The following is a 72,089-nucleotide window of genomic DNA, read 5'->3' as shown; positions in this document are numbered from 1 at the left end:
ACACGAAAAACTAGCTAAATCGCCTAATTCCTGGTGCGTCGCCAATAAAATGCTCCTAAACCCCTCTAAAGCATTGCCGGGGCTACTGGAGTCATTTCCTAGATCTTTACAGACGCTACTATGGAAGAATCCTAGAAAATTTGACCAGGACCCCTGGTACCTAAAAAATCCATTGTCTAACATAGACGAAAAACTATCAAAATCGCCTAATTCCTATTTTGTCGCCAATAAAATGCTCATACACCCCTCGTAAGTGCCACCAGGATACTGGAGTCGTTCCCTAGGTCGTTACGGATGATACTATGTTATAATCCAAGAAAGTTCGATCCAGACCTCAGGCCCCTAAAAAATCTGTGGGCTAATACACACGAAAAACTTACAAAATCACCTAATTCGTGTTATGTCACTAATAAAATGCTTCTAGACCCCTCGTAAGCGCCACTCGGCAACTAGAGCCATTTCCTAGGTCATTACGGACGCTACTATAGAAGAATCCTAGAAAATTTGACGAGGACCCCCGGCACCAAAAAAATCTGTGGACTAACACAAACGAAAAACTGACAAAATTGCCTAATTCCTGTTACAAACGGGGCCACTAGAGTCATTCCCTAGGTCATTACAAACGCTAATATGGAAGAATCCAAGAATATTCAACCCTGACCCCCGACACCTAAAAATTCCATGGGCTAACACAAAAAAAATTGGCAAAATCGCCTAATTCCTGTTGCGTCGCCAATAAAATGCTTCTAAAGCCCTCTAAAGCGCTATAGTGGCTACTAGAGTTGTTCCCCAAGTTGTTACGGATGCTTCTATAGAAGAATCCAAGAAAATTTGACCCATACCCCAGCACCTAAAAAATTCGTGGGCCAACACAGACAAAAAATTGGCAAAATTGCCTAATTTCTATTATGTCGCCAATAAAATGCTTCTAAATCCCTCGAAACGCCATCGAGGCTACTGGAGTCATTACAAGGTCATTACAAACGCTAATATGGAATAATCTAATAAATTTCAACTCGAACCCCCGGCACCTAAAATTTTTGTGGGCTAACACACACGAAAAATTGGCAAAATCGCCTAATTCCTGTTGCGTCACCAATAAAATGCTCATAAACCCCTCTAAAGCGCTGCCAGGGCTATTGGAGTTTTCCCAGATCGTTACGGATGCTACTATAGAAAAATCCAAGAAAATTCAACCCGAACCCCCGGCACCTAAAAATTCTGTGGGCTAACACACACAAAAAGCTGGCGAAATTGCTTAATTCCTGTTGTGTTGCCAATAAAATGCTCTTTAAACCCTCTAAAATGCCACCGGAGCTACCATAGTCGCTCCTCAGGTCGTTATGGATGCTACTAAGGAAGAATCCAAGAAAGTTCAACCCGTAACCCCGACACCTTAAAAATTTGTGGGCTAACACATACAAAAACTGACAAAATCGCATAATTTTAGTTGCCTCGCCAATAAAATGCTCCTAAACCCCACTAAAGTGCCTTTGGGACTACTAAAGTTGTTCCCCAGGTCGTTACAGACGCTACTATGGAAGAATTTAAGAAAATTCGACCCAAACCTGCGGCACCTATAAATTTTGTGGGCTAACACATAGAAAAACTTGGCTAAATCACCTAATTTCTGTTGCGTCACTAATAAAATGCACACAAACCCCTCTAAAGTGCCACTGGGGCTATTGGAGTCGTTCCCCAGGTTGTTACAAACACTACTATGAAAGAATCCAAGAAAATACGACTCAGACCCTTGGCACTTAAAAATTCTATGGCTAACACACACGAAAAACTAGCAAAATTGCCTAATTCCTATTGCGTTGCTAATAAAATACTTCCAAACTCCTCTGAAGTGACATCGGGGCAACTAAAGTCATTCCCAGGTCGTTACGGATTCTACTATAGAAGAATCTAAGAGTATTCGACCCAGACCCCCGGCACCTAAAAAATTAGTAGGCTAACACTCACGAAAAACTTGCAAAATTGCTTAATTCATGTTGCATTGCTGATAAAATGCTCCTACACCCCTCTAAAGCGATACCGGGGTGATTGGAGTCGTACCTTAGGTCGTTATGGACACAACTATTGATGAATCTAAGAAAATTTGAGCTAGACCCCCGACACCTAAAGAATCCGTAGGCTAACACACACGAAAAGCTGGCAAAATCACCTAATTCATTTGGCGTCGCAAATAAAATTTTCTTTAAACCCTCTAAAGCGCCACTAGGGCTACTATAGTCATTCCCCAGGTCGTTACGGATGCTACTATGGAAGAATCCAAGAAAGTTCAACCCGGACCCCCGACACCTTAAAATTCTGTGTGCTAACACACGAAAAACTGGCAAAATCGCATAATTTCAGTTGCCTCGCCAATATAATGCTCCTAAATCCCACTAAAGTGCCTCTGGGACTACTAGAGTTGTTCCCTAGGTCGTTACGGATGCTATTATGGAAGAATCCAAGAAAATTTGACCCGTACCCGCGGCATCTATAAATTCTTTGGGCTAACACACACAAAAAATTGGCTAAATCACCTAATTTATGTTGTGTAGCCAATAAAATACTCAAAAATCCCTCTAAAGTGCCACCGGGGCTACTAAAGTCATTAAAAACACTACTATGAAAGAATCAAGGAAAATACAACTCGGACTCCCGGCACCTAAAAATTCTGTGGGCTAACACTCATGAAAAACTAGCAAAATTGTCTAATTCCTATTGTGTCGCTAATAAAATACTTCCAAATCCCTTTAAAGCGTCATCGGGGCTACTGGAGTCCTTCTCAGGTTATTATGGATGCTACTATGGAAGAATCTAAGAAAATTCGACCCACCTCCGGAACCTAAAAAATTCACGGGCTAACACACACAAAAAACTTGCAAAATTGCTTAATTCCTGTTGCATCGGTGATAAAATGCTCCTAAACCCCTCTAAAGTGGTACCGGGGCAATTGGAGTTATACCCTAGGTCGTTACGGACGCTACCATAGGAGAATTTAGGAAAATTAGACCCGGACCCCCATCACCTAAAAAATTCGTGGGCTAACACACACGAAAAACTGGCAAAATCACCTAATTTATTTTGCGTCGCAAATAAAATTCTCTTAAATCCCTTTAAAGCGCTGCCGGGGCTACTATAGTCATTCCCCAGGTCATTACAGATGTTATTATGAAAGAATCCAAGAAAGTTCGACCCGTACCCCCGGCACCTTAAAAATCTATGGGCTAACACACATGAAAAACTGGCAAAATCGCCTAATTCTTGGTGTGTCGCCAATAAAATACTCCTAGACCCCTATTAATCGCCGACGGGGCTACTGGAGTCAGTATGTAGGTCGTTACAGATGCTACTATAGAAGAATCTGAGAAAATTCAACTCGGACCCTCGTCACCTAAAAAATCTGTGGGCTAACACAAACGAAAATCTGGCAAAATTGCCTATTTCCAGGTACATCGCCAATAAAATGCTCATAAACCCCTCTAAAGCGCTTCTGGGGCTACTGAAGTCATTCCACAGGTCGTTATGAATGCTATTATGGAAGAATCTAAGAAAATTCGACCCGGACTCTCGGCACCTAAAAATTATATGGGCTAACAAACACGAAAAACTAGCAAAATTGCTTAATTACTATTGACTCACAAATAAAATGCTCCTAAAACCCTCTAAAGCTCTGCTGGGGCTATTGGAGTCATTCCCCAGGTTGTTACGGATTATCTTATTAAAAAATCAAAAAAAATTCGACACAAACCCCCGGTACGTAAAAATTTTATGGGCTTCCACACACTAAAAACTAACAAAATCACCTAATTTCTGTTGCCTCGCTAATAAAATGCTTCTAAACCTCTCTAAATTGCCATTGAGGCTACTAGAGTCGTTTCCTAGGTCGTTATGGATGCTACGATAGAAGAATCTAAGAAAATTCGACCTGGACCCCCGACACCAAAAATTTTCATGGGCTAACACACACGAAAAACTGGCAAAATTACCTAAGTCATGTTGCATCGCTAATAAAATTCTCCTAGACCTCTCTTAAAGGTCGTCGGGGCTACTAGAATCGTTCCCTAGGTCGTTGAGGATGCTAATATTGAAAAATCCAAGAAAATTCGACCCAGACCTCTGGTACCTCAAAGATTCGTGGGCTAACACACACGAAAAATTGGCAAAATCGCCTAATTCCTGGTGCGTCGCCAATAAAATACTCCTAAACCCCTCTAAAGTGTTGTCGGGGCTAGTGGAGTCATTCCCTAGGTCGTTATGGACATTACTATGGAAGAATCCAAGAAAATACAACCAGGACCCCCGGTACCTAAAAAATCGTAGGCTAACACACACGAAAAACTGGTAAAATTGACTAATCCCGATTGCCTCGCCAATAAAATGCTCCTACACCTATCGTAAGTACCACCGGGCTACTGGAGTCATTCTGTAGGTCAATACGGATGCTACAATGGAAAAATCCAAGAAAATTCGACCCGAACCCCTAGCAACTAAAAAATCTGTTGGCTAACACACACAAAAAACTGGCAGAATCGCCTAATTTCAGGTACATCGCTAATAAAATGCTTTTAAACCCCTCTTAAGCACTTTCGGGGCTACTGAAGTCATTCCATAGATCGTTATGAATGATATTATGGAAGAATATAAGAAAGTTTGACCCGAACTCTCGGCACCTAAAAATTCTGTGGGCTAACACACACGAAAAACTGGCAAAATCGCCTAATTATTGTTGACTCGCAAATAAAATCCTCCTAAACCCCTCTTAAGCGCTGCCAGGGCTATTGGAGTCATTCCCCGGGTCATTATGGATGCTACTATTAAAGAATCAAAGAATATTTGACCAGGACCTCCGGCACGTAAAAATTCTATGGGCTAACACACAATAAAAACTAACAAAATCACATAATTCCTATTGCTTCGCCAATAAAATATTTCTAAACCTCTCTAAATCGCCATCGAGCATACTAGAGTTATTCCCTAGGTCGTTACGGATGCTACTATAGAAGAATCTTAGAAAATTCGACCTGGACCCTCGGCACCAAAAAATTTTGTGGGCTAATACACATGAAAAATTGGCAAAATCACCTAATTCCTATGGCATTGCCAATAGAATTCTCCTAGACCTCTCTTAAGTGTCGTCGGTGCTACTGGAATCGTTCCCTAGTTCATTGCAGATTCTACTATGAAAGAATCCAAGAAAAATTCGACCCGGACCTCAGTTCCTCAAGAATTTGTGGGCTAACACACATGAAAAACTGGCAAAATTGCCTAATTCCTGGTGTGTCGCCAATAGAATGCTCCTAAACCCCTCAAAAGCGCTATCGGGGCTACTAGAGTCATTCCCTAAGTAGTTACAAATGCTACCATAGAAAAAATCCAAGAAAATGCGACCCGTACCCCTGGCACCTAAAGATTCGGTGGGCTAACACACAAGAAAAACATGCAAAATCGACTAATCCATGTTGCCTCGCCAATAAAATGCTCTTAAACGCCACCTAGGTGACGTCAAGGCTACTAGAGTCGTTCTCAAGTTTGTTGCGGACGCTACTATAGAAGAATCCAACAAAATTTTACTCGAACCCCCGGCACCTAAAATTTCCGCTGGCTAACACACATGAAAAACTGGAAAAATTGCCTAATTTCTGGTGCGTCACTAATAAAATACTACTAAACACCTCTAAAGCTCTATCGGGGCTACTGAAGTCATTCCCTAGGTCGTTACGAATGCTACTATGAAAAAAAATCCAAGAAAATATTACTCGGACCCCTGACACCTAAAAATTCTGTTGGCTAACACACATGAAAAACATGCAAAATTGACTAATTCCTATTGTGTCGCCAATAAAATGCTCCTAAACGCCTCCTAAGCACCGTCGGGGCTACTAGAGTCATTTCTAAGGTTGTTACAGACTCTACTATGGAAGAATCTAAGAAAATTTGATCCAAACCCCCGGCACCTAAAAAATCTTTAGGCTAACACACACGAATCCTGTCAAAATTTCCTAATTCCTTTTGCGTCGCCAATAAAATGGTTTTAAACCCCTCTAAAGAGCCGCCGGGGATATTGGAGTCATTCCCTAGGTATTTATGAACGCTACTATGGAAGAATCTAAGAAAATTCGACCCGGACCCCCGACACCTAAAAATTTCATGGACAAACACATATGAAAAGCTAGTAAAATAGCTTAATTCCTATTGCGTCACCTATAAAATGCTCTTAAATCCATCTAAAGCGATGTCGGGGCTACTGGAGTCGTTCTACAGGTCCTTATGGATGCTACTATGGAAGAAATGCTCCTAAATCCCTCTAAAGCGTTGTCGGGGCTACTGGAGTCATTCCCCAGGTCCTTATGGATGCTACTATAGAAAAATCTAAGAAAGTTTGGCCTGTACCCCCGGTACCTTAAAAATCTGTGGGCTAACACACAAAAAACAGGCAAAATCACCTAATTACTGGCGCATTGCCAATAAAATGCTCCTAAACGCCTCTTAAGCGCCATCAGGGATACTAGAGTCGTTTCCTAGGTCGTTACAGATGTTATTATGGAAGAATCCAAGAAAATTTGACCTGGATCTCCGGCACATAAAAATCTATGGGCTAACACACACGAAAAACTAGCAAAATCGCCCAATTCCTGGTACGTCGCCAATAAAATTCTCCTAAACCCCTCTAAAGCGCTTCTGGGGTATTGAAGTCGTTCCATAAGTCATTACAAACGCTACTATGGAAGAATCCAAGAAAATTTGACTCGAACTCTCGGCACCTAAAAATTCTAAAGGCTACCACACGAAAACCTAGCAAAATTGCCTAATTACTATTGCCTCATCAATAAAATGTTCCTAAACCCATCTAAAGCGCTGTCGGGGCTATTGGAGTCATTCCTGGGTCGTTATAGATGCTACTATTAAGGAATACAAGAAAATTCGACCTAGACCCCCGGCACATAAAATTTCTGTGGGCTAACACACACCAAAAACTAACAAAATCGCCTAATTCGTGTTGCCTCGCTAATAAAATGCTTCTAAACCACTCTAAAGTGCCATTGAGGATACTAGAGTCATTCCCTAGGTCGTTACGGAGCTACTATGGAAGAATCGAAGAAAATTCAACCTAGACCCCCGACACCTAAAAATTTTGTGCGCTAACACAAACAAAAAACTGGCAAAATTAACTAATTTCTATTGTGTCGCCAATAAAATAATTCTTAACCCCCAAAAGCGCCGTGGGAACTACTAAAGTTGTTCCCTGATCATTACGGATGCAACTATGGATGAATCTAAGAAAATTCGACCCAGACCCTCGGCACTTAAAAAATATGTGGGCTAACATACCCGAAAAACTGGCAAAATCGCCTAATTCATGTTGCGTCGCTAATAAAATTCTCTTATACCTCTCTTAAGTGCCTTCAAGGCTATTGGAATCGTTTCCTAGGTATTTACGGACGCTACTATGAAAGAATCCAAGAAAATTCGACTTGGACCCCCGGCACCTAAAAATATTATGGGCTAACATACATGAAAAACTGGCAAAATCGCCTACTTCTTGGTGCATTGCCAATAAAATACTCCTAAACCTCTTCAGAGCATTGTCGGGGCTACTAGAGTCATTCCCTAGGTCGTTACGAACGCTATTATTGAAGAATCCAACAAAATACGACCCGCACCTCTGGCACCTAAAAATTATGTCGGCTAACACACACGAAAAACATGCAAAATCGACTAATTCTTATTGTCTCGCCAATAAAATGCTCCTAAACGCCTCCTAAGCGGCGCTGGGGCTACTAGCGTCATTCCCAAGGTTGTTACAAACACTAATATGGAAGAATCTAGGAAAATTTGACCCGAACCCCCGCTACCTAAAATTTTCGTTGGCTAACACACATGAAAAACTGGCAAAATCGCCTAATTCCTATTGCATCGCTAATAAAATGCTTCTAAACCCCTCTAAAGCGCTATTGGGGCAATTGGAGTCGTTCCATAGATCGTTACGGATGCTACTATAGAAGAATCCAAGAAAATTTGACCCGGACCCCCGGCACCTAAAATATTTGTAGGCTAACACACACGAAAACTAGCAAAATCGCCTAATTTCTATTGTGTCGCCAATGAAATGCTCCTAAACTCCTCTAAAGAGCCTATGGAGCTATTGGAGTCATTCCCAGGTCATTACGGACGTTACTATGGAAGAGTCTAAGAAAATTCAATCCGGACCCCGATGCCTAAAAACTCCATACGTTGACACACCCGAAACCTGGCAAAATTGCCTAATTCCTTTTACATTGCAAATAAAATGCACCTAAACCCCTCTAAAGCACCGTCAAAGATATTGGAGTCGTTACCTAAGTCATTACGGATGCTACTATAGAAGAATCCATGAAAATTTGACCCTGACCCCCGACACCTAAATATTTCGTGGGCTAACACACATGAAAAGCTGGTAAAATTGCTTAATTCCTATTGTGTCGCCAATAAAATACTACTAAACCCCTCTAAAGTGCTGCCGGGGCTATTGGAGTCGTTCCCAAGTCGTTATGGATGCTACTATGAAAGAATTCAAGAAAGTTCAACCCGAAATCCCAGAACCTTAAAAATCTGTGGGCTAACACACATGAAAAACTGGCAAAATCGCATAATTCCTTGTGTGACGCCAAGAAAATGCTTCTAAATGCCTCTTAAGTGCTGTCGGGGCTACTAGAGTCATTCCCCAGGTCGTTACGGACGCTACTATGGAAGAATCCAAGAAACGTTGACCTGCACCCCCGACACCTAAAAGTTTTGTAAGCTAACACATACGAAAAACTGGCAAAATCGCCTAATTCTGTTGCGTCCCCAATAAAATGCTCCTAAATCCCTCTAAAGTGTCATCGGAGCTACTTGAGTCGTTCCGAATTCTTTTATGGAAGAATGCAAGAAATTTCAACCCAGACCCCAGCACCTAAAAAATTCATGCGCTAACACACACGGAAAACTGGCAAAATCGCCTAATTCCTTTTGCCTCGCCAATAAAATGCTCTTAAACCCCTCTAAAGCGTAGTCGGTGCTACTAGGGTCGTTTCTAGGTTGTTACGAATGCTACTATAGAATAATCTAATAACATTCGACTCGTACCCCCGGCACCTATAAAATCTGTGGGCTAACACACACGAAAAGCTGGCAAAATCGCATAATTTCTAGTGCCTCGCAAATAAAATGCTCCTAAACCCCTCTATAGCACCATCGGGGCTACTAGAGTTGTTTTTCAGGCAGTTACGGACATTACTATGGAAGAATCCAAGAAAATTCGATCCAGACCCCGGCACCTAAAATTTTTGTCGGCTAACACACATGAAAAACTAGCAAAATTTCCTAATTCCTATTGCGTCGCCAATAAAATCCTCTTAAACCCCTATAAAGCACCACCGGGGCTACTGGAGTCGTTTCCTAGGTCGTTGCGAATGCTACTATGGAAGAATCTAAGAAAATTTGACCCGGACCCCCGGCACGTATATGATTCGTGGGCTAACACACATGAAAAGCTGATAAAATGGCCTTATTTCTTTTGAGTCGCCAATAAAATACTCTTAAACCCGTCTAAAGCGCAACCGAGGCTACTGGAATCATTCCCAGGTTGTTACGGATGTTACTATGTAAGAATCCAAGAAAGTTCAATCCGTACCCCTGGCACCTAGAAAATCTGTGGGCTAACACACACAAAAAATTGGCAAAATCGTCTAATTCTTATTGCGTCGCCAATAAAATGCTCCTAGACCCCTCTTAAGAGATGACGGGGCGACTGGAGTCATTACCCAGGACGTTACGGACTCTACTATGGAATAAACGAGGAAAATTCAACATGGACCCCCGGTACCTAACATATCTGTGGGTTAACAGACACGAAAAACTAGAAAAATCACCTAATTCCTCATACGTATCCAATAAAATGCTCCTATACCCCTCTGAAACATTGTCCGGGCTACTGGAGTCGTTCCCTAGGTCCTTACGGACGCTACTATGGAAGAATCCAAGAAACTTAGACCGGCCTCCGGCACCTAAAAATTATGTGGCTAACATACAAAAAAACTAGCAAAATCGCCTAATTCCTAGTGCATCGCTAATAAAATTCTCCTAAAACCCCTCTTAAATACTATTGGGGCTACAAGAGTCGTTCCCAGGTCGTTACGAATGCCACTATGGAAGAATCCAAGAAAATTTGACATGGACCCCAGGCACTAAAAATTGTGTGGGCTAACACACACGAAAAACTGGCAAAATAGCCTAATTCCTATTTTCTCACCAAAACAATGCTCCTAAACGCCTTTTAAGCACCGCCGGGGCTACTATAGTCATTCCCTAGGTCGTTACGGACGCAACTATGAAAGAATATAAGATAATTCGACATAGACCCCCGGCACCTCAAAATTTCGTGGGCTACTAGAGTTTTTTTCCAAGTCGTTACGCATGCTATTAAGGAAGAATCTAAGAAATTTCAACCCGGACCCCCGGCATCTAAAATATCCATGGGCTAATACACACGAAAAATTGGTAAAATCGCCTAATTCATATTGTATAGCAAATAAAATGCTCCTAGACCCCTCTTAAGCGCCGCCGAGGCTACTGGACTCATTCCCTAGGTCGTTATGGATGATACTATGGAAGAATCCATGAAAATTCGACCCGAACCCTGGTACCTAAAAACTATGTGGGCTAACACAGTCGAAAAACTGGAAAATCGCCCAATTGTTATTGTGTGGCCAATAAAATTCTTCTAAACCCCTCTAAAGCACTGCCAATGCTACTAATTTTTTTCCTATGTCTTTACGGATGCTATTATTGAAGAATCCAAGAAAATTCGATCGAGAGCCCCGGCACATAAAATTTCTGTGGGCTAACACACACGAAAAATTAGCAAAATCTCTTAATTCTTGTTACGTCGCCAATAAAATACTCCTAAATCCCTCTAAAACATTATCGGGGCTACTGGAGTCGTTCCCTAGATCTTTACGGATGCTACTATAGAAGAATCCAAGAAAATTCAACCCGGACCACTGACACCTAAAATATTAGTGGTTTAACGCACACAAAAAATTGGCAAAATCGCCTAATTCCTTTTACGTCACTAATAAAATACTCCTAGATCCCTCTTAAAAGCCACCGGGGCTATAGAAGTCGTTCTCCAGGTCATTACGAATGCTAGTATGGAAGAATTAAAGAAAGTGCGGTCTGGACCCTCGACAACTAAGAAATTCGTAGGCTAACACACACAAAAAACTAAAAAAATCTCCTAATTATGGTTGCCTTGCCAATAAAATGCTCCTAAACTCCTCTAAAGCGCTGCTGGGGCTATTGGAGTCATTCCCTGGGACGTTATGAATGCTACTATAAAAGAATCCTAGACAATTCGACATGGACCCCCGACACCTCAAAAATTCATGCGCTAACATACACGAAAAATTAGCAAAATTGCCTAATTCCTGGTGCGTCGCCAATAAAATGCTTCTAAACCCTTCTAAAGCATTGCCGAGGCTACTAGAGTCATTCCCTAAGTCGTTCCAAATGCTACTATGGAAGAATACAAGAAAATGCGACCCAGACCCCTGGCACCTAAAAATTCTCTGCGCTAACACACACGAAAAACTTGCAAAATTGACTAATTCCTATTGCCTCGCCAATAAAATGCTCATAAACGCCTCCTAAGAGTTGCTAGGGCTACTAGAGTCATTCCAAAGGTTGTTACAGATACTACTATTGAAGAGCCAAGAAAATTAGACCCGAACCCCCGGCAACTAAAATTTCGATTGGCTAACACACACAAAAAACAGGCAAAATAACCTAATTTCTATTGCATCGCAAATAAAATGCTTTTAAACCCCTCTAAAGCGCCGCCGGAGCTACTAGAGTTGTTCCCCAAGTTGTTACGGATGCTACTATTGAATAATCCGAGAAAGTTCGATCAAGACTCTCGGCACCTAAAAAATATGTGGGCTAAAACACATGAAAAAATGGCAAAATCGCCTAATTTCTATTAAGTCGCAAATAAAATGCTTCTAAACCCCTCTAAAGCATCGCTGGAGCTACTAGAGTTGTTCCCCAAGTCGTTACGGAAGCTACTATTGAAGAATCTAAGAAAATTCAATCAGGACCCCCAGCACCTAAAAAATCTATGGGCTAACACACATGAAAAACTGGAAAAATCGACTAATCCCTATTGCCTCGCCAATAAAATGCTCCTACACCCATCATCAGTGCCGCCGGGCTACTGGAGTCATTCTGTAAGTCGTTACGGATGCTACTATGAAAGAATCTGAGAAAATTCGACCCGAAGCCCCGGCACTTAAAAAATCTGTGGGCTAACACATGCAAAAAACTGACAAAATTGCCTAAATCCAGGTATGTCGCCAATAAAATGCTCCTAAACCCCTCTAAAGCGCTTCCAAGGCTACTAGAGTCATTCCACAGGTCGTTATGAATGCTATTACGAAAGAATCCAAGAAAATTTGACCCGGACTCTCGGCACCAAAAAATTCCGTGGGCTAACACACACGAAAAATTGGCAAAATTGCCTAAGTATTGTTGCCTCACAAATAAAATACTCTTAAACCCCTCTAAAGAACTGTCGGGGCTATTGGAGTCATTTCTCGAGTCGTTACGGATGCTACTATTAAAGAATCAAAGAAAAGACTAGGACCCTCGACACATAAAAATTCTACAGGCTAACACACACTAAAAACTAACAAAATCACCTAATTTCTATTGCCTCGCCAATAAAATGCTTGTAAACCTCTCTAAATCGCAATCGAGCATACTAGAGTCGTTACTGATGCTACTATTGAAGAATCCAAGAAAATTCAATTAGGACCCCCGGCACCTAAAAATTCTATGGGCTAAGACACACGAAAAACTGGCAAAATCACCTAATTCATATTGCGTCGCCAATAAAATACTCCTAGATCTCTCTTAAGCGCCGTTGGGGCTACTGGAATCATTCCTAGGTCGTTATAGACGCTACTATGGAAGAATTCAAGAAAATTCGACCCGGACCCCTGTCACCTTAAAAATTTGTGGGCTAACACACATGAAAAACTGGAAAATCGCCTAATTATTATTTCGTAGCCAATAAAATACTCCCAAACCCCTCTAAAGCATTGTCGGTACTGCTGGAGTCCTTTTCCAGGTCGTTACGAATGCTACTATAGAAGAATCTAAGAAAATTCAACTCGAACCCCTGGCACATAAAAAAATCCATAGGCTAACACAAACGAAAAGCTAGCAAAATCGCCTAATTTCTGTTGCCTAGCCAATAAAATACTTCTAAATCTCTCTAAAGTGATGCCAGGGCTATTAGAGTTTTTCCCCAGCTCATTATGGACGCTACTGTAGAAGAATCCAAGAAAATGCGATACAGACCCCCGACACCTAAAAATTTTGTGGGCTAACACACAAAAAACATGCAAAATCGCCTAATTCTTATTGCGTCGTCAATAAAATACTTCTAAACCCCTCTAAAGTGTCGCCAGAGCTACTAGAGTTTTTCTCAGGTCGTTACAGATGCTACTATAGAAGAATCCAAGAAATATCAACCTGGACCCTCGAAACCTAAAAAATCCATAGGCTAACACACACGAAAATCTAGCAAAATCCCCTAATTCCTGTTACGTTGCTAATAAAATGCTCCTAGAACCCTCTTAAGCACCTTCGGGGCTACTAGAGTCCTAGGTCGTTATAGACGCTACTATTGAAGAATCCAAGAAAATTAGACCCGAACCCCGGCACCTAAAAAATATGTAGACTAACAAACACTAAAAACTGGCAAAATTGCCTAATTTCTTTTGCGTCGCCAATAAAATGCTCCTAGATCCTTCTTAAGCATCGTCGGGGCTACTAGAGTCGTTCCCTAAATCGTTATGGAACCTATTATGGAAGAATCTAAGAAAATTAGACGCGGACCCCCGGCACCTAAAAGATCCATGGGCTAACAAACACGAAAAACTGGCTATATCGCCTTATTACTGATGCGACTCCAATAAAATGCTCATAAACCCTTTTAAAGCGTTGTCGGGGCTACTAGATCGTTTCACAAATCGTTATGGATGCTACTATGGATGAATCTAAGAAAATGTGAGCTGTACCCCGACACCTAAAGAATCTGTACGTTAACACACACGCAAAACTGCTAGAATCACCTAATTCCTGTTTCATCGCCAATAAAATACTCCTAAGCCCCTCTAAAGCGCCGTCATGGCTACTAGAGTCGTTCCCCAGGTCATTACAGACATTACTATGGAAGAATCCAAGAAAATTTGACCCGGACCCCGAGCACCTAAAAATTCTTTGTGCTACATACACGAAAAACTAGCAAAATTATCTTATTCTTTTTACGTAGCCAATAAAATGCTCCTAAACCCCTCTAAAGTGTTGTTGTTGCTACTGGAGTCGTTCCCCAGGTCTTACGAATGCTACTATGGAAGAATCCAAGAAAATTCGACCTGGACCCCTAGCACCTAACACACAAAAAAAACTAGAAAAATCACCTAATTCCTGGTGCATCGCCAATAAAATGCTCCTAAACCTCTTTAAAGCACTGCCGGAGCTACTTGAATCATTCTCCGAGTTGTTACGAATGCTATTATGGAAGAATAAAAAAAATTAACCCCAACGTCTGACACCTAAAATTTCTGTGGGCTAATACACACGAAAAACTGGCAAAATTGCTTAATTCCTTTTGCATCTCTAATAAAATGATCTTAAACCCCTCTAAGGCACCATCGGGGTTACTGAAGTCATTTTTCAGGTCGTTATTAATGCTAATATGGAAGAATCCAAGAAAATTTGACCCAAACCCTCAGCACCTAAAAAATCTGTGGACTAACACATATAAAAAACTAGCAAAATCGCCTAATTTCTGTTGCGTCGCCAATAAAATGTTCATAAACCCCTCTTAAGCACCACCGGGGCTGCTAGAGTCATTTCCTAGGTCTTTATGGACGCTACTATGGAATAATCCAAGAAAATTCGACTTGGACCCTGGCACCTAAAAAATTCATGGGCTAACACACATGAAAAATTAGCAAAATTGCTTAATTCCTGTTGCATCACCAATAAAATGCCTATATACCCGTCTTAAGCGTTACCGGAGCTACTAAAGTCATTCCCTAGGTATTTACAAAAGCTACTACGGAAAAATCAAAGAATGTTCCACCCGGACCCTCGGCACCTAAAATATCTGTGAGCTAACACACACGAAAAACTTGCCAAATCACTTAATTCCTGTTGTGTCGCCAATAAAATGCTCCTAAGCCCCTCTAAAGCGCCGCCGGGGCTACTGCAGTCGTTCCCCAAGTCGTTACGGACGTTACTATAAAAGTATCCAAGAAAATTTGACCCAGACCCCGACACTTAAAAATTCAATGGGCTAAAACACAAAAAACTAGCAAAATCGTCGAATTCCTGTTACGTCGCCAATAATATGCTCCTCAACCCCTCTAAATAACTACTAGAGCTACTGGAGTCATTCCCCAGGTCGTTACAGATGGTACTATAGATTAATCTATGAAAATTTGATCTGGACCCCCGGCACCTAAAGAATCTGTGGGCTAACACTCATGAAAAACTAGCAAAATCTCCTAATTCCTTCTGCGTCACCAATAAAATGCTCCTAAGCCCCTCTAAAGCATCACAGGGGCTACTGGAGTCATTCCCCAGGTCGTTACGGATGTTAATATGGAAGAATTTAAGAAAGGTGGACCCGGACCCCCAACACCTAAAAAATCTGTGGGCTAACACATATAAAAAGCTTATAAAATCGCCTAATTTATGTTGTCTTGCCAATAAAATAATCCCAAACTCCCTCTAAAGTAGGGGTTACTATAGTTGTTTCCTTGATCCAAGAAAATTTTACTTATACCCCCGACACCTAAAAAATTCTTGGGCTAACACACACGAAAAATTAGGAAAATCGCCTAATTCCTATTGCATCGCCAGTAAAATACTCCTAAACCCCTTTAAAGCACCATCATGGCTATTAGAGTCGTTCCCCAGGTCGTTAAAAATACTACTTTGGAAGAATTTAAGAAAATTCGACCCAGACCTCCGACACCTAAAAAAATTGTGGGCTACACACATGAAAAACTAGCAAAATCGCCTAATTCCTGTTGCGTCGCTAATAAAATGCTCCTAAACCCCTCTAAAGAGCCGTTGGGGCTATTAGAGTCGTTCCCCAGATCGTTACAAATGCTACTATGGAAGAATCCAAGAAAATTCAACCCGGACCCCTGGCACCTAAAAAATTCTTGGGCTAACACAAATGAAAAGCTGGCAAAATCGCCTAATTTCTATTGTCTAGCCAATAAAATACTTCTAAATCCGTCTAAAGCGATGCCGGGGCTACTAGAGTTTTTTCCCAGGTCATTATGAACGCTACTATAGAATAATCAAAGAAAATGCGACACAGACCCCTGGCATCTAAAAATTATGTGGGCTAACAAACACGAAAAACATGCAAAATCGCCTAATTCTTATTGCGTCGCCAATAAAATACTTCTAATCCCCTATAAAGTGTCGTCGGAGCTAGTAGAGTTTTTCTCAGGTCGTTACAGATGCTACTATAGAAGAATCCAAGAAATATCGACCAGGACCCTCGACACCTAAAACATCTATAAGCTAACACATACGAACAATTGGCAAAATCGCCTAATTCTTGTTACGTCGCAAATAAAATGCTCCTAGAACCCTCTTAAGCACCGTCGGGGCTACTAGAGTCCTAGGTCTTTATGGACGCTACTATGGAATAATCCAAGAAAATTAGACCCGAACCCCGGCACCTAAAAAATCTGTGGGCTAACACACACTAAAAGCTGGCAAAATCGTCTAATTTCTTTTGTGTCGCCAATAAAATGCTCCTAGATCCTTCTTAAGCACCGTCGGAGCTATTGTAGTCGTTTCCTAGGTCGTTACAGAAGCTACTATGGAAGAATCTAAGAAAATTAGATGCGACCCCCGGCACCTAAAAGATCTGTGGGCTAACAAATATGAAAAACTGGCTATATCATCTAATTACTTGTGCGTCGCCAATAAAATACTCATAAACCCCTCTAAAGGACTGCTGGGGCTACTAGAGTCGTTTCTCAGATTATTACGGATGCTACTATGGATAAATCTAAGAAAATGTGACTTGTACCCCGGCACCTAAAGAATCCTTAGGCTAACACACACGCAAAACTGCTAAAATTACCTAATTCCTATTTTGTCGCCAATAAAATGCTCCTAAGCCCCTCTAAAGCGTCGTCATTGCTAGTGGAGTCATTCCCCAGGTCATTACAGACTTTACTATGGAAGAATCTAAGAAAATTTGATCCGAACCCCGGGCACCTAAAAATTTTGAATGCTAACACACACGAAAAACTAGCAAAATTGTCTTATTCTTGTTCCGTAGCCAATAAAATGCTCCTAAACCCCTCTAAAGTGTTGTTGGTACTACTGGAGTCGTTCCCCAGATCGTTACGAACGCTACTATAGAAGAATCCAATAAAATTCTACCCGGACCCCTAGCACCTAAAAAATCCATTGGCTAACACAAACGAAAACCTGGCAAAATCACCTAATTTTTGTTGCCTCATCAATAAAATGCTCATAAATCCCTCTAAAGTGTCGTCGGGGCTATTAGAGTTGTTTCCCAAGTCGTTACACATGCTACTATGAAAGAATCTAAGAAACTTCGACCCGGACCCCCGGCACCGAAAAATTATGTGGGCTAACACACATGAAAATTTGGCAAAATCGCCAAATTTCGATTGCGTCGCCAATAAAAGGCTTCTAAACCCCTCTAAAGCGCCGCCGGAACTAATAGAGTTTTTACCCCGATCGTTAAGGATATTACAATGAAACAATCCAAGAAATTTTAACCCGGACCCCCGGCACTTAAAAACTCCATAAGCTAACACACATAAAAAACTGGCAAAATCGCTTAATTCCTGTTGTGTCACAAATAAAATGCTACTAAACCCCTCTTAAGCGCCAACGGGGCTACTGGAGTCGTTCCCTAGGTCGTTAAAGACGCTACTATAGAAGAATCCAAAAAAATTAGACCAAGACCCCCGACACCTAAAAAATATGTGGCTAACACACACGAAAAAATGCTCCTAAACCTCTCTAAAGCGCTGTCGGGGCTACTTGAGTTGTTCCCCGGGTCGTTACGAACGCTATTATGGAAAAATAAAAAAAAATAACCCGAACGTCCGGCACCTAAAATTTTTGTGGGCTAACACACACGAAAAACTGGCAAAATTGCCTAATTCCTTTTGCATCTCTAATAAAATGCTCTTAAACCCCTCTAAGGCACCACCGGGGTTACTGAAGTCATTCCTCAGGTTGTTACGAACGCTAATATGGAAGAATCCAAGAAAATTCGACCCAAACCACCAGTACCTAAAAAATCTGTGGTCTAACACACATGAAAAACTGGCAAAATCGCCTGATTTCTGTTGAATCGCCAATAAATTGCTTATAAACCCCTCTTAAGAACCACCGGGGCTGCTGGATTCGATTCTTAGGTCTTTACGGATGCTACTATGGAAGAATCCAAGAAAATTTGACCTGTACCCTGGGCACCTAAAATATCTGTGGGCTAACACACATGAAAAACTAGCAAAATTGCTTAATTCCTGTTGCATCGCGATTAAAACGTCTCTAGACCCGTCTTAAGCGCCACCGGGGCTATTGGAGTCATTCCCTAGGTCTTTACGGAAGCTACTATGGAAGAATCAAAGAATGTTCCACTCGAATCTCCGGCACCTAAAATTTTTGTAGGCTAACACACACGAAAAACTGGCAAAATAGCCTATTCTGAATGCGTTGCTAATAGATTGATCATAAACCCCTCTAAAGCATTGCTGGGGCTACTGAAGTCGTTCTCCAGGTCATTACTAATGCTACTATGGAAGAAATAAAGAAAATTCGACCCGTGCCCTTGGCATCAAAAAATTCTATGGGCTAACACACACGAAAAACTGGCAAAATTGCCTAATTCATGTTGCCTCGCCAATAAAATGCTCCTAAACGCCTATTAAGCGCCGCCGGAGATGCTAGAGTCTTTCCCTAGGTCATTACGGATGCTACTATGGAAGAATCCAAGAAAATTTGACCCGTAACCCTGACAGCCAGAAATTCTGTGGTTTAACACACATGAAAAACAAGCAAAATCGCCTAATTCTATTGTGTCGCCAATAAACCGCTTCTAAACCCCTCTAAAGCACCTTCGGAGCTACTAGAATTTTTTTCACAAGTCGTTACGAACTCTACTATGGAAGAATTCAAGAAAAATTTGACCCGACCCCCCAGCACCTAAAAAATCTGTGGGCTAACACACATATGAAAAACTGGCAAAATCGCTTAATTCTTGGTTCGTCGCCAATAAAATACTCCTAAATCCCTCTAAAGAGACACTGGAGCTACTGGAGTCGTTCCCTAGGTCATTACGCATGCTACTATAGAAGAATCCAAGAAAATTCAACCCGGACCCCGGCACCTAAAAAATCTGTGGGCTAACACATATGAAAAATTGGCAAAATTGTCTAATTCCTGTTGCATCGCCAATACAATGCTCATAAACCCTAGATCTTTATGGATGCTACTATGGAAGAATCCAAGAAGATTCAACCCGAACCCCCGGCACCTAAAAAATCTGTGGACTAACACACACGAAAAACTAGCAAAATTGCCTTATTCCTGTTGCATCTCTAATAAAATGCTCCTAGACCCCTCTTAAGCGCCGCTATGGCTACTAGGGTCGTTCCCTAGGTCGTTACAGATGCTACCATTGAAAAATCCAAGAAAATATGACCCAGACCCCCGGCACCTAAAAAATTCTTAGGCTAACACACACGAAAAACTGACAAAATCATCTAATTCCTGTTGCGTCGCAAATAAAATATTCATAAACCCCTCTAAAGTATTTTTGGGGCTACTAGAGTATTTTCCATGGTCGTTACGAATGCTACTATGGAAAAATCTAAGAAAATGCGACCCGAAACCCTGGCACCTAAAAATTCAGTGGGCTAACACACACAAAAAACTAGCAAAATCACATAATTGTTGTTGCCTCACTAATAAAATGCTCATAAACACCTCTTAAGCGCTAATGGATCTATTGGAGTCATTTTCCAAGTCGTTACGGATGCCACTATAGAAGAATCCAAGAAAATTCGATACGGACCCCCGGCACCTTAATATTCTGTAGGCTAACACATACAAAAAACTGGCAAAATCGCCTAATTTATGTTGCCTCACAAAATAAATGCTCCTAAACCCCTCTTAAGCACCGCTAGGGCTACTGGATGTCGTTCTCTAGGTCTTTACAGATGCTACTATGGATGTATCCAAGAAAATTCAACCTGGACCCTTGGCACCTAAAGAATCTGTGGGCTAACACTCACGAAAAATTGCCAAAATAACTTAATTCCTGTTGCGTCGACAATAAAATGCTCCTAAACCCCTCTAAAGCGCTGTCGGGGCTACTGGAGTCGTTCTCCAGGTCGTTACAGACGCTAATATGGATGAATCCAATAAAATTCGACCCGGACCCCCGTCACCTAAAAATTCTGTGGGCTAACACACACGAAAAGCTAGTAAAATTGCCTAATTCCTGTTGCGTCGCCAATAAAATCTTCTTAAATCCTTATAATGCGCCGTCGGGGCTACTGAATTCATTTCCAAGATCGTTACGGATGCTACTATGGAAGAATCCAATAAAATTTGACTTAAAACCCCATCACCTAAAAAATTTGTGTGCTATCACACACAAAAAACTGGCAAAATTGCCTAAATCCTATTGTATCGCCAATAAAATGCTCCTAAACCCCTCTAAAGCAATACCGGGGCTCCTGGAGTCGTTCCCTAGGTCGTTACAGACGCTACTATAGAAGAATCCAAGAAAGATTGACCCGGACCCCCGGCACCTAAAAAATTTGTGGGCATTACATATGAAAAATTGGCAAAATCGCCTAATTTCTGTTGCATTGCCAATAAAATGCTCCTAAACCCCTCTAAAGCGCTGTCGGGGCTGCTGGAGTCGTTCTCCAAGTCGTTGCGGACGCTATTATGGATGAATCTAAGAAAATTTGACCCAAACCCCAGAACCTAAAAAATCTATGAGCTAACACACACGAAAAACTGGCAAAATCGCCTAATTTCTGTTGCATCTACAATAAAATCCTCTTAAACCCCTCTAAAGCACCGTCGGGGCTACTGGAATCATTTCCTAGGTCATTACGGATGCTACTATGGAAGAATCTAAGAAAATTCGACCCGGACCCCCGGCACCTAAATAATCTGTGGGCTAACACACACGAAAAACTGATAAAATCGCCTAATTATTGTTGCATCGCCAATAAAATGTTCCTAAACCCCTCTAAAGCGCCACCAGGACTACTGGAGTCGTTTCCCAGATCATTACGGACACAATTATGGAAGAATCCAAGAAAATTCAATCCGGAACCCGGCACCTAAAATATTCGTGGTCTAACACAAATAAAAAGCTGGCAAAATCGCCTAATTACTGTAGCATCGCCAATAATCACTTTATACAATACCTGCACCCACTTTTGATTGTTCTAGGAAATCATTTCATAAACGCTTTATACACGCTATTGTGCTATGACTTACATAATTATATACAGGCATTGTGTTCTCAATCTATGTCCATAAATATCTACTTCGTTACTATTTTTGATGCATTACTAATTTGTTAACCATATGCCACTTGAAGAGTTGCTTGACTTTTGTGATTGCATTGTTTGCACTATATATTATCCCATGTGTGTGCCATGCTTGTGGCGGCCTTTAATTTAATTGCAAGTAATTGGTGTAGTTTTCAGATAGACAAAATGACATCCTTCGTTCGTTTTGACTAGCTTTGCGAGGATTAGAAACTCAATATTAGAGGCTTCCTATATTTCATAAGTTATAGAACTGTTGGAATCAGATGTGTATTTGTGGAATTGCAACTCCAGTATGTGGTCTCAACTTTAGATGTGTAGACAATCATTTTGATTGGGATAATTTTAAATGTGTAAACTATCATAAACTACTTCTTAAGCTGATAAAAAAAACCAAACAATACAAATACCTTGAAGGCCAGGCAAATATCTCGAGATGTATCCTTACTGACATTCATATGAAGTTTCTACTACTCTACAACAAACTCAACAGTATATGAAATTACCTGCCTTTCAACCGTGGTTCAAAGCCCAGCGTAGTAAGTGTTTGACATCGACCGAATATTTGACCACTTAATACAACAAAGATCTTGCCTTTGACACATTAGGGTCAACCTTAATACAATAAATAACTAATACACAACATTAGATTACAAGTCGTGCAAAGAATATGAGGTTTAGAATGTACTGACCGAAAGAAAAAGAGCTGGAAATGTCTTTTGTCAAGCGAATTAGCGCTATGAAAAGTGGATGATTTTGAATAACAAGACCTAAAGACACATCATTTGAAAAGACAAGTTTAGAGATTGAAATACTAAAACATTTTTTCTTCTCTAAGAATAGATCTACTATCAAAGGAGGCATGTCTAGGTATACAACTTTCGGAAAAAGGCCAAAATTACCCCTGAACTTCAAAAAATAGTTCATCCATGCCCTTCGTTATACTTTAGGACCAATTATACCCTTACCGTTATAATTTGGGCCAAATATGCCCTTGAGTATAATAGAGTGTCGCGTGTCGGTTTTTTAGTGGCCTACTTATTTTCCCTCTTATTTTTTTATCCGGATCAAATAAATATAGATCCGACCCAATCAATTTAGTACCCGATCCATCAATAACATATCATACCCAAATAAACCTAAACCTAACCCATTAATAACGCTGCTTTCTCTCTCTAAAAAATGCATACCACCTCTCTCTATCGTCTTCAACCTCCATTTCATCATCAAATATTGTACATATAGGCATTTATCTATTGTTGTTGTTATTCATAAGGTTCTTATTGGAAGAAGGTTCTTCATAAACTCCATAATCTTCTTTATCTGCTACTTCTATTGTTGTATTTTCAGTTTTTTAAAGGCTTGTTGCGGATTGTTAAGTCTGAACATTAATGGAGGTTGATTTTATTTTATTTTTGAAATCTGGTGATTTTTTATTTTTTGAAATTTGGGGTTTTGCCCAACAGTTTTATATTCCTAGTTTATTATCAATTGTTTGTTTTTCCCCCTTTTCTTTGTGGTTATGATATAGTTCCGAAGGAAATATACAACAACGCAAATTTCATTTGTTGTTACCCTATGCTTGACTTAATCAATTTTAAAAAATAATTTATTTTCATTTTTTGGTGATAAACAATAATGAGAACTTCATTTGTTGTTTAGGCTTAGATCATTTTGGGAGTTAGAAAATAAGTTTTGTCCAGAGTTTTATTTTGTCTACTCATTTACATTAACTTTTACTTACTAATTAATTGCAGCTTGTTAAGATAATAAAAGTCAACTTATTCTTCCATCATGGTGGTGATTGAATTCGAGAACCACATGTATTGTATGAAAAGAAATGGATTCACTATTGGAGAGAGTATGATCTGATCTCTTATCTTATATTGACATTGTAAATGAGTACATTTTCCATTTAGAATTTGTAGGTGTCCAACAATTAATTGTTGCTGGACCATCTGAAAAGTACTTTGAATTAGAAGGTGATGAAAGTATTAGGAAATTATTATCATTTATCTCCGAAGAATACCATGTCATTCATTTTTTTGCTACTGATGAATGTGAAATAGTTGTGCATGTTCCCAATATTCTACAAAGTGATGAATCATTTTTCTTAGTACCTAATTTTGTTAATGAAGTTGGGACAGATGTGCATGTTCCAAATGTTCTACAAAATGATGAATCACTTTCTTTAGTACCTAATTTTGTTACTGAAGTTGGGACAGATTGTAGTGACACTTAGGATGATAATGGTATGGCATTTGATTGTCCAGAATAGAATAGTGAGGAATTAGAGAAACTTGCTACCCATAAGAGAAGGGATATCACTAAAAATTTGAATAATTTTAGGGAGTTAGTTAAGGGTATGACCTTCAAGGACATACCAGAAGCAAGGAATTTCTGTAGACTTTATGCACTGGCAAACAAGAAAAAGTTAGTTGTTGAAAAAAGTGATACGCATAGGGTGAGATATTCATGAGATGTTGTAGGATGCCCATTTATATGCCACATATCTGATGATAACACTACTGTTGGGGTGACTGTTAAGACTTTAATTCTTCATAGTGATTGTGGTGTAGTGTATGATAAACCACTGATCAACTCTAGTATCATAGCTCAATATTTCAAGGGAAAGTTACAAGATGACCCAAAATACAAGGTAAAAGATATGAGGGCTGACTTACATAGAGTTTTTGATTTAAATGTAAGTGAAGGAAAATATAAAAGAGCCAAAAGAGAGGTCCTGGAAACTCTGGAAGGTAGTTTTACAGATAATTACAAAAAACTGGAGGCCTATGCAAATGAATTGAGAGAATCAAATCCAGGAAGTGATGTTGTCATTAATTTGTCCAAAGAGGCACTAGCTCAAGGTAAAAGAAAATTTCTAAGAATTTATATTTGTTTCAATGCATTGAAAATGGGTTTTAAGGAAGGTTTAAGACCATTTATTGGGGTAGATGGTACATTCCTTAAAGGAAAAGCCAAGGGTCAAGTATTGGTTGCTGTTGGTCAAGATAGTATGAATCAATTTTACCCTCTAGCATGGGCAGTGGTTGATAAAGAGACTAAGAGAACTTGGATATGGTTCTTACAGCAGTTACAAAATTCACTTGAACTCCATAATGGCAAAGGAATAACCTTCATATCAGACATGCAACAGGTAAACTATACTATTTTTTATCTATTTTTTAAATCTACTTTTTTATTTATTTTTAAATCTATTTTTTTAAATCTGTGTAAATATTTAGCATTATTTATTTCTTATATATAGGGACTAGTTGATGCAGCAAAGAATGTACTGCCTGAAGCACATCAGAGATTTTGTGTAAAGCACATTAAGGCAAATTGGTGCAAAAGGTGGAGAAAAGGTGAGTTAAAGAAGCTTTTATGGTGGGGTGCATAGTCCTCCTATGCTAAGGAGTTTGGAGACCAACTTGAACAGATGAAGCAGTTGGATGAACTTGCTGCAAAGGACTTAACCAGCAGGTATCCTCCAGAAATATGGTGTAGAGCTTATCTTGATACAGTCTGTAAGAATCAAGGAGTGGACAATAATTTTACTGAGTCATTCAATTCTTGGATACTTGAAGCAAGGTATAAGCCCATTATTGGGATGTTGGATGACATAAGGATTAAGGTGATGAATAGGTTAAGAGAAAATGATGAGTTTGTGAGTAAGTGGTATGGTTTGGTTAGTCCTAATATAATGAAGTTGTATAATGAATATTTGAAAATAGCCCAAGTGTGCAAGGTCAATGGTAATGGAGACAGTGGATATGAGGTAACAGACGGACATGATAGACATGTGGTGAATTTGAGGCAAAAGCGGTGTACTTGTAGGACATAGGACCTTACTGGAATTCCATGCCCACATGCAATCAAGGCCATGATTCACAAGAAAATTAACCCTATTTCTGAGATACATTGGTATCATAGCAAGGAGGCATTTAAGCTAGCATACAAACACAAGTTGCAACCGGTTAGGGGCATAGAGTTTTGGAATGTTGACCCTATGGAACCACCATCTTTGGTCAAACTTGCCGGTAGACCCAGGATTAAGAGGGATAGAGGGAAAGATGAGGCCTTTAAGAGGCAAGGTGAATGGAAGCTTTCAAGGAAAGGTAGAGTGATGACTTGCAACAACTGTGGAGAGCCAAATCATAATATTAGGGGTTGTGGCAAGGTAAATCAACACATCTATTAACTGTTGTGTATCTAATATTAGTATAATTAACTATTTTCTAATGATTTTTTCACCTTTTTGTAGCCAAAGAAAGGCAAGCAACAAGCTAAGAAAAGACATCCTGCTAGAGGCAAAAAGAGACAGACTCGGAGCTTAGTTGATGAAGATGAAAATTCCCAAGTTGAAGAAGAAATCAACTTAACATCCCCCAACCAACTCAAGACAGTCAGCCCATGCCTAGTAGCAGCACCCCATTTCCTAACTTTGACTATCCCTCAGTTGAGGAAGATGATGAAGACCCTTTTCCAAGGTCCATAGTGATTTTTGAATTTTCCACAAGACTTCAAATGAAGCAGAAAGCGCAAGAACCAACAGGTAGAAGGGCAATAAGCTTTAGAGGTGACGCCAATGGTGTTAGTGAGGCAACCAATCTTCCAGTCTCATTAACAAGATTTACTTGGCAAGGGAATGATGCATTTACTACCAGCAAGTTGGAGGCTAAAGCTCAAGAGGGGATTGGGAAATTGAATCCAAGAAGGGGACCTAACAATTGATTTAGCTTTATGAAATGTTATTATTTTTTATGAATTATGGTGATGTATTTACTACTTAAGACTTGTGGTGTATTAGTTTTTGGGGTTATAGTGTGGCATCCATACAACTATTATGGTGTTTGAAATGTTCAGTTGTTTTGTCAAATTTAATTATATTTAGTTTTACTGAAATATTGATGAATGTATAGTTGTGTTGTTCAGTTGAAATATGCAGTTGTAATGTGCAAAAACTGCAGTTGTGCAGTTGAAATATGTATGGAGTGTAGTAAATTGAGATCTATCAGAAGCAGTAAAGTTTGATACATGAGAATATGATACATAAACTTTCATCTTATATTCGAGTTTGATATATGAGAATAACTGATACATAAGTTGTAGCTGATACATAAGTTGACTTAATACATAAGTTGCAGTTGATACATAGCTGATACATAAGTTATAGATGTATCAGAAGCAATAAGTTGATATATAAGTTGTAGTTGATACATAAGTTGACTTGATATATAAGTTGTAGCTGATACATAAGTTGTAGCTGATATATAAGTTGCAGTTGATACATAAGTTGTAGCTGATATATAAGTTGCAGTTGATACATAAGTTGTAGCTGATACATAAGTTGACTTGATACATAAGTTGTAGCTGATATATAAGTTGACTTGATACATAAGTTGCAGATGATACATAAGTTGTAGCTGATACATAAGTTGTAGCTGATACATAAGTTGCAGCTGATACATAAGTTGACTTGATACATAAGTTGTAGCTGATACATAAGTTGACTTGATACATAAGTTGTAGCTGATACATAAGTTGTAGTTGATACATAATTTGACTTGATACATAAGTTGCAGTTGATACATAAGTTGTAGATGTATCAGAAGCATTAAGTTGATACATAGGTTGCAGCTGATACATAAGTTGTAGATGTATCAGAAGCAGTAAGTTGACTTGATACATAAGTTATAGCTGATACATAAGTTGACTTGATACATAAGTTGTAGCTGATACATAAGTTGTATTTGTTGGGAAAAACCCCAGTTGTAGATGTATCAGAAGCAGTAAAGTTTGATACATAAGTTGTAGCTGATACATAAGTTGCAGCTGATACATAAGTTGTAGAAGCATCTACAAATTTATCAACTATATATTAGCAACAACTTATGTATCAGCTACAACTTATGTATCAAGTCAACTTATGTATCAACTTACTACTTCTGATACATCTACAACTTAGTATCAGTTATTCTCATGTATCAAACTCGAATATAAGATGAAAGTTTATGTATCATATTCTCATGTATCAAACTTTACTGCTTAAAGTTTATGTATCATATTCTCATTTATCAAACTTGTAGCTCAAAAATTCCAAGAATTCATCCATAAATGGTTTCTTCAACACATAAAACTCAACTCTGTGCCCATCAATCACCGACTAACACAGTGTCTGCAGTTTCTGCACATCTCAATTTACTACACTTCATAACCTGTTGTTCTGCTCTTTTTCTCAAATTGGGTGTTCAAAAATGTCCGGCTTTAAGAAAACTACAAACCCACTTCGTTCTTCAAATTCATATAATTTTCTTTATGATAATCCCTTAAATGAGCTCGGACAAAATCGTAGCAGCAACAATGGTGGAGAAGCATTGCGTGTCCATTTGCTTCAGAACCAACTAGTTATTTCTGATAATAAAGAGAATGATGCACCTGAAAAATCCAATCTTTGTGATAAAGAAAATGTTTTACCGTTTGATTGGACTAGTAAGGTTAAGAACAACGAGTTTTCATCAGCCGCGAGAATCGGGGCTGATGTGAAAGACTCTGTGCTGAGGCCATCTTCGCTTCAGAGGTATACAAAAACATCAACCAGATTCCAAAATTGAGTTGAAATGGAGGTTGAAGACGATAGAGAGAGATGGTATGCATTTTTTTAGAGAGAGAAGAGAGAGAGAGAGCAGCGTTATTGATGGGTTAGGTTTAGGTTTATTTGGGTATGATATGTTATTGATGGGTCGGGTACTAAATTGATTGGGTCGGATCTATATTTATTTGATCCGGATGAAAAAATAAGAGGAGAAATAAGTTGGTCACTAAGAAACCGACACGTGGCACTCTATTATACTCAAGGGCATATTTGGCCCAAATTATAACGGTAAGGGTATAATTGGCCCTAAAGTATAACGAAGGGCATGGATGAACTATTTTTCGAAGTTCAAGGATAATTTTGGCCCTTTTCCATACAACTTTTCATTACACAACAAATTCGATACACTTACACTTCTGTTTGTGACCAAGATCTGAATGTGCAATGTTTTTCATTAATTCTACTGGTTCTTCCTTTTATCTATCTCATTATCAAATTCCCATCACAAGTTGTACATCAATTTTCCTGTTCATTGAACCATCCATTGGAACAAGTGAATTTCTTTGCCTTGATCGATCTACAAATTGATGAAGTTGTTCCAGTAAATAATATAGAGATAAACAGAAAGTATATCTGCAAAAGCTTTCACTTTAAGTACTTTATAATGGATGTCGGGATTAATAGATTTTTTGTACATGATAATCTCATTTTTCGCAAAAAAATTGTGAAAGCAGAGAAAGTTTAAATTAAACATCATTATATATTGAGATTCATAACAGTCGTGAAAATCTGCTCGGTCCTATAATTTGAAATTTCATGTATTAAAACTGAGCACTCCATGGTCTTACAATATTACAGGCCTATAGTTGTTACAAACTGAGCTATTATATGATAACTGTTGCAATGAGTTGGACGACTTTTCAGATAGTGAAATCAAATACGTTTCTTTTGATATACAATATCTAAAAGGTAAACACATATTTGTGAATGATCATATATCCTGCTTCACTTCTTTCTTCACACCAACATATCCATCATTGCCGCTAAATAGCAATCTCTTTAAGTGCCTATGACAAAAAGATCTTAGTCACAATCATAAGAATTTTGTCACTTCGTCATAGAAGATTTGCTCTTCCAAAATCTTCAGTAAGGAAAAGACATGGAGGATGACCACATTTACCTGTTCCGTGATGAAATTGCTACTCCAATTCATCAGTATAATTTTTTTGTGTGCTTTATGTTAGATAAGATTAGATTTGTAAATTCATTACTTCACTACCTATAGCTATTAAGAGTGTCAATTCCTCTGCAAGAGAAGAAAAAAATTGAGAGTCACAAATAGATGATTGCAATTAGATTGTTTTGTTAATTGAAGTAAAAAATAAATAAAGAAGAATTACATCCACAGAACACATTAATTACCAAAAAGGAAAAATAACCATCATGTTGGAAAATTATATATGCACAGTGAAAGCATATCCGAATTATACTGCTTATATGAATAATAGATAACACATATGTTTATGTTAGAATACATACGATCATGTTAAAACACATTAACTTTCTGCAATTTAATTCGATAAATACCTCTTAAAGCGTGAACAGATACCTTCAAGTAAATCCACAGGTTAGACAAAAAACATGTGTTTAGTGCATAAAGCTACATAAATTTAGATGATTTTTCTTTCTAATTATGTCCTTTCTTTGAAAAACAATTGACAACAAAATATGTGCAACCTAATTAATTAGATATTTACTACACACAATGTTGAAAAAAGTGTGAAACAATCGTTATAATTAGGAGGAGGAGATTCAAGAACCCCATGGCAACCTATAAATATGAATATAAACTCCTTAGAACATTGTGGATTTATTACTCTTTAAAACAAACAAATATGTTGTTTCTGTCATGTGCTGTAGGCATTCTACTTCCACCCTTCTTTGAACTGGTTTGTAAAGCACTATCGCAATATATTTTGAGCGAAACTGTTGATGTGTTCTTTTTCGAGGATGAGGTAGGAAGATTATTTAAGTAAGACCAAAATAGTGATAGGTAGCAATCTTTACCTCAAGTGTTGCTTATAAATCCGCGATATTTAGTTAACTTCTAATATCTCAACACAAAATAAATTTTTCTTGCGAATATTCTGTCTTTTGATGTGAGTTTATTTGATTGCAGTTAGCACATTCATTTGTCCTGTGTTAGAGCTTGAAATAAATGTCTTGCCTTTAAATGCGGTTCTTCAAAGTTGTGTGTTTTCGATAACCTTTCAATTCTAAATTTTCATCGTCACATTTGGCTGACTAATGTTATTCTTACAATGTTGAAATTTTTTGGTTCTATATTTTGATCAACACGCACATGGTTATGTCCAGAAAAGGAAGCTCTCTGTTTTTAGGAGGGGGAGATCAAGATGATGACAATCAACTAAATGTCATTGATAAAGAGTGTCGTAATTGTTATGAAATTTCAAAATGTACCCTTTTTTTTACATCTGATGATTTTGGTTAGGCCAATGCTCATCTATTCTTCTAGAGCTTAAATTTATAGATGACTAAAATCTTGCTGCTAAATACACCTTCGTTTCCGTTTCTAACAATGGCATAAGACATGATGATATAGTATATAAAACACAACCTGAATTTAGTTTTATAAATTTTAGTTCTCTTTAAATTACATGAAGGGGATCTTTATCAGCATAAGTTATTTACTAAAGTGATCAAATATAATACTTTTACATTCATTTATTAAAAAGGTTTTTAAGGTATGTGATAATATAAAATTTACGTTGAAACATTATTAGTGTGAATCTTACATAAGTTTAATGAGATAAGTCATTCGTGACTGTGTAAAGCACGGGCAAATTACCTAGTAGTTTAATAAAATAGAAATACCAAATTGGCACAAATATACTTTTAGTAGACTTCTTGTAGCAAATTACAAAAAAAATTATTTTATTTTAGTAAACTTCTTGGAGCTCACTTTCGGAGTACTACGTGGGATTTCATTGTTGTTGGTGTTAAAGACTTCATATTCAAATATATTTAAATACAATTTCGAAAGTAAAAATGAGTTTAAAAAAAGGTTATTTGTTTTCTAACTTGGAAATATAATTTTACATTGAATTTAAAATTTCCATGGCTAAACACGTTTGTCAAATAGAGTGAAATTATTCTGAAAAAAATGAATAATTTTTATGGTAAAATAGTACTTATTTGATTGACTCCTAATAATTATTTAATCTTCCATAATTATTTACATAAAATTCTTTTTTAACGTGCTAGCTTTCATTTTCCTTTTTCCTTTTTCCCTAAAACCCTCACTCTTTTGCCTTCACTTTGGCTGGGTTCCATTAAACCCTTGGAGCAGAGCTCTGAAGAAGGAAGTGCAAACGAGCAATCGGCCTTAAAACTTGTGCTTGAAATCGTAAGCCTTCTTCCTCTTTAGTTTCAGTTGTTAAGTTTTGACCCTTAGTTGTCCGATCCTTTCCCCAGACGCACACATATAGCGGGAAAACTGGAGCATTTTCTCCATCGGTGGATGAAGAATCGCAAAACAAAGCAATGCCAAGAGCTCCGTCAATCCGCTGTTCATCGATAGACGAAGCTCTCTCTTTATCATCTCGTGCCAGATGCAACATCCTTTTTCCTTCTCGCGAACCACGGAGCTTTGGTGTACCGGACTTTAGAAGGAATCAAATAATTAGTATTCACTCAGTGAAAGAATTTGGGGATTAAAATAGTCAGATAGTTGTTGCAATGCTTTAGGGCTTTGATTCCCAATCCTCAATTTTTCGCAATGGTTCAATTGTGTTGGACATGAGAAGTAAGAATGATTTGGTATTGGAAGAAAAAATTGTGAAGATGAACTATGAAGAGAAGAAAATGAGTATATTGCAAAAGTAGATGCATGCTAGGCAATTTTTGCTTTGAGTTTTTCTTCTGTGTACTTATGTTGATTTCTAGATGGTAGAATGCGGATAGATGGCAACATATACTATGATTCTCTAAATACTTAAAAAGTTTGTATGATTCTCTAAATGATACTGTGTTGGAGTGGCCAGCTATGAAACTTTTTTTTTTTTTTTGAAATGTGGTCGTAATAAAGCAGAAATTTGTAAGGAATTTGCCACTCATACTTTTGTATGTATACCTGCATCTTTCTCATTACATGAACATGTCACTTTCTGAATACAAGCTGCTAGTGATGGTTAATAGTTCTGCTTGTATATTTGTGTGTAATTGCTCTTGAATTAGCCCCCTACTAATTGTGCTTTATACCTTGTCATGGCAGGGGAAAAGTAATCATCTTGCATTGTTTCGACTCCCATCCTTGCTGCTGCTTCTACAATCTCATTGTTTCTGGGTTTTTTCTGCAGGAAAATTGATTGGCAGGAGGTATGGGTTATGATTCTACCATGTCCAATACGACAGAGGACTCAAACCAGGGAATTGACAAGCAGCATCTTGCTTCTCCCATTAAGAATTTGGTCGACAAATATCAACTTGTTCCAGAATTCCTAAAGGTGAGAGGATTGGTGAAGCAACACTTGGACTCCTTCAATTATTTTGTTAGGACGGAAATAAAGAAGATTGTCCGAGCGAATCAGGAGATTAGATCAACATTGGACCCCAATATTTATCTTCGGTACAGGGATGTCCACATTGGTGAACCATCAATGGTTTTTGATGCTGTAACTGAGAAATTATGTCCACAGAAATGCCGACTATCTGACCGTACCTATGCAGCACCAATTTATGTCACCATTGACTACACGACGGGAAGTCATGGGCAAACATCAGTGTCAACAAAGAAGAACGTTATCATTGGAAGGATGCCAATTATGCTAAGAAGCAGTTGCTGTGTCCTCTATGGGAAAGATGAAGATGAACTAGCAAGACTTGGAGAATGCCCACTTGATCCTGGAGGATATTTTGTAATTAAAGGCACTGAGAAGGTAATTCTAATTCAAGAGCAGCTCTCGAAAAACAGGATAATCATCGATACAGATAAAAAAGGTTGTGTACAAGCATCTGTTACCAGCAGCACAGAAAAAACAAAGAGCAAAACAATTATAAAAATGGAAAAAGAAAAGGTATACTTAGAGTTGAATATGTTCAAAACCAAGGTCCCCATAATGGTTGTCATGAAGGCAATGGGAATGGAGAGCGATCAAGAGGTTGTGCAAATGATAGGAAGAGATCCTCGGTTTAGTGCCCTGCTTTTGCCATCAATCGAGGAGTGTGCAGATCTCAAGTTGTATACACAACATCAAGCACTGGAGTTTCTCGAGAGTGAGAAGATGCTTAAAATGCCTTCATATTCTACTGGCCCAGTTGAGAAGGGAGCCCGATCTTTGAGTATTCTTCGTGACATATTTCTTGCAAATGTTCCGGTCCATCAACATAATTTCCGCAAAAAATGCATATATGTTGCAGTAATGATGAGGCGCATGATGGAAGCAATCTTAAACAAGGATGCAATGGATGACAAGGACTATGTGGGGAACAAAAGATTGGAGCTCTCCGGTCAGCTACTATCTCTCCTTTTTGAGGATTTGTTCAAGACGATGAATGATGAAGCTAGGAGGACAATCGATACTCTTCTAGCCAGGCCAAGTCGCTCCAGCCGTTTGGACATTTCTCAATACATAGTCAAAGATAGTATTACTATGGGCCTGGAGAGAACCCTATCTACAGGCAATTGGGATGTTAAACGATTTAGGATGCACAGGAAGGGCATGACTCAGGTTGTTGCTAGGCTATCATACATTGGATCATTGGGTCACATGACAAAGATCTCACCACAATTCGAAAAGTCAAGAAAAGTTAGTGGTCCTAGAGCACTGCAACCTAGCCAGTTTGGCATGCTTTGCCCTTGTGACACCCCAGAAGGTGAAGCTTGTGGATTGGTGAAAAACTTGGCCTTGATGACTCATGTTACGACGGATGAGGATGAGCGCCCTATTATGTCTTTGGTACAGTCTCTATTATTTATGTTTCCCCCGCCTAGTATTTAAGAGTGTAATGAAGTCGGACAAGTTGTATCCTGAATTTTTGTTTGTTTATTTCTTAACTCTGAGCTTTTACAGTTGATATTATAGATCTCAAAATCACAAGTGGACTATGATCATTATAAAAGTTAAAATCAGAAGTTGAGGATTATGTTTAGTAGCTTTCATGGAAACAAGGAAGCCCAGGAATGTGATTGTTTATATCCTTGTTAATCTGTCGATCCCAATGTTATAATTTTTTAAAATTTAACTAATCTACCTGTGTTGTAGTTACTGTCCCCTTTTAAGAATGTTCTGTCATGCTTTCTTTAGTTCTGTGCTGCTTCTTCACTCCCGTAGTTTTCTTTTTCCCCCGAATTGCTTTGAAGTGCTTTTACTTGAGCCGAAGGTCTATCTGAAACAACCTTTCTACCTTCCAAGGTAGGGGCAAGGTTTGTGTACACACTATATGTTGTTGTAAACTAATCTACCTGTGGAATGTTATGTATTAGTTGTTGTTTTTTTCCTAGGAGAAACAAGTGATGAAAAAGTTTAAACTCTAATTGAACTGGTGATAACAACATAAAGACAGCTCCTTGTGTAGGATTTCTAGATGAGAATATGAAAAGTTTTATCCATCGGATTTCTAATTATGGGAATATTCTCATGTGTAATCTAGATATAGCACAACAATCTAATTCTTCTTATCTTAGCCTCATTGTTTCTTTACTCTGATAAGAAAAAAATCAATCAAAAGAAAAAACATGGGGAGGATAATTTCTTTTATGTGAGTAGGAGCTTGTTAATTGTTGAAAAAAATGTCCAGCGGGAGTTGATGGGGTTATAATCTCCGAAATGCAATTCGCTGATCGTAATCTTGTTCTCTGTAATGATTTCACATATCTTTGTATTTTCCATATCATACTTTCTGTGTTTTAAAAACTGCTTTGCGCTTAGGATCAACATGGTGAAACTTGTTGGTATCACAGGTTTGCATGCTATATCTCATTTAGGGATTTATTAGGTACTTTGATATTGATAACTTCAGAATTGTATGCTAGTAGAAAATGTTGAGAATTTGTAGTCTTGAATATTGGAATGTGACAGGTCTAAATGGACTTGAATGTATAGTCAGGAATGAGGAGAATCATACCTTCCTTACTTCATGTTGGTCTTCGTAATTCGTAGATAGTTGGTAACGGTCATGTTGAAAAGGTGAGCTCAAAGAAAATGAGACTGTCATCATCTCCTTGGGCCTTTATTAAGGGTGGCAATTGGGCGGGTCATAATGGGTTAAGACAACAAATGGGTCAAAGACCCAACCCAACCCATATTTGCTTGGGTCAAAACGGGTCAAATAATGGGTTATAGAACGGGTCAAGACTCAACCCAATTCAATTTTTACTAAGTTTAATTGTTTTATTTGTTCTTTTAAAATATTTTAGTAAATAATAAATTTATTTTTTTCTTTATTATGGCTATATATAACATATCAAATTTTAAAAAATATTTTGACAAAATTTTTCACTAGTCAATTCGGATTACATATATTTTGTTTGATGACAAGGAAAACCCCCAGCCGCTACCCTTTTGGTGTGCACAAGATAAAAACCTCGCTCCCAGGGGCGGATCTAGCATGTAATTAGGGGGTTCATCCGAACCCCCTTCGGCGAAAAATTATACTATTTATACATGGTTAAAATATTTTTTTATGTATAAATAGTAGATGTCGAACCCCCTTCGGCTAGTTCGTGTGTCTACTTTTTCAGATTTTGAACCCCCTTATTAAAAATCCTGGGTCCGCCACTAGTCGCTCCTATGCAATAATTCGCAAACCACACAAGAGAGGTAACCCGCACTAGGCAAGTCCAGTGCGACGAGCTCGATCCAGAATACAAACCCCTTCCTTTCACTGGCAAGGGTTTCGAACTTGAGACCTCCAACATGGAAGTCCCAAGCCCAGACCACTGGGCTAACCCGGTACAATTCGGGTTACATATCAACCCAAACTTAAACGAGTTGGGCGGGTTGGGAATGATTTTGCCACCCCTAGCCTTAATGGGCTGACTTACCTGGTACAATAGATGGTAGGAGGTTGTAAGACATAGTTAACTTCCTATTGTGTTGTATTTTGCATTAATAGCCACAGCAAAATCCAACTTTTCATTTTGTGCTAGTTTCAGTTGGTTAGTTTCCACTTCACTTCTGTGGCATGTAACTGAACTTTTGGAACAGTGCTACTACTTGGGTGTCGAGGACTTGGAACAACTTTCGCCAGAAGAACTTCACATGCCAACTTCCTATCTTATCACATTAAATGGACTTATTCTAGGCAAGCACAAGAGTCCACAGGTATGTTCGAAGTGGAACAACTATATTTCTCAAATTTCTGCATCTGAAGATAGGCTTGTAGTTTACCTTTCACCCATAATCTGTTCCTTTAATCAGCGATTTGCTAATGCAATGAGGAGGCTACGGAGGGCTGGTAAAATTGGGGAGTTTGTAAGCATCTTCGTGAATGAAAAGCAGGTAATTTGAGAGTTGGTTTTTTTGCATCTTCGTCCTAGTATTGATTTTGTCACTTGTTAAAACTACCTATGTTGGGGTTCAAATCCCTTTTGGTTCAATCTGTCAGGATGAAGACTGGATTCAGAGCCTTATAGACAATTCTTATATCTCTGGTAGTTTTTGGTTTGCTCCACCATAGTGATGCTGTTAGCAAAATATTTACATTTTTCCTCTTTTCTTTTATCATTTGAAATTTTCTGGTGAATAATTAGTATGATGTGAATGATTATATATAAGTTGGAGGAAATCTCTTGCAGCGCTGTGTCTACATTGCTTCAGACGGTGGACGTGTTTGTCGTCCACTTGTCATTGCTGACAAAGGTGTTTCCAGGATCAAAGAGCACCACATGAGAGAGTTGAGGGTACTCATCTTACCTGGATCTTACATCTGAGCTGTATGTTTTCATGTCCGTTCCACATCTGATCCATTTGTTTTTTTATTGAAGGATGGTGTGCGTGACTTCGACAGCTTTCTAAAGGATGGTTTGATAGAATATCTTGATGTCAACGAGGAGAACAACACATTGGTCTGTGTCAAGCAAATGAAAAGTACATTTTATGTTAAAGAGTATTTATTATGCTAGAACTGACTGCAAAAATGCATGTTTTTCAGATTGCTCTATACGAAAAGGAGGCGACACCAGAGACAACACATATTGAGATTGAGCCTTTCACAATCTTAGGTGTTTGTGCTGGTTTGATACCTTATCCTCATCACAATCAGTCCCCTAGGAATACCTATCAGTGTGCTATGGGTAAGCAAGCTATGGGAAACATTGCCTATAACCAGTTGAATCGGATGGACGGTTTGCTCTACCTTTTGGTGTATCCTCAACGCCCTTTACTGACTACAAGAACGATCGAGCTGGTTGGGTATGATAAACTAGGGGCTGGTCAGAATGCCACTGTTGCTGTGATGAGTTATAGTGGCTATGACATTGAGGATGCAATAGTAATGAACAAGTCTTCTTTAGATCGAGGTTTTGGGCGTTGCATAGTGATGAAAAAATACTCAGCCATATGTCAGAAGTATGAGAATGGAACATCAGATAGAATAATTAAACCACAACGTCAAGGATATGAAGCTGATAGGATGCAGATTCTGGATGATGATGGAATGGCTGCTCCAGGAGAAATTGTTCGAAATCATGACATCTATATTAACAAGGAGTCCCCTACAGTCACGAGGACACCAGTCACGTCTCCTATGGGCTTGCCGGATAGTGCATACAAGCCAAGTAGACAAACTTATAAAGGTCCTGAAGGGGAGACAGCTGTCGTTGATAGAGTGGCTCTTTACTCTGATAGAAACAACAATTTAAGCATCAAATTTATGATCCGTCATACCCGTAGGCCTGAGATTGGTGACAAGTTTAGTAGCAGACACGGGCAGAAAGGAGTCTGTGGCACCATTGTACAACAGGAAGATCTTCCATTTTCTGAACGTGGCATTTGCCCTGATCTTATTATGAATCCTCACGGATTTCCTAGCCGAATGACAGTGGGAAAGATGATTGAGCTCCTCGGAAGTAAAGCTGGAGTTTCATGTGGTAGGTTTCATTACGGCAGTGCTTTTGGAGAACCCAGTGGTCATGCAGACACGGTTGATGCTATCAGTGAAACTCTGATAAAGCATGGATTTAGCTACAATGGCAAGGATTTTATTTATTCAGGTATTACTGGTATGCCACTACAAGCGTATATCTTCATGGGGCCAATATATTACCAAAAGCTGAAACACATGGTCCTAGATAAAATGCATGCTCGTGGGAGTGGGCCTCGTGTTATGATGACAAGACAACCTACCGAAGGGAGGAGTAGAAATGGAGGTTTACGTGTGGGAGAAATGGAACGTGATTGTTTGATTGCCTATGGTGCCAGTATGTTGATATACGAGCGCTTGATGATTTCCAGTGATCCATTCGAGGTTCAGGTTTGCCGAAAATGCGGCCTATTGGGATACTACAACTACAAGCTGAAGACTGGCATTTGTTCTATGTGCAAGAACGGGGAAAATATATCTACGATGAAGTTGCCTTATGCATGCAAACTCCTATTCCAGGAGCTTCAATCAATGAACATCGTTCCGCGATTAAAACTAGCGGAAGCTTGATTATGGTGTCATTTGTATCTGGAGTGTGGTTCTTCCTTATAGATGGTTGTCATAGCCTGATCAATTTATTTGCTTTGAGTTTCCTCTTAAAGAAGTAATTTTGACTATTCCTATATATACATATCTTGGCAGTAGTGATCTCACAAACAGTGGTACTTATGGTTTCTATATGAGCAATGTGAGTGCTCTTTTTGCTGTGAGAAGAATAGTGTCTTCCTCTTGTTTTAAGATGGCTATTAAAACATAGCCTTAGAATGTTCTGATTATCATGTAGGGTATGCACCATGAGTGATTCTTGTGGTGGTGTGAAGTTTTGATTCATAGCTAATTCTGCACCATAGGTGAAGTTTTGCAGCATATCTACCTTAATAATTCACATACGATAATGTTGGGCAAAATGTGTATCAAATAATTGTTACCAGTTGATATTAGCTTCTCCATAGGTAGATTTCTGTGTCCCCCCACGCCCCTTCCCCGCCCACCCCACCTTGTGCACACACGCACACGCACCAAAAAAAATATATATATAGTAGTGAATCCACATTCTGCCTGCAAAATCACCAAATTATGTGATCTAGGACCTCCATTTGTGGTCTGGTGGTCAAATTTGGAGACATGAACATATCAAAGAAAGTTCATTTTGGTCCATCACCTCTTATCTTTGCATGCTAAGATAGATGGTTGCATCTTCTTATTAAGCACTGGATACCATGGGTTGGGATATTCTGTGTTATATATGAGATAGCAATCTATCATTTTAGTACAAATGGTGTGATAAAATAGTTTTGAAATTAGCTAATATCTCAAACACCCCTAATTTTATTTCGGGGGATAATCATCCTTATCTCACGTACCAAATGACTAATTTTCAGCTGTTGATGTTTTTGAAAATATATGAGGCCATTGACTAAGAGTACACATTCCAAGTGTTTACTTCCCAAATTAATTTGAGACAGTACAATATATAATCAAAGCAAATGTTGTAACTCATAATAGTACTATTGCTAGAGAAAAAGTTGAAATTACAATTCCAAGCTATTGAAACAAACAGTTGAACATACAATTAATACAACCAAACTAAGTGACAAATAACTCACTTCTGAAGTTTCCATATTTGCTGTTGCTTTAGAACTTTGATTGTATCTGAGCAACAACAGTGTCATCAAATTGAAAAGCCTTGGCAATAATACCTATTTCTGTAGCTGGTTCTCATCCGAAAACTGCATTAGCAATGCCTATAACACCAGGATTCTGACTACGCAAAGCAGCAATAGCAACAGCATTTCCATTTCCCACGTTGCGTTGGTAGTGAACAAGTCCAATTGGAAAAACAAGCACATCACCTTTCTTAAGGACCTTAGTAATATGGCAATTTTCAGGATTTGATGTAACAAAACCAACTTGCCGAGAACCTTCAAGGATTGTGAGTATCTCAGTAGCTCTTGGGTGAGTGTGAGGGGGATTAATTCCCCATGGTGCATAGTCAACGCGAGCGAGAGATGCCAAGAGTGTTCAGTCCTGGTATTTGAGCTAAATTAACAGGAGTGACCTTAGAGCCAAAAGTGGTTGATGTGTTTCCAGCCAAATGTAGGCCACTGAAGAAAAAACCCTCTGCAATAACAGACTTGGGATATTTGCAAGCTAAGCCATTTACCTTAACTGAAACAATGGGAAAAATACAATGAGTAAACTCATCAAATTATTGATCTTCTAGTCCTAATATAATACTCCCTCAGCATCGTTCTAGTTTATATGACACACTTTCCTTTTTAGTATTCCTAAGAACTACACAACTCTATATTTGAAAACAAATAACTTTACTCTTCTTATTTTAGCCTTAATGAAAAACCTTTATAACTACACAGATTTTATGACATGTTTAAGTCCACAAGTTTTAAAAGCCTTTATTTTTTCATAAATGAACTCTGTGCTGACTCAAACTACATCACATAAATTGGCACAAAGGGAGTATATAACAGGAAAATAAGATTCTTATCGTGATTTATTGCTTTGCAATACCTGTGCTAGCAGGATCTGCCACGCAGAAATCCTGCATTGGACTTGGCTCAAAAGCTAACACAACACAGCAGAAACTTAGTGCTATCTGATTCAGCAGGAGAAAGTGCTTACCCATTTCAAGAACTAAAGAACAGAAGCAAGGAAGAGATCGATAAATATTGGAAGAAAATTGAAGGATGCTGGAGATGATATGATTGATAATACAATTTCCTTATATAATATTGTGAAGGGCCGTCTATGCATACATGTACACTTTGACAACAACTAGCTGTCTTTTGCAGTGATTATGATATCATATGCAGAAACAAGACAAGAATAAGAAGTTAGCCGGCTTAGGACAAAAGGAAATGGTCCAAAAGACTAATTTTGAAGGATAATAAATGTGATTCTTGAATACCTCACATGGACAAAAGGAGGATTTGTTCACAGAGGCAGAGCTAGAGTTCTAATTACGGGTTCAGCAGAACTCAATAGCTAGCTTTGGCAAAAACTTATTTCTATATAATAATTTTATCTTTTCCACTCTATCCCCATTAACTGGTTATTTGCATTTTTCCATCCAGTAGTGCCTATACTATATGAATCATGATGTATCCTTTCACAGACAAATTGAAGCCAAGCCATTTGAACACCTGAACACACATTTATCACAGATTATAGTAAAAAGGGCAGTCCGGTGCACTAAGGCTCCCGCTATGCGTTATGGAGAATGGTAAATATAGAGAGTGTAATAATACAGTATCCTAGTTCTATGATTCTAATTCCAGTTTAAGCCTTTTGATTTTCAAAACTATGATATCACAAGTCATATCAGGAACTGTATCAGTTCTGATCACCACATAACATTAAAGCCCAATATGTTATTTGGCAATAAAGCTGGTCAAGAATACCATACAAGAGTTCATGAACATTCTGTAGGACAACTGTTACATTGTCGAAAAGATTTAGAATCAGTCGCGTTTAGTATTTTTTTGATGATTTGATTTCAGTATGCAAGTATAAGTCATGAAGACTGTAGGCATTACCTTTTGAACTATTTGGTTGAACTATTTAAGTGCTGCAAGTCATAAATATGGTGTTTCTATTCAAATCGTGTTGATAAATACTTAAAATTTCCACATTAATCATGGTACACTTTATTGCAGAAGGCATCTGATGTCATGAAGACTACACAGAAAAAGATGTTATCTTATAACAAAAGTTACTCATTATTACATTTGAGTTCTTTAGTTCTTGTATTTGTGATTTTTATGAAATACTATCAAGAAATCCGATTCATCGAGTGATAACATCAATCTTGTTATGCTTGTTTTTACTCAGCACATGTCATCTGGAGCAAGGGCTACCAACTAGAAGAAGCTCTACAGGCAGGTTTAAATGCATTTTAACCAGCCAATGATCCTGTAACAGTTCTTTTTTCCAGTTAAGAGTTTAGCTTAGTGGTTCCTGATGTCTAATAATTTCTACTAACTGATATCAAAGGGTTGTGTTAGAGTTCACTGTGTGGTTTTTAATGCTGATTTTGAGGCGACCGCAGTCATTGTCCTAGAAGATTAGAATACTAACAAAATTTGGTTGTTGATATTTGACTAGTTCGAGTGACTCAAACTTACTATAGTTCCTAAAAAGAATCACTACTTGCATTGTATCTACTTTTTCTAGTTAATTATCTCATCACAAAATTTGGTCCATTCACGTAGTAACACACTTTTAACTTTCAAGAAATTAAATGAAGAACGAATATATTGAATTACATACAACATAAAACTCTAGACTAAACAAATCATCACACAGTAAACAAATAAACGTCTCACTCCATTATCACCACACACGAAAAACAAATGCTGTCAACTCAGGTCTGTTTGTAAGTAAACTTGCTGCTTAAAATTTTGATTGTATCTGAGCAACAACAGTGTCATCAACTTGAAAAGCCTTGGCAAGAATATCTGTTGCTATAGCTGGTTCTGATCCGAAAACTGCATTAGCAATGCTTATAACACCAGGATTCTGACTACTCAAAGCAGCAATAGCAACAGCATTTCCATATCCCACGTTCCGTTGGTAGTGAACAAGTCCTATTGGAAAAACAAACACATCACCTTTCTTAAGGACCTTAGTAATATGGCGATTTTCAGGATTTGATGTAACAAAACCAACTTGCAGAGAACCTTCAAGGACTGTGAGTATCTCAGTAGCTCTTGGGTGAGTGTGAGGGGGATTAATTCCCCATGGTGCATAGTCAACGCGAGCGAGTGAGATGCCAAGAGTGTTCAGTCCTGGTATTTGAGCTACATTAACAGGAGTGACCTTAGAGCCAAAAGTGTTTGATGTGTTTCCAGCAAAATGTAGGCCACTGAAGAAAAAGTCCTCTGCTCCAACAGACTTGGGATCTTTGCAAGCTAAGCCATTTACCTTAGCTGGAAAAAAAAAGTAAGAAAATTCATCAAATCATTGATCTTCTAGTCCTAATATAATACTTCCTCGGCTTCGTTTTAGTTTATATGACACAGTTTCCTTTTTAGTCGTTCAAAAAAAAATGGAACTTCTAAATGTGGAAACAAAAGCTTTACACTTCTCAAACCCTTAATGAGAATGTGTTATCACCACACAAATGTTATGACATGTATAAGGACACAAGTTTCGAAAGTACTTATTTATTTCTTAAACGTGCTGATTCAAACTACGTCACATAAATTGGAGTGGAGGGAGTATATAAGAGGAAAATGAAATTCTTATTGGGATTTACTGGTTTGCAATACCTGGGCTAGCAGGATCAGCCACACAGAAATCTTGCAATGGACTTGGCTCAAAAGCTAACACAACACAGCAGAAACTTACTGCTATTAGATTCAGCAGGAGAAAGTGCTTAGCCATTTCAAAAACTAAAGAACAGAAGCTAGGAGAACCAAATACTGGAAGAGAAGAAAGCTGTTTTTTTTGTTGGGATGAAGTGATTGATAAGATAGTCTCCTTATATAGACGAGAGAAAAGGCCTCATGCATGCAATGGTACTTTTGAGTTTTGGTGAGTAATTTGTCTCTATTGAAAATATTGTGAAGGGCCGTCCAAGCACACATGAAGACTTTGACAATGAGTAGCTGTCATTTGCAGTGATATGACATAATTTGCAGAAAGAAAACAATAATAAGACGTTAGCCTGCTAAGGACAAAAGAAAAATGGTCCACAAGACTAATTTTTAAGGATAGCAGTGTGATTCTTTAATACCTCGTATGGACAAATGGAGGGCTTGTTAACAGGCGCGGAACTAAAGTTTTATTACAGGTTCGACAGAACCCAGTAACTAGTTTTTGGATCAAAACTCTGAATTTATGTTAAGAAATACGCTCAATGTTGTTCTACCAGGTAAAGATTTGAGATGGAAGCCATTGAGACCCAGATAATATGTTCATAGGATTTGAAAGAAGTAATTTCGAAAAATAACTTAGTGCAAGAATCACATATTCATTGAGCAAATCTAACTTTGAGAATATTTCACACATCTGAAATCTACAGACTGGTTTTAGCAAGGGGAAAACCGAAAATAAAATAACAGAGGTGCATCAGAAGTATGACTAGAAAGCATACATATTCCATCAAACTAAAAAAGATGCAAACAAAATTTCAGGACTAATCACTAGAAGATCCATCATCATCTTCATGTTGTGCCACAACCTTCTCGAGAAACCTTTTCCTTACTCCATCCAGCACAGCTTCTCGGGACTGTTCCTTCTTGCTACACCCATCGTTTAGAACAGGATCTGACTGGCAGAGTGTCAATGCAACACCTGAAGTAAAGGAATGCAGATCAGTGATTCCAGCCCGAAGGCAGGCCAGCAGCCAGCTCATATATTGTAGAGAAATTGCAAAACTTATATAAGTCACATGTAAATTGAAAAGCAGCAGAACATGCCAAGTCTGCAATAGCGGGATCGTGAAAGAGAGATGGCATTTCTTTTTACGAAAAAAAAGTTGGTTAATTACCTTTTCATTCTTGAATTTTAGTAGAAGCATTATAATAGTGAACAGAATGATGTACCTTAGATGAGTGAAGCAGAAATGAAGTTGTGTGATCATACGAGATTACACAAGATAAAAAATGACTACATACAAGAGAAGGTGCAAGTATCACACATCTAGGATAATAAAAGAATGCCCCTTGAGATAGGGTGATCATGTCATACACAGATCTCCAAATGCACCACTCAGTACTGATTGAAGGTATTAAAAGTGGTTGAGATAGACTTAAAATAACATGGAATGAAGTTGTCTCAGAAAACCTATTATGTCTAAAATTCGTGCACAAAATTGCAAAAGTTAAGATAATGGAAGCAAAAGATCCACATAGGCCCTACCGACTAGTTGGTATTAATACTTAATCATAATCATATGCTTATATTAGGCCAAGTGTGGCTAGAAGTCTTTTTAACCTGTTTAGATATTTGTATGTCAGAGAGCTTCTGGTGTTAGAGACCACAAATTATTGAATATTGGAATAAAGCAAGTCCAAATAGCATGAAATGGATTGTGAGAACTCTTGTGTCAACAAGATTGGGATTGAGGAGTAAATGTTGTTGTCTTGAGTCTGGTAGAAAGGAAACTGCTCCTGCTCACCCCCATACCCACCCACCCACAATTAACACAATCCAAAATAAAAGACGGTTGGTGTGTGGATGTTCTACTATCATGAGAAACAAGCTGATAGCTACGACACTCTTGAAGTATTTTCAGAAGGTATGACCTAATTTCAGTAGTAGCACGACCTGCCCACTCTTGGTGCCACTGGACCAACTTCCATGTAGAATAAACAAAAGGCCATGCTCAAGTTTTACAGCAAGTATACAAAATCTTAAGAGGAACTCCCAGAAAAGAAGAATTTTTTTCCATATACAAGCCATCTACTATGGCTTACTACCATATTATATCTTTTTACAGCCTACAGAAAATATTCATACAGGAAGTAGATGGAAACAGGTACAGCACTGTAAGTGAATCCACCGAATTACCACCTCTCGAAACAGTAGTAAAAGGAAGTCGAGACAGAGAGTCAGCAATTTCACTAAATCATGCAAAAAAGAAAAAGAGAGAGAAGGGTTGGGGCAAGAGGATCATACCTTCAGGTGTGCATCTCCGACCAAAACTATGAAGTCCAACATAATTTGACTTCAATGCACCATTGTGGTACACCAAAATAGTTGGCAGATTACAATCTGGATAGTTCGGAATGCAATCGGTAGAGATAATTTTGACAAATTTTGTTACAGGGTATTTTGTTGCCAGTTCGTCTAAGCACTGCAAAAGTATCTGGCAGCCTGAGTATCTATAAAGAGCATAAAGTGCTATCAGAATTACTGACATGGAGCTAAAATAGAGAAAAGAATAATGAAGAGATGAAAAATATTTGAAGCTCAAGAGCATTGATGTAAGACTACTTCACCGATGAAGAGATGAAAGCATTAATTACCCATCCTTATACAGAATCACAACCACCCAGATGTCTTCTGGAGCTTGGGAAACCTCCCGTACAAAATCTGATCCGGAAATTGGTATCACTGATCCAAATCTCACAATCTTAGCAACTTCTCTCATCTCGGCCATCCTCTTCTTCCTTCAACAACAACACAAGAAAGATATAAGAGATGCTCAAGTTCATGTCAACTCGCAAGCTACATGGCAATATTTCATCACCAACCCAAACATAAGTACTATATCAGCATACATGGATGTCCTTTTTCCTTATGATGCAAATACCTTTAGGACAAAATTTTGTTCACTATCTTCCATTATTCACTTATATGGAAAAGCATTAATTGCATGTGCACGTTTGCATTCTGTAGCTGATAACGAAGTAAAACTGAATTTGACCACGTGGAGATCGAGGCATCAAAATCTCAAGAGCACATCAGCCACTAAGAGACATATGACTCCAAAAAAACTTTTATGCCATAGGGTAGGAATGACGGCTTATATTGTCTAGCAGTTCATGGGCGACTCTCAGTTAGTTAATTTTGTAACACTCATTTTAATCCATTGTTTTTAGTTTACCTGAAAAATAATTAGGAAGCAAAAAGATCACATACTGCATCCCCCTTCAGTTATGAAACTACATGTGAAGCCTTTTCAGTGGTAACAAGAAAAGAGTATGGAAAATGATTCATCTAAATTGTCACATTTTTTGTAGAAGCAAAGAAGACGGTGATTCAAATGGTACTCCACTTTGATTGTATATCAAGTCATGCAACTGTACGCCTGTTCTGTTGGATCTTATTTGTTCTGCTGGGCTGAAATAGCTCATTTGCCTTTTCCCTTGGTGGTATGGCTTGAGCCATGCCTTCTATATTCAAAGAACTGCTCTTGCCAAGTTGCTACTACATTGATAGAAACAAGACATCTAGAAGACAACTCGGAAATGCTTAATTGGTGATTCTTTAAGGCATGTTTCAAATGGAAGATATATCATTTCAAAGGTACAAATTTTAAACTATTTGTGTATAACCTCAAACTGGTGAAGCATGAAGGAATATCTTATTTCCCATTTTAATCTCGCCAGCTTGCTCTCTCATCCCTCCCACCTTTACCCATACCTAGGATTTCCATTTGTTCGGATCATGTTCTTGATCCAATATGGAGACAAGGTATGTTCGTTACATCCTTCATGAATCATTTAGGAATAACCAATTAATGGGGTGATTGGAGTATCACAGGGGGACTGTAACGAATCCGGATGAGATATATTATTGCTTTTTGCATGTCCTCTAAAATTTAATGTAGGTGCGAATTCTGTAACTTATAGTAAATTAAGCCAGCAATCTATGATAACATCGGCTTTGCCATTGCTAAGGGCGCATTTACCTCATTTATCTACAACCACAGTTTTCGCAGTTAGTTTTGTGATATAAAAGGACACAGCACAAACTAGGTAACAACTGAGTTTTTGATTATCAATGAAGTTTCTAACACTTCAAGAGCTCTACAATGTCATGAAAAGAACAATTTGAATACTAAAAACTTAATAAAAGAAGAATCTTTATTTGATTTCTCTCTTTCAAACAAGTGTCTACTAAAAACACCAATGTAAAAAATAGCTAATTCCATCAAATACACCTCGATTCAGCTATATTAATTGTCTAAATGCACCCTATGGAGTAACCTAGAGATCTTCTGAAGTGGGTTGAGAACCATGAGGTCTCAGGTTCAAATTCCAGCAGAGTCAAAAACACTAGGCCATGTATTCCCATCTGTTCTAGCCTTGATGAGTAGGATTAGTCTAGGAAAACTGGCCAGACACCAATCCGCTGCAAACCCGTTTCAGCAAAGGTCTGAATTATCTATAGTCATTACCCTTTTCATTTAAAAACTAAATACTCCATCTTTTTCTAAGTAACAAAAGCAAATCAAAGCAAAATACCTATATTCCTGAAGGAACCGATCGTCGTTGAGATCTGGGTCATCTTCAAGATCATCAAGCTCTTCTTGGGTTTTCTCATCGATCCAATCTTTGTCTTTGGACTTTGAATCTTCATCCCCACCGGGTGTAAACGGGTCGGGCTTGAAAACAGGAGCTTTTGGAGGGAGATTTCCAAGCTTCCTCTGAATATCATCCCATTGTGTTGATGCTCCTTCAACATCTTTGTACACAAAATGATAATCCCCCATTATGATTCGATTGATTCTCTTTCTCCCTACCAGAAATTGTAGCTCAAAGATTTGCTGATTTTCTGAGTTTCTGCTAACGTTTGTTCGATTCTTGACCCGGAAACCCGGTTCCTCAATTTCCCAAAATAACAGCCGAAGTACCAGTATAATTCTAGAAATTACTTTGATAATACTTCTAGTTTCTACTATTACAACATTGAAGTGCTAATTTGTTTTTTTGTGCTGTATAGTATAAATAATTATTAATTTGAACTCTTTATATCTGTGAGCATACATAATAAAATTCATTCACAATAAAATTCTCTACCATTATTAATACTAATAAATCCTACGATCATTCTCATCCACAATATATATTAATATTAAAGGTAGGATTTAATTTTTCATCGATAGCACGAAGATTTTTTTTATATTATCGATATAATTTAACTTAGTATGACATGTAATGTTTTTACATTCTGTTTGAATGATTGTTACGTATTGTATTGTATTGTTTTAATAAATACAACATTTGAATCGATTGTATTATTCTTCGTCGTTACATAATGTCATACATTAGGAATTTGAATGGTAAAACCTACAAGTAAAGTAGTATATGGGATAGGGCTGTTATTAAAATGTGGGGTAAAGGATAAAATAGAATTATTAAATAATAAATAAAAACAAAATGAAAAGAGAATATTAAGGTAACGATGCGATCACACTAAATTAATCATTATATAAAATCATACTTTTTATCGTTATCTAATAATATATTTAAATAATACGATACAACAAACTTTAAGTAATAATCAAAATAAATATTGTATTTAAACTGACAATATAATACAACTTGATGGCGCATCAACGTCTTGAGCAAGTGAGAGCCTTGATCCAAGGCCAGGTGCTGTCGCAATCCGCAGAAGTGTACAACAAGTACCAGCCATCCAAACGAGTTGTTAGATTACTATTTCCACTTATTATGAACATGTCATTTATAATTACTCTTTTTTGGTATAATGTGAAAATTCTCTTATACTTATGTTTATTGTTTCTCATTTATATTAAAGAGAATGAAGCTAAGCATTCTTTTTTTTATATGGACTTATAGTCTGTTATAGATAGTTTAGATCATTTTACTAAATCTACTTTTATAATTGCAGTGAAGGTAAATGGGCTTGCAAGAACTCTACACTTGTAGAAGCTAATGATTTTTTAAAAAAAAAAATTGATTCAATAGCATAAAATTGTAATTTTAATTTTTCTCTATCAATAGTTACTATATGAAAAAATTTTGCATTTTGCTTTCTCTTTCTATTAATCTATAATTGATTAGTTGTTACTTAGTTGGCCATTAGTGCAGCCAAAGGGGGCTTATCACCTAAAGTAATCAAGAAATTATATGTACTAAAAGGGTGCTAATTCATAAATTACTAGCAAAGCTTTTTTCTAACTAATAAAATAAATTCAAGAAGCATGATTTCACAGCTACTCTATTTAAAGAATAGCCTCTGAATTCACCGCATCATCTCATCATTTCAAAAGCTTTATTTAGTTTTAATCTCCTCCCTCTTAATTAATTATTCTTGCAAAATTGTTTTCATTGCATTTTATTTTTTTTTGCAAAAATGGCCAAAAACATCATCTTGATGTGCTTGATTTTCACCTTATTCTATTTTAGTTTGGCAATTGAGGTTGGCCCTTTGCAAGAATTTTGTGTTGCAGATAGTACTAGCATGGGTAAGCACTGAAGTTTTCATGTATGTAACGGATTTAACTTATAAATACTGATAGCATATTAGTGTGTTTTAATCGATTATAAGAGATATTATTTACTGTATATTTTACATTATCAAATAAGAAATATTGTAGACAAATAGTTGTTGTAGGTGATCATGTTGAATGGTGTAATAAACTGCATTGTGCTAGTGCTACGCTACTTAACTATATATGAATAGAAAGATAGATCTACCGTATATTCTATTAGTGCACAAAATTTAAATTATTTTTGCAACTTATATAAAGGTATTGTTTCTAGAGGTGAAATTGAAATCTAAAATCAATGGTTTCAGAATGAATAGCCAATATAGTTATATGCGCACATGTTAAATTTTATTTTATATGTTCACATAATTCGAGCTAAAAATAACATGTTCATTGAATTAACATAATCTGTTTTAGTTATGTCCCTGACGATATCTTTTCATGTTTAATTACCAGTTATGCCAAGTGGTCTGATATGCAAGAATCTCATGCTAGTAGAAGCCAATGATTTTTACTTTGGTGGTTTAAATGTACCTAGCAACAAAACAACTCAATCGGTGTCAATGTGACTTTAGTCAATGTAGCTCAAGTACCAGGACTCGACACTCTTGGAATTTCAATGGCTCGAATCGACTATGCACCCAATGGAGTTAACCCTTCACACATTCACCCTCGAGCCACTAAAATGCTCGTACTCATCAAAGGTTCATTACATGTTGGATTTGTCACCTCCAACCCTCAAAATCGATTAATTCAAGAGTCATACATATCGGGGACGTGTTTATTTTTTCCGTAGGACTTGTTCACTTTCAAAAAAAATGTGGAAATAAAATTGCCATCACACTTCTTTCATTCAGTAGTCAGAATCCAAATTTAATAAACATTAAAAATACAGAGCAAGCCCTGCTAGAGTAAGTGAAGTTTATTTGAAAGCATTCTAAATAGATGAAGACATTTTGTTAATAAGAATTAATCATTGTAAAAAATTACTAACTCAACTCATTATTTCATAAGGCTCATTTAAGAAATCAAACTCGCATTATGTAAAGCCCAATAAAAGAAAAATGCTGCTTAAATTAAAAAAAATTCAAACTAAACCCCGCATGAAAATGCTCACTAATACCAAAGTCGTTTTGCTTGCCCCTCTTTCTTTTTAGGCAGGACTTCATTTCACTGTCTTTTAAAAATGTAAAAAAATCTAATATTCAGAATTCGAATTCGAGAACAAATTTCTGCCATTTGCCATATTCTTAAACTAAAATATTAATCCACGTCAGATGTTGCTTTCTTTTGTTTTTTCACTTTTCAGCTAATATATTTTTTTAAAAGTCAACCTCAGAGTTTTTTTGAATTTTTATTATAGTATATATTTTATTGTCCTATTCAGCAGGTCACATGTTTAAATTGTATAAACAGTCTATAAAGTAAAATTACATAAAATAAACCTTTATAATTCTGCTCTTCTTCAAATGTTGAGCATAACGAAAGCTTAGCTCATTGAGCTACTCTTTTGACCTTTTTATAAATTTTGTATGTTTCTGTCACAGTCAGCAGTTTCTAGGCCTGCATATAATAATTGTAGCACAAGGCTCTTCACTTTTTTCTTCTTCTTTTTCTTGGATGAGGTAATGTAGGTGAAAAATAATGGAAATTAAAGTACTGTACATCCTAAAGTTCTTCACGAGTCACTTGTGCTACCTTATTTGATGGGGAAAACAACATTGCCACTAAAAAGAGAACAAGTTTAAATTTGAGATATGAAAAATAAAAAATATTTTATGAAATTAAGTAAAATTTGCGTACAAATTAATTTTACTTGTATTTATACATGATTCTCTTTGAAAAAAAAAGTTCAAGAAGATTTGAGTGAAAACCATTATTATTTCGCTCAAAATATTCTTCAAACGAAATGTCATTATTTGTTTTATTACTCTTTTTTCTTCGGTGCGATATTTATTTTTGTATTTTATGTGAACGTGAGATATTTTATATATCATATTATTATTTTTTCTTTTGAAATTGAACAAGGAAACAAACAAAAGAAAAGAACCCTACACGTTGACCATATGCAACTTGTTGACGTCTTTCTAATAAAAACAGGACTAAATCAAAGTCAATACACTTAACATGCAATTTCATACTCATATTCATTGAACAAAGCTACACATCTTATGATTGTGATATGCTTATATTTAATGGAAAACTTTACTATAAGTTTTATTTAATTGATTCTATCTTTATAGTATAACAAATTGCATTTAAATGATGTTCTAATCCACGAATGTCTTAAGATTTACGTCAATGTTGATAAAACATAATGAGCAAACACCTCATTTCTTAATTAGATTAATCTCTTACCCCTAACAACCATACTTTTTTTCTTTCTTTATAAATATTTTTGTGAATTTATATCTAAATATATAGATATATCATTTTTTAAATATACTAACAAATATATCATATAAATTATTACACAGGAAATATTTATAATTATTTAGTAAATATTTCAACACATACAAATCTGAATCAAAAATAACTCTACATTTATTCTTGTTTTATATAATATGATAGTGTCTGAGTCAATTGTAAATACCTTGACTAATTTCACGAGCTATTTATATTAAGTTAGCTTGCGTGCACTTCACCTCCACAACCACTAGGCACCCGCTAGTCTGCTACCTCTTTTACCAAGCAATTTTATCTATATTGCTTAGAAAAATCTATTATCTTTTATCTTTGTTAGAATTTAAACTTAAAATTACCTTATTATTCTTAATCACTTTATTGACCACCCATCTTTGTTACTATATAGATAACATTTATAAAAATAAAAAATATATAATATATAAAATGGACCCATTTCAGAATAAGATGCGTCACAAAAATACTAGGTAAGATATAACACAACTTTTGAGGTGTCAAAATTCTTCTTTTCTTATTCATTGTTAAATTATTTATTTCGTTTATTTTAGTTTATGTGATATTTTTTTAAAAAAAATTATATGTTAAATTAAATTTAAATTGGGACGGAGGTAGTATATACCTAAAATATAGGAAGAGAGGGCCTACAAACAACCACCACCCCCGCTTGTCCGGGGAAGTGGAACCTCTCTCTTCTCTGTAAACACAAATCACCAGGGCACTCTGCAAAAACCCCCCAAAACCTTCACTTTCTCTTCAAGAATCGCTTGTTTTCTGTTGCAATTCTCTCTCTCAACAACTGCATTTAGCTCAAAGAGAAAGATCTCTTCTCCTCCATTTTCAATCTGCATTGATCAGTTCTTTGTCAGCTGCGGTTCTTCTACTTCATTTTGGTATCTTTGTTGTGTTTTCTTTGAACCCTTTATTGCGTTGATGTAAGAACAGAGGTGGGGTTATTGAATTTTCTGTTTCTGGGCATTTCTGGTTTCTGGGTTTAGTGTTGATTGATAGTGAACTTCTACCCTGTGTGTGTGTCTATTGTTGAATTCTTTCTTGGGTTTGTTTGATCAAGATTGAAATTTTAGTGTTATTTGTTCGAAATTCAGGAAAATCGAATTTGGGGTTTTCTTTTAGTGTTGAAATATTGGAGTTCTTGTGTGACTTAACGATTTGGGTACATTTCAAGTTGTCTAGTTCGAATTTTCGATCAGCTGTTAGCTGTACTTTTTATAGTTTCTTGTGTGAAGAAGGAAATGAAGGATGTTTTCTTGGTTGGTAAGGACAGTATCAGCTTGTTGGCGACCTTTAAGTCGATATGTCCCTATGAGCAAGGATGAAGATGATGTTCTGGGAGGTGAAGATGACCCATTGCTATGGTGTAGAGATCTTGAGAAACATTCATGTGGGGAGTTCTCCTTTTCTGTGGTCCAGGCTAATCAAGTATGTGAAGATCATAGCCAGGTTGATACAGGTCGTGAAGGTACCTTTGTTGGGGTTTATGATGGCCATGGTGGCCCTGATGCTTCAAGATTTGTCCGTGATCACCTTTTCCTTCATTTAATAAGTGAGATCAAGTTTCTTTATTTCCTTGCTTTTCTATTTATTTATTTTTTAAAATAAAAATGGTTGTTGCAGTCTTTGACAATGGAAGTTATGGTGTTTTTCTTTTTAGGCTTGGCATTGTAAATTTTATTCTTGTAATAGGACATGACCTTAGACAGGTGGCTATGGAGGATGCAGATTAGGATGAAAGGCTAGTAGTTAGTTGAGTGTTGTCTCACTTACCCTTTCATGCTAGTAGTTGTGGTATTACTCTGGTAGTTTATTATTCTTTGATTTCTATTACTATCTCTTATTTCATGTACTTCGATTATACTATTATTTGGTTGTAGATACTGTTACTTTTTTGCAACACGTTTTGTCATGCTATTTTTAGTATTTTGTCGTGGCTTCTTCACTTATGGTATTTCTTTTCCCGGACTGCTTTATTATATTTTCTCTTGAGCTGAAGGTCTATAAGAAACATCCTCTCTACCTCCCAAGATAGAGGTATGGTCTGCATATACATTACCCTCCCTAGACCCCACTTGTAAGATTACACCGGGTATATTGTTGTTGTATTGCAAAATTTACTGCCTCATAATAGCAATTACGAGTTGAAGTTTTGGAAGAAATGATATGCATAGTGATCTTCTTGATTATGTGACATGTGACAGAGTTGCAGCATTTTGCTATTCTGTTTATGTCAGCTCTAGTGCATGTTGTAGCAGTGTTAGCGATTTTTTCTCTAAGTGTGTCTAAGTAAATGTATAGTAGATGGTTTCAATTGTCACAAAGGGTTTTTCAACTCTCTCACAGCTTAGGCTTTGTTTCTCTTTTATGTTTTGCTGTAGACCAATTGCTTTTAGTTTATGGGTAATTTCTTCAGAGTGACAAACAGTAACATAGAAAAACAGAATCATCTTTTTGGTACTCTACTCTTGATGGTGGCGAGCAAACAAGTATTTCAGTCTCTCGTCTTCTGAAATTGAAAGGAATGCCATGTTTAGATGGAAATTGTTAAACATCTTTAGTAGAATACAAAGCAAACACCTTTTGATCATCTCTGTTATTAGTAATTGTCTGCAGACTGATATTTGGGTATTCTTACTGTTGTCAAACTCTCATTCTTCTACTTCACTAAAGAGTTATATGGGAACAAATAATATCATCTGCTTGCTTACCGTTCCATCTTTTCTGATTGGTTGTGTTGTGTTGACTAATTGTTTTTTGATCAGTGTCTTGTTGGCTTCTTGTTGTGCTGAATAATACCCCTCGTTTCCTGATTTCTTGCATTGTTTCATATATTACTTGAGAATTTTTAGGCTATGCAGCTAAAGACACATTTTTTTACAGAGCTTGCTCGAGAAAATGCAACAATAGATGAAGAAGTCCTTAAAAATGCCTTTGCTGCAACTGAAGATGGCTTCCTTTCTCATGTGAGAAGGGCATTTGGTATTACACCATCAATTGCGTCTAAGGGGTGCTGCTGTCTGGTTGGTGTTATCTGGAAAGGGACATTATATGTTGCTAACCTGGGGGACTCTAGAGCAGTATTAGGTCATATAGGAAGATCCAATAAGATTGTTGCTGAGCAATTGACTAAGGATCATAATGCCAGTATCGAGGAGGTTAGGAAGGAACTGATGTCTTTGCACCCAGACGATTCACACATTGTGGCTCATGTCGAGGGAACATGGCGCGTTAAAGGCATTATACAGGTTTGCTTATAAATACTAATATTACTTTACACTGCTTTCTTATATACTGTATGATCTCTTCATTGTTTTCTTCTTCTTGTACTTGAGTTGCTGCACTTGAGTCGAGGGTTTTTAAAAAACAGGCTCTCTACCTCCACGAGGTATTGGTAAGGTGTGCATGCACTCTACCCTCCCCAGACCCCACTTAGTGGGATTTCGCTGGGTATGTTGTTGTTGTTGCTTTTAAATACTAATATTGAACACAAACTTCATATGTTATGTGTCATTTTGAATTTTATATTCTGATATCTCATGACAGATGCTCATTCTTTTTAATCAAGAGCAATCTAGTTTTCCATCATACTCAATGTAATCAAAAGATTAGAGAGCTTAAACTAAATTATTGACCTTTTAGCTTGGCTCTCCTCATTCATATTCTCACCATACCTTTTCCTGTTTGATTTCATGTAATTCTCTAAATCTGTGGGACTGTTACTTTTGATTAGTTAGATTCATTTTCCTTTATATCTGTGTCTGCATCTTTTAGGTATCTAGATCAATTGGAGATGCATATCTGAAGAAGACAGAATTTGCTCTTGGTCCAGATTTCCCACGATTCCACCTTAAAGAACCTCTTAGGCGGCCAATACTAAGAGCTGATCCATCTGTGTGTTCAAGAAACTTACAACCAGCTGATAGATTTCTTATATTTGCTTCTGATGGGCTGTGGGAACTCTTAAGCAATCAAAAGGCTGTGGAAATTGTGCACAACAACCCTAGAGAGGTATTTCCTTTAATTTTCTGTTATTCTCATGACGTAGCATTCTCATTTATTTGATCAAAATGTCATGTTTGTATAGTTAAATTGATCAAAATGTCATGTTTGTATAGTTAAACTTATTTTGTTTATCCAATATCAGGGCATAGCTAGAAGACTAATTGTATCGGCCCTGGATGTGGCAGCACGTAGAAGAAAGTTGAAGTATGATGACCTTAAGAAGTATGACAAAGGTGTCAGGAGGGCCTTTCATGATGATATAACAGTCGTTGTCGTCTTTATGGATCACGAGATACTGAATGACGAATTACCTGTGCCTGAAATGTCAGTTCGAGGATTTGTAGACACTCATGGACCATCAGATTTTAATATTCTGCAAGAGGTTGCTACGAAGACGAACTCACACAGCTGAAACATACCAAACAAGTTGTTGACACTTCTTCTTTTCTAGGGAAACCTAGATGTGGGAAGTTTCTGACCTCCCATTTTCGCCTTGTTTTACCAATTTATATTTGATATACAGTCCAGATGACAGCAAGACTATCAGGTTACCTGCTTTTTACCCATATGCCACCATCCCACAGGTCATGGGCAACCTACTTTGTCTAAATTTTGGAATGTACACAAATTCTGTACAAAGACATACTGAGGAAACTGCCTCCTATTGTTTGTTTACCACAATATCTGTCAAAGTAAGGCCATAAAAGTTGGCATTGTCATCAAGAAAAGAAATACATGCTGTTTCAAGATTTATGCACATGAACCCCAGATTCTTTCCTTTTGAAGATTTCCTGCTTGTTCTAAAAATTGCTTGCAGCTAGGCAGAAAAGCTGTTGCTGATGCATCTCCCCTCTCTCTCACACACAAAAAATTACACCGTATTATACAAGGTTAAGATTATTTTTATGTATATATCGTTAGAATCCATTTGCCTTTCTTCATATGTTTACTTTATATTTTATATCCTCTTGGCGAAAATTTTGGCGGTGCTAATAATGCAGTTGAGAGACTAAAAAACCATAAATTTTCTTGTGCCCTTGTCTCTTAACTCTGCAAACATGGAATGACATGCTGTGATGGGATTTAACTGTTAATGTCTGACCGTTGGGCCTATGGTCAAGTACCACCTCTGGTCCATCTTAAACGTCATTTTAGTCAAACAAATTTGGTCGATATAAATCTTTTGTCTAAATTCTACAAAAGTGTTTTGGAACCAAGAAGGCATTAGTTATTTGTCTAAATTCTACCATTTGTTCAACAAATGATCTATAAAATTCTCTAAAGAGTCTCAAACAGTCATTTTTTGAAAAATGATAGGAGGAGGTAATTCAATCAAACAACCTTTATGATTAATGCTATTAAATGATTTTTTAGTGGGTATATCAAAATCTTAAACGACATTTCAAAATTAACTAATTTGGTCACTTGCCATCTCACGTTGTACTTTCAAATTAAGTGTATACTTTAGCATTTAATAACCCAATTCAACTGACTCATATAGTATACACGGTTTGCTCTCACTGAGTCGATAAACAACACAGACTTAATCTCACAAGTGGAGTCGAGGATTGTGAGTACACAGCCTTACCCCTACCTTGGAGGGATAGAGAGACTATTTCCGATAGACCCTCGGCTTAAGTAAAACATGTTAAAATCAAGTATGAAAAGGAAACAATAGCAACAACAAATAATATGATAATTGAAGCAAAAGAATCAACAGGTAATAATAACTAAGTTGATAAAGCAAAGGCTAATTCATCATATAAGTATACTGTTTCTCATAGCGATTGCCACTAATAATTCAAAATCCATGAACAGCTCCAAAATCTGCTACTCAACTTGATATCAGCTCTAGTCATGATTCGATCGAACATGACGTTGCTCGACACAACAATAACGACGTCTCAGTCCCAAACAAGCTGGGTGGGTGTGCTTCACACACTACCTATAATATTCTTGATAAGCAAAAAAATAATTTTATCAAACTAGCACCAAGCATGTACTAATCTGTTACAAAAGTTGATGGGATTCAGGTCTTTAAAGAATCCATGAGATACAATTCAAATCCTGTCTGGCCTCTCTCCTATGCCAAATATACATGTTCTGCAAGCATTTAAATCAAAAGAAAAGGATGAATCCCTATCTTCAAAACACCTATTGACACCTTTCTAAATAAACTTGTCCAAAATATACATAATGGTATGATCTTCCATATGTTCCTTTTTTCTTTTTCATCTTCTGTCCTGCCAGCTGATAACTGCAGCTTCCGAACTTCCTGGCATTACCCACATTGCTCCAAATATATTAAAGAAACATGCACCAGAAAGACTGATTCTGCACTTTCTTTGCAAAAAATAGGACAAATTGGCTTACTGCATTCCCCTTCCGCAGATTATCATGTGTCAAGCAAGCTTCATGAACAGTTATCAAAAGGCAGCCGCTTTTCAGGAGGCTTGCATCTTCAAAATATTATTATCCATGGCCACTCTTTGTTTAGTAACCAGTCATAACTAGACTTAACCGAGAAAATTGCATCTATTTTGATGGTCCTGAGAAGAGAGCATTTCCGAATTCCCGATCCTGAAAGTTCCTCCTTCGATGCAGATTCCAGTTGTCTCCAGTAAAACAGCCTTCCAGGGTGCATTCTTTATTGTTCACCATCTCATATAGATCTGGATGGAGCTCCTTAAGGGGTCTACTCTCCTTCCATTTATCCTCACATAGTCTTGTTTTCAACCCATTACCCACCTTAATTTTGGACCATGTCTATAAACTCTTCCCACAGATTATTAATCTGTTTCCACACTGTTAGCTCGCTTGATCGGATACGATCTTCTATAAGCACCAGTGATTTTCCGTTCCGTACTTGGCTCCTACTACTCTACAACAACACTGTCTCAATCCCAAACAAGTTGGGGTTGGCTGTATGAATCCTCATTATTCCGTTTAAGCTCAACTCATGTCATCACTATCCATACTCGGCTCTCACTACTTCTTTCCACTGGTTCTCCCCTGCCATTATTGTTTCTATATCACAATCTAAACATAAAGACTTTTTTTTGATAAAGAATTTAAACATAAGACTCTTGTTATGTAGTCTTAAGTTCTTTATCCCTAATACTCTATTTTCTTAGGCTTGGTCACATCTGCCCACTTGATCAAATGTATCCTCCTCTTCTCTGCGCACTTGACACCGTCCCTTCTCTACTTAGTTCCAGAAACAGCGATGAAGTCTTAAGAAGTTATGGCATGTCAGCTCAATTATGGAGAAAACATATAAAATCACTCACAACTAAATATGACACAACTGTGTAAAAAAGGTTTAAATTACATCAAGTAACAAAATGCTTCTATCTACATCAAAGAAAATCTTAATCTTCTATTTGGTCGACTAGTTCGAAATTGAGACATAATTGATCCATTGATTGAATAAACAGCCTCTAGCTAGTATAACCTACAAAAGCTCCACTAATTGTTTCATCACTTCACATTTCTATGTAAAATCTACATAACATTATGCATCACTCTATTTTTCCCCCTCGTTCTTTCTTTCCTGTAGTGCTGTGCAAAAAAATATCATAATGACAAGAACCCAATAGAAATTGAAAGAATTGGCGAACTTTCCAATTATGTTATGATGGGTCTCTTTGGTATTGAAGAAGTGGTTGCAGTTACTAAAAAATAGAAGGATTGTTATCAGAGTTGGTGTTACTGTTCTAGGCTTCCTTTGCTATGGCATCTAGCTAGTTCACACTTGTTTTTACCACTGAAAATATATTTTTTCTTTTGCTTTACCAATAAAATGATCAGAAGTCTAAAGTCTCAATGATATGAAGCGTGAACATTGAGATGAGGAGTTGGGGTCGAATTTTATATTTGATTAACTTATTTTAGGGAATTTTCATATAGAATTAGAAAGTAAAATATGTATTCTTTAAACTGCTGACTTGGTGCAAAACATGAATCAACTCGACTAGAAAACGTGCATCGACTTGAATGCACTCCTAAGGGGTCACTTCACTTGACTAGACAGTTAGTGGGAGTAGGGGGAAAGAAGGAAATAAGTTTTGTTTCTGTTCTATGTTAAATTGATAATTAGCACTCAAAGTTGTAATTCATAGGTGGTCTGATCCCACTAATTGTCTACAACTGTCACAGGATGGGTTATATTACTAGAAAATGGATCATACCCTCAAAATCTCAAGTTCTATGCACAGATAGTGTACAGATTCTTTACACCACCACCCTGCTGTTTCGTCGTTTTTCCACACATGTATGGGAAAGTCAATTTTCACTTGGGGCTCAATTTATGACCTGGTGGATGACTGAAAGTACAAATACACTACAGAGATTTCTTGCGCAAACAGTTCTGATTTATTGGTCAATATGGGTGATAGACATGGAGGCAAAAAACTACCAATGACTGGTGTGGGATTTAAAATTCCATTGACAAAGGACAGCATAGAGACAAGATCACTAAGGTGAAATGGCAGAAGCCCGATCAACATTTTTGAAGATGTACACTGATGGAAGTAGCTATGGTAATTTTGGACAGTGTGGAGGTGGTTGCATAGTTAGAGACTGCACTGGGAAGATGAAAACAACAATGGCCTTGTCTGGTATCAGGAAAAGACTACTTTGCTGAATGCCATGCCATTTGGAGAGGAATGCCGATTTGTTCAGAAAAGGGTTACATCAACATTATGGTGGAAGACTGGAATCTGATTCTTAACAAATAGTTTCATAACATTTTTAATTCCTTTTTGAGTTTCAAAAAATACAAATAGTTTCACACATAAGCAATGAAGCTGCCAACCCCTTCCCCACTCCCCAAACCCCCGCAGCAGGAGGACCACAGAGGCCATCAAAAACTCAATTCATGTGAATTAGATTTCAGCATACCTGTGCGAAGGGAATAAAAGGGAATAAACCTGCTGATTACCTGGCTGGACTCGGCAGAATATGTATGATATGATCATCTTCACTAGCCAAGAGGAGCTACCAATGGAACTTATAGGCTTGATTAGACTGGATAGGTGTCCAGCATTCAGAACTAAGAAGACTAGCAATATCTACATTTTCAATTCTTGATTATCTCTTATGCTTTATTAAACTTATAGGTATCTCATTGTAAATGGAAGGAGTCCTTCCAAGTTTATTTTGTTGTGTACGACTTTTGTACCTCGGAGGAGTCCTCCTAAGCTAACCTAGACCTGACACTGTGTCTGTATAGCATCATGCAATTATAATCTTCTGCTTATGATCAATTTGAAAAGTGTGAGCCTGTTCACCCTACAGTTAGGATCTGACTAAGATTTATGTCCTCTTCCTTCTGTACTTCATTGCTATATATAAAATATCCCACCCCACAAAGATACAGTTATAGCTGGCTTTGTAGTTCAGATTCATTTTTGACACATAAAAAGACCAAGCCCAAAATTAAAAAGGCAATATAAATATCTTCAAATTTATATTTATCAAAGCAATTCCATGTTACATCAACACAAAGGGAAAAAGGAAACAGAGGGAGGGAGAGTGAGTGTACTATGCATGTGTATATGATGTTAGAGATAAGACTTGGGTCAAAGTTAATACAAAGACTAGCTTTTTAAGATAATATTACTCTAAATGATGTTAGATGTCAGGATCCAAGAAACAAAAAGACTTTATTTAGACAAGATATATCAGATATAAAAAAATCTTTTGTCCCATTACATAAAAAGAATTACTGGAAAGATTTAAACAAAAAAAATCCTCAAAAACCAGATCATCTAAATTACATGCTAGTACATTCAAGGAAAGCTGCAAATATTTCGACAACTCATACCACGTTAAAAGATAGAAAGCACAAAGACACACAATTTCTAAACCAACAAAAGAAGCCATTGATGCTTAGTTGCATGTGTAAACTCCACTTGAATACCTGTGATCAACCTCATAAAAATCAGTCTTGCCCTCTAAAGCCGGCTGCAGAGAAATGCCAGACAAAGATCTAGTCCCTTGGGATGAAAACTTTACATAACCAACAAGCTCTAGCTCTACCCCATCATCATCTTCATTAATATCTATAGGGAACCTCGCCTTCAATTTGCCAGGATGACCTTTGAGCGGAATCTCATCAACATGCCATTTCAGTTCTCTCTCAGAGCGGTTCAACACAGCTTTAGGTGAAACTTTCAATAATGTTGGGTCCACTGGCAATTTCAGGACAAAGGTCACATTGGTTAACGGAACTGGAATATCAGGATTTGCAACATACTGCAGCATTACAGAAAGTAATGTCCCACTAAGACGCTTAACAAGTCGAATCCTCAAAGGCAATGGAGTTAAACGTGATAGCAAACTGTACTTAATAATTGGTATAGGCTCATTTGACGGTGCTGTCTTCACATGAAACAGACCATTCCCAAGGCTGCTCACACGAGAATTTTGCACGACAAACCTCTTAACAGCAGCAGTGTCTTCAACCTTGAACGAAAACTCAGTTTCCTTATCATCGGAAGACTTTGGTGGCAGCGTTCTTAAGTAAACAATGCCCATCAAACCAACTCTAGCAAGCAATGATTCTCTGAACTCAGCACTGATCTCCTCAGTTATGAACATTTCTGGACCATTCATTTTCTTCACCAACATATCCTCGAGATTTTTCCCAGCACCCTCAGCAGTGGCTCCAGCTGCAGCTTTAGGTGGTTCACTAGTCGCCAGTAATTCAAGCCCACCAAGTCCCTGATCTTTCTTCACCTTTTTCGTACCCACGTATTCAGAAGCATCTAATCCACCACCCCAAGCACCATTGATGCCTTCAAAATCTTCTGGCAGTGTTGATCCTTCATTACTAAACTCTATACCACCATACTCTCCTTCAAACCCTTCCACGCCGATGTGGGTTGACTGGCTAGCTGCAGCAGGTGGCAAGGAAGTCACGTCAAGCCCTGCCAATGCCTTTGCGACATCTGAACTCTCATTACCCTTGTCCTTCTTAAAACCACCCACCAAGGACTCTGGCTGATTAATCTTATCACTTGCGGCAAATGGATCCTGCTCCACCTCAATCTCCTCAATTTTCTCCTCCTCCTTTTCTCCACCTGTAATCGCCAACGTGGCTGCCACTTCATCACCCGCCTCCAACGTTTCCTGAGGCAACTCAAACAACGCTTTCGAAAACGTCTCCAATCCACCTTCTTGTTCCAACGAATGCACTTCCACATTCACCCAACTATCACCTCCCCTAATCTTATTCTCCGTATGAACAGCCGAATGCACCATCTTCGCTATACTCTCCCCGTGCATAGACGCCAACATAGCCGCCAACCTAATATTACTTACCCCTCTCAACACAATATCCAAAGCCATATAAATCTCCGCGTATTTCTTAGCTAACTTCTCCGGTGTCACATCCACACCACGACACGCAGTAACCACAACAGAAACAGCTTGATTCACAATACTAATACACTCAAACACATTATTAACAACCATATCTTTGTCATTATCATCAGCAGTCGTAATAGCAAGAACATAAATCGAATTAACAAGACGATACACAACCCGATACCTGGATTCAACCCCAACAATAACTTGACCCGAAGAAGCAGCAAGTGGGTCATCACCAAGTGACATAGAAGGATCGGAAGGAGATGAGTCAGAGGTAGGTTGTTGAGGTTGTTTGGAAAATGCAAGACGCGTCTGGCGAAAAGCTGAAAGTGCCATTAGGGCTCGAGATGGAGGAAACCATTCACGGGTTTGGAGTAAGATATCAGGACCATTAGTGGGTTGAAGAGAAAGTGCCAAACAAGACATTTTTGGGGTCGATCTTTAGCAGATCCTTGCTAATTTTTATACGCAGAGTATTGCTTACAGATAACAATTTCTGTATCTGCAGTGTGGATTCAAACTAGATCATGCTTATACGAGCAGATTGGCAGAGAGATTACTGTGCAGAGAATTTTGGCTGAGCTCTGGAATGCAGAGATCGGAGAAGACGGGATTTGGAAGAAGGAGATATCGGTTTGTAGCAATTGTTAACGGGTCGCTAAAGTAGTGATAAATCTTTGTTAATAAAATGGGTCCTATAGAAAGTCCATCTATTTCTAATCTCCAATGGAAATCAAAAAAATCCATCCATTTATAATCCTCTACTAGTTGGATTAATGGATTGCTGCGATCCAATGTAGTGTGCAAAACAGTCTTTTTATGAATTTTAGTTAATAAAATATTTCTAGTTAAAATTTAAAAAAAATATGTAGAAAAATGGTTGCACTCTATAAAATTATTTCTAAAGTTTGATTTGATAAATATTTGAACTTTATAAATCTTTACTGAGTTTAAAAATCACATTTAGTTAAAGTTTCATTTTTCTGAACTCTAGCAATGTATGGTAGAGTTGTTCCATTTTTGAACAAGGGGTATCAAATGTTATTTTAGTATTAATAAGTGGAAATTTTTTTAGACACATTTAATTCAAAATAGTGATCAGATTTTATTTGTTGATTCAAAAATTAATTATTCTACCAGTCACACGCTACAATGGAATAATACATGACCAACAGTCGATACTTGTTAACTTATACTGAGTGAATCTCTAGATTCATAATCGTATTACTATAAGTTACAAAAAAATCATTTAGTTATTACAATACTGAATAACGATCAGATGACAATAAATAAATATGATCATTTGATTTTAAATACGTGACAACTTAATTACAATCGTAAAATATGAGCTAGATAATCTCATATAAATTAGAACCAATAATAATGTTAAATACTTGTAGTTAACATAATATTATCCCTAAAATCTACCTCTTGAACTTGGGTGAAGTCCAGGGGTGTTAACTGGACCGGATCGGATCAAATCGATCTATTTTTTTTGGTCAATCGATTCAGGGGCCTGGTCAGGCCGAACTGGACCCTTAATGGGCCGGTTCGATCTCAACAGTAAAAATAATGTGAAAAAATTGGCCCATGACAATTAATGGGCCGTTGGGCTTGATATTTTTTTTCGGCATTTATGTATTCGAAAATTTGAGTCAATCATTAGTATAGTGTATCGCTATCTAGTTAATTTAGAAGTAATTATAACAATTTATATACTCACAATATACTATCTATTGTAGTGATATACTTAATTATATATTATATATATATTTACAATCTATATCTAATATACTAACATTATACAATCTATATCTAATATACGAGGGTAAGGAGGGGTAAGTGGGTTAAAGGAGCGTCTAGACTGAGAGTTGGTTCTTGGAATATTGGAACGTTAACGGGCAAATCCATAGAGCTAGTTAAAATTCTAAAGAAGAGAAAGATTAATATAGCTTGTGTCCAAGAGACCAAATGGATAGGTTCTAAAGCTAGGGAGGTAGACGGGTATAAGCTTTGGTTTTCAGGTAGATCAAAATATAGGAATGGGGTAGGCATTTTAGTAGACAATGATCTAAGGGATCAGGTAGTGGAGGTTAGGAGAGTCAACGATAGGATGATGTCGATTAAGGTGGTCGTTGAAGGAAGCACATTCAACATTATTAGTGCTTATGCGCCACAAGCGGGCTTAAGAGAGGAGGATAAGAGGCGCTTTTGGGAGGATTTGGACGAGTTAGTGGGAGGTATACCACCTACTGAGAAGCTTTTCGTGGGAGGGGATTTCAATGGACACATCGGGTCTATTTCAGGAGGGTATGATGATGTGCATGGAGGCTTTGGCTACGGGGTCAGAAATGTAGGAGGCCTTTCACTTTTGGAATTCGCAAGAGCTTTTGGGTTGGTCATAGCCAATTCGAGTTTCCCAAAGAAGGAAGACCACTTGGTAACATTCCATAGTTCGGTGGCTAAGACTCAGATAGACTTTTTACTCTTGAGGAAGGTCGATAGAGGTCTGTGCAAAGACTGTAAGGTCATTCCGATAGAAAACCTTACAACCCGACATAAGCTTTTGGTGATGGATTTAGGGATCAAGATGATGAGGAATAAGAGGGTCGGGGATGATCGATCTAGGATCAGATGGAGGAGTTTGACCACTGCAAATGCCTTGGAGATGGGAGAGAAGTTGAAGGCCATGGGGGCCTGGGATAGTAATGGAGATGCGACAAGTATGTGGGATAGGACGGCTAGTTGTATTAGGACTGTGGCAAGGGAAGTGTTGGGAGTCTCGACTGGTAGTCGTAGTCGGCATCGAGGAGACTGGTGGTGGAATGGAGAAGTACAAGAAAAGGTGGAAGCAAAGAAGATGGCGTACGCAAAGTTGATAGAAAGCACAGATGAGGTGGAGAAGTGGACGAATAGGGAACTTTATAAAATAGCGAGAAAGGAGGCGAAGTCGGCGGTTTCGACGGCAAAAACAACAGCTTTTGAACGCCTTTATGCTGAACTAGAAGAGAAAGGTGGGGATAGAAAATTGTTCAGGCTAGCCAGGGCACGGGAGAGAAGGGCACGCGATGTGGACCAAGTGAAGTGCATTAAGGACGAGCATGGAAAAGTATTGGTAGACGAGACCCTCATTAAACAGAGATGGCAGTCCTATTTCCATAAACTCTTGAATGAGGAAGGGGACAGAGACTTTGTGTTGGGAGATTTAGAACATACAGGGAGGCGTCGCGATTTTGGGTATTGCAGGAGTATTAAGGTCGAGGAGGTTAAGAGTGTCGTTCGTAGGATGCGCTGGGGAAGAGCAACCGGACCTGACGAGATTCCTGGGGAATTTTGGAAGAGCACGAGTTCGGTAGGTTTGGAGTGGTTGACTAGGTTATTTAATGTCATCTTTAAAACGGCAACGATGCCCGAAGAATGGAGGTCGAGCATAATGATCCCTCTATACAAAAACAAAGGGGATATCCAGAGTTGCAACAACTATAGAGGTATTAAGCTACTAAGCCATACTATGAAACTGTGGGAAAGAGTGGTAGAGATGAGGGTGAGGAGAGACGTGTCTATTTCAGAGAACCAGTTTGGATTTATGCCGGGACGCTCAACTACAGAAGCCATCCATCTTATGAGGAGACTGGTGGAGCAGCATAGGGAGAGGAAGAGGGACTTGCATATGGTATTCATCGACCTAGAAAAGGCTTATGATAAAGTCCCAAGAGAAATACTATGGACATGTTTGAAGGCTAAAGGTGTACCTATGGCATACATTAGGGTGATCAAGGACATGTACGAGGGAGCCAAAACCAGGGTAAGGACAGTAGGAGGGGACTCAGAGCACTTCCCAGTGGTGATGGGGTTGCATCAAGGATCAGCTCTTAGTCCTTTTTTATTTGCCTTGGTGATAGATGGATTGACGCGACAAATTCAAGGTGCGGTGCCATGGTGTATGCTTTTCGCGGATGACATAGTCCTGATCGATGAGACTCGCCGCGGAGTTAACGCTAAGCTGGAGGATTGGAGACATACCTTGGAGTCTAAAGGGTTTAAGTTGAGTAGGACAAAGACAGAGTACTTAGAGTGCAAGTTCAGTGAGACACCTCAGGAGGTTGACGTTGAAGTTAGGCTTGGTGCTCAGGCCATCCAAAAGAGAAGTAGTTGCAAGTATCTTGGGTCTATCATGCAAGGCAGCGGGGAGATTGACGATGATGTCACACATCGTATTGGGGTAGGGTGGATGAAATGGAGGCTCGCTTTCGGAGTGCTATGTGACAAGAATGTGCCACCAAAACTTAAGGGCAAGTTCTACAAAGTGGTGGTTAGACCGGCTATGCTGTATGGGGCGGAGTGTTGGCCAGTTAAGACTTCTCACATTCAAAAGATGAAAGTTGCTGAGATGAGAATGCTGAGATGGATGTGTGGGCACACCAGGAGCGACATGATTAGAAATGAGGCTATTCGGGACAAGGTAGGAGTGGCCTCGGTGGAAGACAAGATGCGGGAAATACGACTGAGATGGTATGGACATGTGAAGAGGAGAGACACAGATGCGCCAGTGCGGAGGTATGAGAGGCTGGCCATGGATGGTTACAGAAGAGGTAGGGGTAGGCCGAAGAAGTATTGGGGAGAGGTGATTAGACAGGACATGGCGCAGTTACAGCTTACGGAGGACATGACCTTAGATAGGAGGGTGTGGAGGACCCACATTAGGGTAGAAGTCTAGTTCATAGTCTCGTTATTCTTCTCTATTCATAGGTGTAGTAGTGCATTACGATCTCTTGCGCTTTGACTTCTGATTTCTGTTATTTCTGTTATTATTTATTACTTTCTATGCTTTGATTACTCAATTTTACCTGTGACGCTTTCATTATTTATTTAATCATTATTTGTTATTAGTCTTTATTTATTTGTATTTATTTGTTATCTATTTGTTATTTGTTTGTTGTTTTTCTCATAAAGTTTTTAATTTTCTATTCTTATCTAACATTTTTTATGCATTTATGCTTTTACTGAGCCGAGGGTCTCCAGGAAACAGCCGTCCTACCTTGGTAGGAGTAAGGTCTGCGTACATTCTACCCTCCCCAGACCCCATGTTGTGGGATTTCACTGGGTTGTTGTTGTTGTTGTTGTTGTATACTATATATGATAGTGATATAATTAATTATATATTATATATATACTTACAAAGTATATCAAATATACTCACAATATACTATCTATTAGTATGTATATACTTACATTATACTATATATATGTACTATACATATCAAGTATACTAACATTATACTATCTATTATAGTTATATACTTACATTATATATACTTACAATGTATATCTAATATAACCGCATTATACTATTGTTGTTCTCCAAATACACACGCAAATATACGTGATCTCAAAAGTAATATAGTGGCTCTTTTTGAGAGCCGGATGTTGAACCCACAATGAATATGCAACTAGGCTTAGTTAACTTTGCAATGAATTGAATTATTAGTGTGTTTATATCTACGAATGATAATATCAAAACTAGGTGAAAACTACTTAAAAGATGTCAAATAGAGTTATCAATTTAAAGAAGAGTCCTTGGGTTGTAGCAATTTAAGATTTCCAGTTTAACCTCCTTTACCTTGGTATCCAAGGGGTTCTCAATTACTGATTTACAGGGTTGATTTTACAATTATGATTTTTCAATTTCTAATTGTCTATTCTTGTTGACAGCTTAACTACATTGTTGAGCGGGGATAAGCATGAACCAACAAAAATGCATTAATCTTTTCGTCCTGTTTAGCAATCAAACATAGTGTATAGATATGTGTCACAATTATTCTATACACTAATTATTCTAGACAACTCTAAAACAAACATGCTTTTTATATTTTAGTATTCTATCTTCCTTTCATCTTCCGAGTTAAGGATAGACAACAAATATGTTTCAATGGTGATCAAGCATTAAAACAAGAATATAAGAGTAACTTCATATGAAACCCATTTTCAACCAAAGCAAACAAGAATTAAACTTTCATCTTATAGCTACAACCCAAGAACAAGAAAATTTAGCCCCTCATAATTTGTGAGATAATTACATGAAACATTTGTAACATAAACTAAAATCTAAAGTGAAAAGAAAGGAGAAAATATCACCAAACTAGATCTTCTTTCGTCTTCCTTCAGCTTCTCTCCGACAAGAACAAGTGCTCCCATAAAAAATATAAAAGGGCTCTTTATAACACCGGAAAATGAGTTTTTAAAGCAATTGCACTGAAGTCCGCGATGCGGACTTGTCTTGGTCCAATATAACATTTTATTTTTCCGCTTTTGGGACGAATTTAGCTTGCACATGTCCAAGGTCCGCTACGCGGACTTGTCGCGGACCACACTGCTTTGCCAAATAATTTCACGTTTTAGTTTCTGATCAACATATTTCCAAGGTCCATGACGCGGACTTGTCGCGGACCACACTACTTTGCCAAATAATTTCACGCTTTGGTTTTGATCAACACATGTCCAAGGTCCGTGATGCGGACTTGTCGCGGACCACACTGCCTCGTGAAATAATTTCATTTCTTCATTGTTGATTCTTCATGGCCAGGTCCGCGACTCGAACCTGACGCGGACTACACTATTTTGGCCAATACATTCCATGTTTTGGAATAAAAAGTGTAGGTCCTTATTTTGTGATGTCGATTTGCTTTGTTGCAGTGTATTTTAATCGCCTTGTGATTTTATTTCTCCCTTAAGTTTCAATTTCCATCAAATCATGCTTCTAATGTCCATTTGTACTCGCTTAGACCTGAAAGTTTCTAAACATGTTATTTAGTTACAACAATACGAAATATGCACAATATGAACTCAACTTTAGGAATTTTGTCTTCAAATCTAGCAATAATTTATGGATTTTAGTTGCTATTGGGCACGTAAATGTGCCCAAGATCAACTATTTATTATAATAATATACTTATATTATATATTATATATACTTACAATGTATATTTAATATATTCACAATATATTATCTATTATAATAATATACTCACAATATATTATCTATTAGTATGTATATACTTACATTATACTATATATACGTACTATATATATCAAGTATACTAACATTATACTATCCATTATAGTTATATACTTACATTATATATAATTACAATGTATATTTAATATACTCACAATCTATTATCTATTATAATAATATACTTATGTTATATATTATATATGTTTATAATGTATATCTAATATACTCACAATATACTATCTATTATAATAATATACTCACAATATATTATCTATTAATATGTATATACTTACATTATACTATATATACGTACTATGTATATCAAGTATACTAACATTATACTATCTATTATAGTTATATACTTACATTATATATACTTACAATGTATATCTAATATACTCACAATATACCATCTATTACTTACATTATATATATATATTATATATATATATATATATACTTATGAAGTATACCAAATATACTCATAATATACTATCTATTATAATAATATACTTATATTATATTATATATATACTTACAATGTATATCTAACATACCACAATATACAATCTATTACTTACATTCTATATTATATATAGTTACAATGTATATCTAATATATTACTTACATTATATATTATATATATACTTACAATGTATAACAAATATACTCATAATATAGTATTTATTATAATAATATTTTTTCAAATATTGAAATCTTATAGTGACTACAAATTTAATTTTCCTTAGATGATTATGTGAAGTAAAAATAATTATTTAATTGAATCATACAAAATTCGCAGGGAAAAAAATTAAAAAATGTAAAGTTTTTGACTTTATTAATATATTGATAAAATTCAAAACATACAAATTAATATTTGACTTCTACTCTCCC

General features: G+C 37.4%; 5 protein-coding genes and 2 pseudogenes across 5 annotated transcripts; 3 read left to right on the top strand and 4 right to left on the bottom strand.

Moving 5' to 3' along the window:
* The first annotated feature begins 24,348 nt into the window (after positions 1-24,348).
* On the top strand, positions 24,349-26,417 carry LOC129876774 (uncharacterized; annotated as a pseudogene).
* Positions 26,418-31,567: 5,150 nt separating this feature from the next.
* Positions 31,568-39,086, top strand: LOC129876070 (DNA-directed RNA polymerase III subunit 2). Its single transcript, XM_055951375.1, has 7 exons — positions 31,568-31,705; positions 32,658-34,256; positions 36,507-36,623; positions 36,720-36,800; positions 37,097-37,201; positions 37,286-37,366; positions 37,453-39,086. Exons 2-7 carry the CDS (start codon positions 32,679-32,681, stop codon positions 38,950-38,952), a joined length of 3,462 nt encoding a protein of 1,153 aa, XP_055807350.1. The 5' UTR covers positions 31,568-31,705; positions 32,658-32,678; the 3' UTR covers positions 38,953-39,086.
* A 1,075-nt stretch (positions 39,087-40,161) lies between these two features.
* Positions 40,162-41,086, bottom strand: LOC129876767 (putative germin-like protein 2-3; annotated as a pseudogene).
* Positions 41,087-42,786: 1,700 nt separating this feature from the next.
* Positions 42,787-43,845, bottom strand: LOC129877032 (putative germin-like protein 2-1). Its single transcript, XM_055952511.1, has 2 exons — positions 43,731-43,845; positions 42,787-43,388 (listed from the first exon to the last, which is right to left on the bottom strand). Exons 1-2 carry the CDS (start codon positions 43,843-43,845, stop codon positions 42,853-42,855), a joined length of 651 nt encoding a protein of 216 aa, XP_055808486.1. The 3' UTR covers positions 42,787-42,852.
* Positions 43,846-44,414: 569 nt separating this feature from the next.
* On the bottom strand, positions 44,415-48,828 carry LOC129877031 (uncharacterized). The gene is made up of 4 exons (XM_055952510.1): positions 48,378-48,828; positions 46,434-46,577; positions 46,084-46,289; positions 44,415-44,757 (listed from the first exon to the last, which is right to left on the bottom strand). Exons 1-4 carry the CDS (start codon positions 48,623-48,625, stop codon positions 44,600-44,602), a joined length of 756 nt encoding a protein of 251 aa, XP_055808485.1. The 5' UTR covers positions 48,626-48,828; the 3' UTR covers positions 44,415-44,599.
* Positions 48,829-53,412: 4,584 nt separating this feature from the next.
* LOC129877297 (probable protein phosphatase 2C 43) lies at positions 53,413-57,563 on the top strand. Its single transcript, XM_055952776.1, has 4 exons — positions 53,413-54,353; positions 55,685-56,049; positions 56,576-56,812; positions 56,949-57,563. The coding sequence occupies exons 1-4, from the start codon at positions 54,050-54,052 to the stop codon at positions 57,216-57,218; spliced, it is 1,176 nt and encodes a 391-aa protein (XP_055808751.1). The 5' UTR covers positions 53,413-54,049; the 3' UTR covers positions 57,219-57,563.
* Positions 57,564-62,447: 4,884 nt separating this feature from the next.
* On the bottom strand, positions 62,448-64,885 carry LOC129876105 (uncharacterized). Its single transcript, XM_055951428.1, has one exon. It carries the CDS (start codon positions 64,604-64,606, stop codon positions 62,699-62,701), a length of 1,908 nt encoding a protein of 635 aa, XP_055807403.1. The 5' UTR covers positions 64,607-64,885; the 3' UTR covers positions 62,448-62,698.
* Positions 64,886-72,089: the final 7,204 nt, after the last annotated feature.

This window comes from Solanum dulcamara, chromosome 12 (assembly GCF_947179165.1).
Source record: "Solanum dulcamara chromosome 12, daSolDulc1.2, whole genome shotgun sequence".
NCBI lineage: Eukaryota > Viridiplantae > Streptophyta > Magnoliopsida > Solanales > Solanaceae > Solanum > Solanum dulcamara.
This window is presented reverse-complemented; position numbering and strand designations above follow the sequence as displayed.

Coding starts and splice junctions, on each gene's coding strand:
- LOC129876105 (XM_055951428.1), bottom strand. CDS start 64,606: ATGTCTTGTTTGGCACTTTCTCTTCAACCCACTAATGGTCCTGATATC.
- LOC129876070 (XM_055951375.1), top strand. CDS start 32,679: ATGGGTTATGATTCTACCATGTCCAATACGACAGAGGACTCAAACCAG. Junction 36,624..36,719: donor GCAAGCACAAGAGTCCACAG/GTATGTTCGAAG, acceptor TCCTTTAATCAG/CGATTTGCTAATGCAATGAG. Junction 37,367..37,452: donor ACGAGGAGAACAACACATTG/GTCTGTGTCAAG, acceptor CATGTTTTTCAG/ATTGCTCTATACGAAAAGGA.
- LOC129877032 (XM_055952511.1), bottom strand. CDS start 43,845: ATGGCTAAGCACTTTCTCCTGCTGAATCTAATAGCAGTAAGTTTCTGC. Junction 43,389..43,730: donor GGCTGATCCTGCTAGCCCAG/GTATTGCAAACC, acceptor TTTTTTTTCCAG/CTAAGGTAAATGGCTTAGCT.
- LOC129877297 (XM_055952776.1), top strand. CDS start 54,050: ATGTTTTCTTGGTTGGTAAGGACAGTATCAGCTTGTTGGCGACCTTTA. Junction 56,050..56,575: donor GCGTTAAAGGCATTATACAG/GTTTGCTTATAA, acceptor TGCATCTTTTAG/GTATCTAGATCAATTGGAGA. Junction 56,813..56,948: donor TGCACAACAACCCTAGAGAG/GTATTTCCTTTA, acceptor ATCCAATATCAG/GGCATAGCTAGAAGACTAAT.
- LOC129877031 (XM_055952510.1), bottom strand. CDS start 48,625: ATGGGGGATTATCATTTTGTGTACAAAGATGTTGAAGGAGCATCAACA. Junction 46,578..48,377: donor CGGTTCCTTCAGGAATATAG/GTATTTTGCTTT, acceptor TTGTTGTTGAAG/GAAGAAGAGGATGGCCGAGA. Junction 46,290..46,433: donor GTGATTCTGTATAAGGATGG/GTAATTAATGCT, acceptor TGCTCTTTATAG/ATACTCAGGCTGCCAGATAC.